Source organism: Ceratotherium simum, chromosome 39 (assembly GCF_057802395.1).
Source record: "Ceratotherium simum simum isolate JZ-2026a chromosome 39, ASM5780239v1, whole genome shotgun sequence".
NCBI lineage: Eukaryota > Metazoa > Chordata > Mammalia > Perissodactyla > Rhinocerotidae > Ceratotherium > Ceratotherium simum.
Genome location: NC_141938.1, coordinates 2,780,139 through 2,852,227, shown reverse-complemented (window position 1 = coordinate 2,852,227; position 72,089 = coordinate 2,780,139). Strand labels below are relative to the sequence as shown.

Genomic DNA, 72,089 nt, shown 5'->3' with positions numbered 1-72,089 from the left:
AGTGAAACTGTCACTATTTGCAGATGACATGATTTTATATACAGAAAACCCTAAAGAATCCACCAAAAAGCTTTTAGAAGTAATAAACAAATACCGTAAAGTTGCAGGATACAAAATCAACATACAGAAATCAGTTGCATTTCTATACACTAACAATGAAGTAGCAGAAAGACAAATTAAGAATACAATCCCATTTACAATTGCAACAAAAAGAATAAAATACCTAGGAATAAACTTAACCAAAGAGGTGAAAGATCTGTACACGGAAAACTACAAAATATTGCTGAAAGAAATTGAAGAAGACACAAAGAAATGGAAAGATATTCCGTACTCTTGGATTGGAAGAATCAACATAGTTAAGATGTCCATATTTCCTAAAGCAATCTATAGATTCAATGCAATCACTATCAAAGTTCCAACAACATTTTTCATAGAAATAGAACAAAGGATCCTAAAATTTATATGGAACAACAAAAGACCCCGTATAGCTAGAGGAATCCCGAGAAAAAAGAACAAAGCTGGAGGTATAACACTCCCTGATTTCAAAATATACTACAAAGCTATAGTAACCAAAACAGCATGGTACTGGCACAAAAACAGACACAGATCAGTGGAATAGAATCGAAAGCCCAGAAATAAACCCACACATCTATGGACAGCTAATCTTTGACAAAAGAGCCAAGAACATAAAATGGAGAAAGGAAAGTCTCTTCAACAAATGGTGTTGGGAAAACTGGACAGCCACATACAAAAAAATGAAAGTAGACCATTACTTTACACTATACGCAAAAATTAACTCAAAATGGATTAAAGACTTGAATGTAAGACCTGAGACTATTAAACTTCTAGAAGAAAACATAGGCAGTAAGCTCTTCGACATCGGTCTTAGCAACATATTTTCAAGCACCACGTCTGACGGGGCAAGAGAAACAATAGAAAAATAAACAAATGGGACTACATCAAACTAAAAAGCTTCTGCACAGCAAAGGAAACCATCAACAAAATGAAAAGACAACCTAACAATTGGGAGAAGATATTTGCAAACCATACATCTGATAAGGGGATAATCTCCAAAATATATAAAGAACTGATGCATCTCAACAACAAAAAAACTAACAACCCAATTAAAAAAATGGGCAAAAGACCTGAACAGACATTTCTCCAAAGAAGATATAGAGACAGCCAACAGGCACGTGAAAAGATGTTCAAAATCATTAACTATCAGGGAAATGCAAATCAAAACTACGAGACATCACCTCACGCCCGTCAGAATGGCTATAATTAACAAGACAGGAAACAACATGTGTTGGAGAGGTTGTGGAGAGAAGGGAACTCTCATACACTGCTGGTGGGACTGCAAACTGGTGCAGCCACTATGGAAAACAGTATGAAAATTCCTCAAAAAATCAAGGATAGAACTACCATATGATCCAGCTATTCCACTGCTGGGTATTTATCCAAAGAACTTGAAAACACCAATTTGTAAAGGTACATGCACCCCTGTGTTCATTGCAGCGTTATTCACAATAGCCAAGACTTGGAAGCAACCTAAGTGCCCACCAAGGGACAAATGGATAAGGAAGATGTGGTATATATACACAATGGAATACTACTCAGCCATAAGAAACGATGAAATCCAGCCATTTGTGACAACATGGATGGACATTGAGGGTATTATGCAAAGTGAAATAAGTCAGAGGGAGAAGGTCAAATACCATATGATCTCACTCGTTAAGTAGTAGATTATAACAAGAAACAAACACATAGAGACAGAGATTGGATTGGTGGTTACCAGAGGGGAAAGGGGGAAGGAGGAGGGCGAAAGGGATAATTAGGTACATGTGTGTGGTGATGGACTGTAATTAGTATTTGGGTGGTGAACATGAGATCATGATGTAGTCCATGCAGAAACAAGTATAATGATGTACACCTGAAATTTATACACTGTTATAAACCAATGTTACCGCAATAAACAAAAAATTAAAAAAAAAAACCAAATATACTTCAAAGAAAAATCTAAAAAACATAAAAAATAAAAGAGCCACCCTCTGACTCGGGAAAAATGACAACTAAAATATTGGATCCGTTTGTAGTTGATAATGATGCTATCAACTGGAGAGGGGAAGATGGCGTTTGGGAATGTGGGGAGGGATATGGAAATTTAGGGACTTATAGCCAGTCCTAGGAAGAGCTGGGGGGGGGGGGCCATGGTGGCCGATTTGAGACCTTGCTCACCAAACCTTTAGAAAACTCAGGAGCGAGGGCAGCCCGTGGCTTAGCGGTTTAGTGTGCACGCTGCTGCTGGCGGCCCGGGTTCGGATCCCCGGCGCGCACCGACGCACTGCTTCTCCGGCCTTATGGCTGGGTCCCACATACAGCAACTAGAAGGATGTGCAGCTATGACATACAACTATCTACTGGGGCTTCGGGGGAAAAAATAAATAAAATTGTATAAAAAAAAAAGAAAACTCAGGAGCAAAAGGAGTCCCCTCTGGGGAGAAAGGAGGGACTGGGGACCCCACAGACCACAGCTCCTCCCACACAGGAGCCCCGGAGACCGAGTCACGACTGTCCCTGATAACCCTCCCCGTGGTCACCGCACCATCTGGGGACACGCGGGGCTGCGGGCGCAGAGCTACCCAGAGAGGCTCCGGGGCCAAAGTCGCGGCGCGCAGTGACCACAGGACGCCCGGGGTCCCGGCTGCCGGCCCCGCCCCCACGCTGCGGCCGGAGGGGACTGAGGTCCCAGCGGCGCCCCCGCGGACTCGGGTCCGCAGACTCCAGAGGTGACCGCGGGGAGGTGGGGGTCCCCCCACGGCGGGTTCCGACCAGCGACTCCACCCCATCTCTGGACCTCCTGGACCAAACTCTCACCATTTCTAAGTTTCCTGGGTCCCCAGCGTCCTTCCTACGATTCGGCCCAGGTCACAGTACCACAGAGTCCGCGGCAGAGCAACGCGGGCCCTTTAAGAGCAGCGGCCCAATGAACGGAGGACTGTGGAGGGGACAGGAAGTCAGGGTGGGGGCGCAGCGTCGCTCCACCCACCTGCCCCGAATCCGATCCTGATTGGACAGTTCTAAGGGCCCCGCCCACTCGCTCCTGAGTGACAGCGAGTCGGAGATTCTGTGTCTGAGCTGCCGGGGAGCTGGACCTTGTTCTCTTTGGCGAGTTTTCCAACGAAGTGTGATGTTGCGAGTCCACTCGAGGAACTAGGACCCTTCTTTGCAAATACAGACTTAAAAGTCACCTCACTGTATGTAATAAGTAGTCTGGCTCCATTTTGATCTTTGTTGACAGTGTTGAGTCTTCCACCCAGCGCTTCCCCACCCCGACTCATATCATACTTTAAAAATACCTATGGCCTCCCAAGCTCTTCGCTCTGGTGGGAAGTTGGAACCCGCAGCCCTAGCTGGGCGCGAGGCCTCTTCTCAGTCTAACCACAAGATATGAGATGTGTTCATTCAATTCTCAGGTGTACGTTTACACCCTGCAGGGAAATTTATTTTAGATCCTTTTTTGAATCTATCCTGAGAGAACTTGGAAATGTAGAAGCCTGTAATATCCCTAAGGTAATTCAATTCCTATTTGGACTGATAGAACAAAAAACAAGAAAAGGTTATGTAAATGGGCAATGTACCTAGAAAGTATTCATATGCTTAAGAGAATGGATTGCAAAACTCATTTGCATTGCAAAACTCTTAACGAATTTATCCACTTGTTTGAACAGTTTAAGATACAATACGCATACTCTACAATGGACCCCTTTAATGTCTACAACTCACTGGTTTTCAGCATATTCACAGATAACGTGTAATTATCACCCTAGTCAATTTCAGAACATTTCCATCACCTAAAAGGAAACGCCTATCCCCTTAACCTACCACTGCCCTATCTTCCCACCTAGCTCCTCCAAGCGCCAGCCCTAGACAACCACTCATCTATTTTCTGTCTCTATAAATGTTTGTATTTGTTGGCTTTCATATGAATTGAATTATGTAATATGTGGTCTTTGTGTTTGACTTCATTCACTTGGTATAATTTTTTCTGGTAATTCCATGTTGTAGCATGTATCAATACTTCATTTGTTTTTTTTTAATTGATGTAAATGACATTTAAATTATATGTTTCAGGTGTACCATAGTAAGTCTAGTTAAAATCCATCACCACAAATAGTTACAAATTTTTTTTCTTGTGATGAGAACTTTTAAGCTTTACTCTCAGCAAATTTTAAATATACAATTCGGTAGCATTAACTCAGTCACCATGCTGTACATTACATCCCCATGACTTATTTATTTTATAACATGAGGTGTGTACCTTTTGACCATCTTCTATATTTATTCCATAAAAGTTACATCTTATCCACATTTAAGTGTATGGTTCAATAGTGTGAAGTACACTGACATTGTGAAACCAATCTCCAGAACTCTTCATAATGCAAAACTGCAACTCTATCCATACTAAACAACACCACCCAATTGCCCTTTCCTCCAAGCCTCTAACAACCACCGTTCTGCTGTCTCTATGAATTTGACTCCTCTAGGTAACTCATCTCAGTGGAATCATACAGTTTTTCTCCCTTTTTTGACTGGTTTGTTACACTTAGCATAATGTCCTCAAGGTTCACCCATGTTGTAGCATGTGTCAGAATTTCATTTCATTTTATTTTATTTTTTTATTTTTTATAATTTTTATTTATTTTTATTTCCCCCAAAGCCCCAGTAGATAGTTGTATGTCATAGTTGCACATCCTTCTAGTTGCTGTATGTGGGACGCGGCCTCAGCATGGCTGGAGAAGTGGTGCGTCGGTGCGCGCCCGGGATCCGAACCCGGGCCGCCAGCAGCAGAGCGCGCGCACTTAACCGCTAAGCCACGGGGCCGGCCCTCATTTCATTTTAAAGCTGAATATTCAGTTGTATGTGTGTACCACATTTTGTTGATCCATTCATCTATTTTTTTTTTTTTAAATTTTTTGTTTATTGCAGTAACATTGGTTTATAACATTGTAAAAATTTCAGGTGTACATCATTGTACTTCTATTTCTGCATAGATTACATCATGTTCACCACCAAAATACTAATTACAACCCATCACCACACACATGTACCCAATTATCCTTTTCACCCTCCTCCCTCCCCCCTTCCCCTCTGGTAACCACCAATCCAATCTCTGTCCCTATGTGTTTGTTTATTGTTGTTATTATCTACTACTTAATGAAGGAAATCATATGGTATTTGACCTTCTCCCTCTGACTTATTTCACTTTGCATCATGCCCTCAATGTCCATCCATGTTGTCACAAATGGCTGGATTTCATCGTTTCTTATGGCTGAGTAGTATTCCATTGTGTATATATACCACAGCTTTTTTATCCATTCGTCCCTTGATGGGCACTTAGGTTGCTTCCAAGTCTTGGCTATTGTGAATAAGGCTGCAATGAACACAGGGGTGCATGTACCTTTGCAAATTGGTGTTTTCAAGTTCTTTGGATAAATACCCAACAGTGGAATAGCTGGATCATATGGTAGTTCTATCCTTGATTTTTTGAGGAATCTCCATACTGTTTTCCATAGTGGCTGCACCAGTTTGCAGTCCCACCAGCAGTGTATGAGAGTTCCCTTCTCTCCACAACCTCTCCAACACATGTTGTTTCCTGTCTTGTTAATTATAGCCATTCTGACGGGCGTGAGGTGATATCTCATTGTAGTTTTGATTTGCATTTCCCTGATAGTGATTTTGAACATCTTTTCATGTGTCTGTTGGCCATCTGTATATCTTCTTTGGAGAAATGTCTGTTCAGGTCTTTTGCCCATTTTTTAATTGGGTTGGTAGTTTTTTTGTTGTTGAGATGCATCAGTTCTTTATATATTTTGGAGATTAAGCCCTTATCAGATGTATGGTTTGCAAATATCTTCTCCCAATTGTTAGGTTGTCTTTTCGTTTTGTTGATGGTTTCCTTTGCTGTGCAGAAGCTTTTTAGTTTGATGTAGTCCCATTTGTTTATTTTTTCTATTGTTTCTCTTGCCCGGTCAGATGTGGTGTTTGAAAAGATGTTGCTAAGACTGATGTCGAAGAGCGTACTGCCTATGTTTTCTTCTAGAACTTTCACAGTTTCAGGTCTTACATTCAAGTCTTGAATCCATTTGGAGTTAATTTTTGTGTATGGTGTAAGGTAAGAGTCTACTTTCATTTTTTTGCATATGGCTATCCAGTTTTCCCAACACCATTTGTTGAAGAGACTTTCTTTTCCCCATTGTATGTTCTTGGCTCCTTTGTCAAAGATTAGCTGTCCATAGATGTGTGGGTTTATTTCTGGGTTTTCGATTCTATTCCATTGATCTGTGTGTCTGTTTTTGTGCCAGTACCATGCTGTTTTGGTTACTATAGCTTTGTAGTATATTTTAAAATCAGGGAGTGTGATACCTCCAGCTTTGTTCTTTTTTCTCAGGATTCCTTTAGCTATTCGGGGTCTTTTGTTGTTCCATATAAATTTTAGGATTCTTTGTTCTATTTCTGTGAAAAATGTTGTTGGAACTTTGATAGGGATTGCATTGAATCTATAGATGGCTTTAGGAAGTATGGACATCTTAACTATGTTAATTCTTCCAATCCAAGAGCACGGAATATCTTTCCATTTCTTTGTGTCTTCTTCAATTTCTTTCAGAAATGTTTTATAGTTTTCGGTGTACAGATCTTTCACCTCTTTGGTTAAGTTTATTCCTAGGTATTTTATTCTCTTTGTTGCAATTGTAAATGGGATGGTATTCTTAATTTCTCTTTCTGCTACTTCGTTGTTAGTGTACAGAAATGCAACTGATTTTTGTATGTTGATTTTGTATCCTGCAACTTTACCATATTCGTTTATTACTTCTAAAAGTTTTCTGGTGGATTCTTTAGGGTTTTCTATATATAAAATCATGTCATCTGCAAATAGTGACAGTTTCACTTCTTCCTTTCCAATTTGGATCCCTTTTATTTCTTTCTCTTGCCTGATTGCTCTGGCTAGGACTTCCAATACTATGTTAAATAGGAGTGGTGACAGTGGGCATCCTTGTCTGGTTCCTGTTCTTAGAGGGATAGCTTTCAGTTTTTCACCATTGAGGATGATATTAGCTGTGGGTTTCTCATATATGGTCTTTATTATGTTGAGGTACTTTCCTTCTATACCCATTTTATTCAGAGTTTTTATCATAAATGGATGCTGGATCTTGTCAAATGCTTTCTCTGCATCTATTGAGATGATCATGTGATTTTTGTTCTTCATTTTATTAATGTGGTGTATTACGTTGATTGATTTGCGAATGTTAAACCATCCCTGCATACCTGGAATAAATCCCACTTGATCATGGTGTATAATCTTTTAACGTATTGTTGTATGCGATTTGCTAGTATTTTGTTGAGGATTTTCGCATCGATGTTCATCAGTGATATTGGCCTGTAATTTTCTTTTTTGTGTTGTCCTTGTCTGGTTTTGGTATCAGGGTAATGTCAGCTTCGTAGAATGAGTTAGGAGCTTCCCCCTCCTCAATTTTTTGGAAGAGTTTGAGAAGGATAGGTATTAAGACTTCTTTGAATGTTTGGTAGAATTCACCAGGGAAGCCGTCTGGTCCTGGACTTTTATTTTTGGGGAGGTTTTTGATTACTGTTTCGATCTCCTTACTGGTGATTGGTCTATTCAAATTCTCTACTTCTTCTTGATCCAGTTTTGGAAGGTTGTATGATTCTAAGAATTTATCCATTTCTTCCAGATTGTCGAATTGGTTGGCATATAGTTTTTCATAGTATTCTCTTATAATCTTTTGTATTTATGAGGTGTCTGTTGTAACCTCTCCTCTTTCATTTCTGATTTTACTTATTTGTGCCTTCTCTCTTTTGTTCTTGGTGAGTCTAGCTAAAGGTCTGTCAATTTTGTTGATCTTTTCAAAGAACCAGCTCTTGGTTTTATTAATTTTTTCTATTGTTTTTTTGGTCTCTATTTCATTTATTTCTGCTCTGATTTTTATTATTTCCCTTCTTCTACTGATTTTGGGCTTTGTTTGTTCTTCTTTTTCCAGTTCCTTTAGGTGCATTGTTAGATTGTTTATTTGAGATTTTTCTTGTTTGTTGAGATAGGCCTGTATTGCTATAAACTTCCCTCTTAGAACTGCTTTTGCTGTATCCCATAAATTCTGGCATGTCGTATTTTCATTTTCATTTGTCTCCAGGTATTTTTTGATTTCTTCTTTGATTTCTTCATTAACCCAGTCGTTGTTCAGTAGCATTTTGTTTAATCTCCATGTATTTGTGGCTTTTCTGATTTTCTTCCTATAGTTGATTTCTAGTTTCATACCTTTGTGGTCAGAAAAGATGCTTGGTATTATTTCAATCTTCTTAAATTTATGGAGACTTGTTTTGTGGCCTAATATGTGATCAATCCTGGAGAACGTTCCATGTGCATTTGAAAAGAACGTGTATTCTTCGGTTTTTGGATGGAATGCTCTGTATATATCTACTAGGTCCATCTGTTCTAGTGTGTCGTTTAAGGCCAATGTTTCCTTATTGATCTTCTGTTTGGATGATCTATCCGTTGGTGTAAGTGGAGTGTTAAAGTCCCCTACTATTATTGTGTTACTGTCTATTTCTGTTTTTATGTCTGTTAATAATTGCTTTATATATTTAGGTGCACCTACAGTGGTTGCGTAGATATTTACAAGTGTTATTTCCTCTTGTTGGATTGTTCCCTTGATCATTATGTAATGCCCTTCTTTGTCTCGTTTTACAGTTTTTGTTTTAAAGTCTATTTTGTCTGATATGAGTACTGCTACCCCAGCTTTCTTTTCATTGCCATTTGCGTGGAGTATCTTTTTCCATCCCTTCACTTTCAGTTTGTGAGTGTCTTTAGGTCTGAAGTGTGTCTCTTGTATGCAGCATATAGATGGGTCTTGTTTTTATCCAGTCAGCCACCCTATGCCTTTTAATTGGAGCATTTAGTCCATTGACGTTTAAAGTAGCTATTGATAAGTATGTACTTACTGCCATTTTTTAACTTTTTTTTTTTTCCTCAGTGTTGTAGTAGTCCTTCTCTGTTCCTTACTTCTTCTATACAGAATTGATGGTCACTTTAGTTTGACCTCTGTCTGAAAGCTGTACTCTTTAACTACCCTCCTCCCTCCTTTTATGTTTTTGATATCATATCCAACCTCTTTTTTGTGCATTTGTATCCATTACGTTCTAATCGTGGAAATAGATAATTTTTCCTATTTGTGGTCTTCTCTTTTCCCCTTAAATCAGTCCCTTTAACATTCCTTGTAACACTGGTTTCTTGGTGACAAACTCCTTTAATTTTTGCTTATCTGGGAAAATTTTGATCTCTCCTTCCATTTTGAACGATAACCTTGCTGGGTAGAGTATTCTTGGCTGTAAGTTTTTTCCTTTTACCACTTTAAATATATCATGCCATTCTCTTCTAGCCTGTAAGGTTTCTGCTGAGAAGTCAGCTGATAGCCTTATGGGGTTTCCTTTGTATGTAACTTGACATTCTCTTGCGGCTTTTAGGATTCTCTCTTTATCTTTAATTCTGGACATTTTGATTATGATGTGTCTTGGTGTGGGCCTCTTTGGGTTTATGTTGTTTGGGGCTCTCTGTGCCTCCTGTACCTGGATGTCTGTTTCCTTCCTTAGGTTAGGGAAGTTTTCATCTATTATTTCTTGAAATAGATTCTCTGCCCCCTTGTCTCGCTCTTCTCCTTCCGGGACACCTATAACACGGATGTTAGTGCGCTTGATGTTGTCCCAGAGGTCCCTTAGACTGTCCTCACTCTTTTTAATTCTTTTCTCTTTTACCTGTTCACCTTGGGTAATTTCTTCTAGTCTTTCTTCCAGCTCACAGATCCATTCTTCTGTATCCTCTACTCTGCTTTTGAGTCCCTCTAATGAGTTTTTCATTTCCAGTATTGTATTCTTCATTTCTGATTGGTTCTTTTTTATATCTTCCATTTCTTTGTTGACATTCTCACTGAGTCCATCTATTCTTCTCCCCAGATCAGTGAGCATCCTTAACACTCTTAGTTTGAACTCTCTGTCGGGTAGGTTGCTCATTTCTGTTTCACTAAGTTCCTTTTCTGGGGTTTTGTCCTGTTCCCTTACTTGGAATGTATTCTTTTGCCTCTTCATTTTGCCTCTTTCCCTGTGCTTGTGTCTACGTATTAGGTAGGTCAGCTACGTCTCCTGCTCTTGGATAGGTGACCTTATGTAAGTGATGGCTTAGGAGGCTTCCAGTGTGCTTCCCTCAGTTCTCAATGTTCCAGGGTGACCCCTATGTGGGCTACGTGTATCCTTCTGCTGTGGCCTGTTTGCTCTCCCTGTAGGCGCCCAGGGAGGCTGAGTTATGCTCCTGGCCAGCTGTTGTAATGCTCAGCTGCTTGTAGTTGTTGTGGGCCCTTCAGTCTCTTTATCAGCTGTGGGGAGCCCCAGCACAGTTGGCTGCAAGTTCTAATACCACATTTGTGTTGCAGTATTTCTTTTAAGTGAGTAGGCCCCCACCGTGGCAGGTTGTTAGGCTCAGGGCCTTACAATTGCTGTAAGCCTCTAGCCTATTAGGTCTCTTGTCAGCTCTCTGAGGATTGCAGCTGGGTGGGGCTGGCCTCAGGCACGGGAGCACCCAATTGTTTCAGGTTTTGGAAGGTGGAGCAAACCTCCTATGTGGGTCTTTGAGAAGGACAAGTCTTCTGTGGCTGAGAAGCCCTGCCGCCCACAGGTCCACACACACAGTCAACACAGTCCTGCCCCGTGTGAGCGCCCCGACCTCCCCAAGTGGACCCAGTCTCTCCACGGCGGGAGCCTCACACACTCTGCCACCGCCCCACACTCTCCACCCGCTCCTTGTGCACACCCTGCCCCGCTCAAGTCAGCTCAGTTGCCAGACTGCAGAGAATCCAGTCACCAATCTATGCAGGCCCACACGTTGCCTGAGGGCTTGTTGTTGGGTGGGGCTAGTCTCTAGGGTGGGCTGCCTGCCCTGGCTGAGCTGGATTAAATCGGTGCTCTAGCGGGTGGAGCAGACCCTGGGCTAGCAGGTCTCAGGGAGAACTCCAATGGCGTCTGTGTCAGCACGCTCACACCAGGCCACAACAATGGCCGCCGCCAATGTCCCAGTCCCTGGAGAGGTCTCACCCCTCACCGAGATGCACTCAGGGCCTATTAGGTGAGTCTCTTGTCACCAAAGCACTGTGCACCTTTCTTTCTGGTGATTTTAGGATGCTTTCTGGAACGGGTGAGTTTGTGCGCGGGCCCTTTAAGAGCCAGTTTTAGTTTCTTTGTGAACCTGGTTTTCTGGGGGTGCTACCCAATGCTTTAGTAGCAGGCAAAGTCAGATATTATGCTGCTGGTCTCAATTGTGCTGGGTCCACAAAATGCCCACAGCGGGGGCGCTCCCCGGCTCAGGGCCCCGCGCCTCCAGGGAGGCTGCGTACCTGTGAGCTGCTCCAGGCGGCCGTGAAGCTGGCGGCTTGTGAGGGCGGCGTTTTTCCTCTCCAGAAGGGAGTCTCTGCCTCTTCTACCCCAGTTAGGATTGTCCGTTGTTGCAGGAGTTCCTCTTATCCAGTTTTCAGTTCTGTCTCAGGGGTAATTTTTCCACGAGTAGTTGTAAATTGGCTGTGTCCACGGGAGGAGGTGAGTTCAGAGTCTGCCTACGCCGCCATCTTGACTCCGCCCTCCCATTCATCTATTGATGGACACTTTTTGCCTACTGTGAATAATGCTCCTGTGAACACAGGTGTACAAATCTCTGTCTGAGTCCATGTTTTGAATTTTTGGGGGGTATATACTCAGAAATGGAATTGCTGGATCATATGGTAACACTCTGTAATTTTTGAAAAACTGCCATAGTGTTTTCCACAATGGTGACATGATTTTACGTTCCCACCAGAAGAGCACAGGGGTTCCTATGGGTGTTTTCACTTTCTTAACGGGGTTCTTTGAAGCACAAAAGTGATTAATTTCAATGAAGTTCAAATTATCCCTTTTTTTTTTTTAACTGTTTTTGCTTTTGGTGTCATATCTAATAACTCTTTGCCAAATCCAAGGTCATATTTTCTGCCATGTTTTTTCTAAGAGTATTATTGTTTTACGTCAGGTTTAGGTCTTTGATCCTGTAGGATCCCAAAAAGGAAACCCCAAGTCCAGTCTCGGGAAGGCGCGGTCTTACATGATTGGCTAATTTAAAACATTTAAACAGTTACATTTTATGGCGTGAATTGCTATGGCGCGAAGCGATTATCAGGTTACACACACGCGTCCCCATCTGGACCCCCTCCACCCCGACCCTCCCAAACTTATCCCTCTGGAGCACTCTCTTGTTCTCAATTCTTCCCCAAACAGTTTAGGGTGGGTCTTTCATGAATAGAGTCAGTCAGGATTGATAAACGTTCCCCCCTATACCAGGAATCCTTAGGGCGTGGAGGTGCCTGTCTCTAAGGTAGTAACTTTTTAATTTTTAATACAATTTTTACTTCCTCCAATCCATTTTGGTAAATTATTGTGTGTGGTGTAATGTAAGGGTCCAATTTCATTCTTCTGCATGTTGCTGTCCAGTTGTCCCAGCACTGATTTTTGAAAAGAATATTCTTTCCTCATTCTTGGCACCTTTTTTGAAAATCAGTTGACCATAGATGGATGGGTTTATATCTGGAATTTCAATCAAATCCACTGATCTTTGTGTCTGTCCTTGTGTCATTACCACATTACCTGGATTACCATACTGAGTAGTCAGATTTGAAAGCAGGAAATGTTAATCTTACTACTTTGTTTTACTTTTGAAGATTGGTTTTTCTGGTTCTCTTGAAATCCCATATAATTTATGAAACAGCTTGTCAATATCTATTGTCAACTTAAAAAGCAAATTTGCCTGTTAGTTTATCTCAGAGTGAGTTTATTCAAGAATAGCCAAAAGAATTGCAGTTTGGGATGTGCACGCTACGGGAAACCATAGGCAAATCCAGCAAGGAAAAGGAGCTGCTTTTATAGAGAAAAAGGGGGAGTGGGGAGGGGCTGTTCTAAATGAAAATCCATTTGGGGAAATAACAGTTCAGGGTAGCAGAAGCACCTCGTTGGCTGAGCTGCAGCATTTCTCATTGGCTGGGCCAGTGTGGTGAGGAGAGAATTTTCCTTCAGTAGTAAAGTCCGTTTGGTTCCTGTGGGAGATGAAAGCCATCCTCTCTTTCTGTTCTGTGTAACTGAGGATGTGTGGTAGGGCGTGAGAGCTCCCCCTACAGGCCTTCCGGACTCCAATTTAGTTAAGGTTTCTTTTTTTAATATCCACAGTATAAAGAAGTCGGCTGAGATTCTAACAGGGATTTAGTTGAATATCTAGATCATTCTTGAAGTATTGCCATCTCAACGGTGTTAAACCTAAGGATCCATAAACATGGGCTATTTTCCCATTTATTTATTTATTTTTAGCTTTCGCTTTTTTTTTCTTGCTTCTATTGGTTAGGGATAAATAAAGAGCAAGAAAAAGGATGGCCTCACTCCAAGGGCTTGGCTCATCTTTACTAAAGATGTTCAATGTGCAAATATCCAAATCCCCTCCCAACCTCACCTGTTACTTTTAATTTCCAAAAATACAGATCAAATTTTTGACATAAAAAAAGTTTAATGGTTATTATTACCAGAAGTTAGTTTCAGAAAAAATGTAGCTAGAAGAGGATGTTTCTCCACATGCACTCAGAATGCTTGCAACTCTGTAACTGACATCCCTCTGCATGTATGTGCATTCCGTAATGACCATCCAATAGCAATGGTGCATAGTTTCTAATTTAAAGTATATGAAAGTATGTAATCATTTTTCTGTCACTATGTGATTATCATAAATATGCATTTTTTTGGTACAATTCCCTTTCTTTTCTTTCTTCATTTTACCTTTTGACCCCATTCACCCATTTCTGCCACCTCCACCCCCCACCTCTGGCAACCACCAGTCTGTTCTCTGTATCCATGAGCTTGGTATTTTGTTTGTTTGTTTAGATTCCACATATCAGAGAGATCATATAATATTTGTCTTTGACTGTCTGACATATTTCACTTAGCGTAATGCCATTGAGGTCCATCCACGTTGTCAGAAGTGGCAAGATTCAGTTCGGATCCCGGGCGTGCCCCGAGGCACCACTTCTCCGTCCAACGCGAGGCCGAGTCCCACGTACAGCAACTAGAAGGATGTGAACCTATGACATACAACTATCTACTGCGGCTTTGGGGGGAAAAAAAATGAATAAATAAAATCTTTAAAAAAAAAAAAAAAAAAGAAGTGGCAAGATTCACTCTTTTTTATGGCTAAATAATATTCCATTGTACACGTATGCCACAATTTCTTTATCCATTTATTTATTCATGGATACTTTTGTGTCTATATCTTGGCTATTGTAAATAATGGTGTAGTGAATGTGAGGGTGCATACATCTTTTTGAGTTAGCATTTTTGCTTTCTTTGGATACATACCCAGAAGTGGAATTGCTGAATCATATGGTGGGTCTATTTTAATTTTTTGATGAACCTCCATACTGTTTTCCACAGTGGCTGCACCAGTTTACATTCCCACCGACAGTGCGCAAGGGTTCCCTTTCCTCACATCCTCAGCAACACTTATTTCACACTTGTCTATCTTTATTAATTTTTTAATGATGTTTTGCAGTTTTCAGAGTATTTTCTACATCTTTTATTAAATTTATTCCTATTTTATTCTTCTGATGCTATTATAAATATATTTATTTTGTTAATTAAATTATCAAATTGACCATTGCAGTTATCAAATATAATTATTTTTATATACTCATCATACAAACTTGCTGTACTTGATTATCAGTTCTAATAGATTGTTTTATTGGACTCCTTAGAGTTTTCTATTTATAAGATAAGTCATATGCAAGAGAAGATAGTTTTACATCCTCCTACCCAGTCTGGATGCTTTTTATTTCCTTTTCTTGCAAAACTGTTCTGGCTGAAATCTCCAGTACATTGTCAAATAGAAGTGGCAAGAGCAGACACTCTTGTTTTTTTCCTCATTTTCATAAGAAAATATCCAGCCTTTCATCATTAAATATAATATTAGCTGTGGGTGTCCCATACTTGCTCATTATCAGGTTCAGGAAATTTCCTTCAAATCCTGGTTTGCTGAGTGTTTCTGTCATTGAAAGGATGTTGGATTCTGTCAAGTACTTCCTCTGAGTCTATTGAGATGATCAGGTCATATTTGCTCTTTACTCTATTAACATGATGTATCACATTAATGGATTTTGAGAGGTTAAGCCAACCCTGCATCCCTGGAATAAATCCCACCTAGTCATGGTGTACCATTCTTTCAAGTTGTTGCTGGACTAGGTACTAGTGTTAGTTGAGGAATTTTGGATCCATATTCACAAAGGAAATAGGTTTGCAGGTTTTTTAGTGATATTTTTGTCTGAGTTTGGTATCAGGATAACACTGGCTTCATGAATGAGTTTGAAGTGTTGTGTTGATTCTGTTTTGGGGGAGATGGTTGTGGAGAATCACTATCAAACCTTATTGGATGTTTTGGAGAATTCTGCTGTGAAACTCTCTGGGCCTGGGCTTTGCTTTATGGGTAGATTTTTGTTTACTAATTCAACCACTTCACTTCATATGATACTAATCAGATTTTCTGTTTCTTCTTGAGTCACGTTTGTAGTTTGCTTATTTCTAGGAATTTGTCCATTTCATCTAAGTTATCTAATTTGTTTACATGCAATTGTTCATTGAATTTCTTTATAATCCTTTTTATTTCTATAATCTTAGTAGTAATATACCCTCTCTCATTCAGATTTTAGAAATTTGACTTGGTTCTGTCTTTATTTAGTTCAATCTAGCTAAATTGTCTATTGGCTCTCTATTGTCAATCTTGTTGATCTTTTCATAAAACCCACATTTGGTTTCATTGATTTTCTTTCTGGGTTTTCAATTCTCTTTTTTCTTAATTTCTACTCGAATTTTATTTCCTTTTCTCCTCACTGTTGATTTGGTTTCTCATCCTTTTCAATGTGTTAGGTAAAAGGTTAAGTTATTTATTTTGTGTATGTGTGAGGAAGCTCAGCTGTGAGCTCTAACATCCATGCCAATCCTCCTCTTTTTGGTGAGGAAGACTGGCCCTGGGTTAACATTTGTGCCCATCTTCCTCCACTTTATGTGGGACACCGCCACAGCACAGCTTGACAAGCGGTGCGTCGGTGCGCACCCAGGATGCGAACCTCGGGCCGCTAGCAGCAGAGCGCAAGCACTTAACCACTACGCCATGAGGCCGGCGCCAAAAGGTTAAGTTATTGATTTGAGGTCTTTCTACTTTGTTAGTTTAGGTATTTGTGGGTATAATTTTTATCTATATAGTGTTTTCAATGTAGCCCATAAACTTTGGTATATTGGACCCTAGTTTTCATTCATTAAAAATCTTTTCTAATTTCCTTATTGATTCTTTTCACTCATTGGTTATTTAGGAATGTCTTGTTTAATTTCCTCATATTTCTGAGTTTGCCCAAATTTTCCCAAGATATTGATTTCTAATTTCATTCCATTGTGGTCAGAGATCCTACTTTGTATTTTAAATTTTAAATTTCCTAGCACTTTAAATTTATCAAGTATTTTTTATGGTGAGGATTTGATCTACCCTAGAGAATGGTCCATGTGTGGTTGAGAAGAATATGTATTCTGTTGTGTAAGGAGTTGCACACCAGATGCCACAAGCCTTGTTCGTATGGCCCAGTAATGATTCCACATTTGGAAAACAGCTATAATTGACATCCCAACTTCTTTAAGTTCGTGATATTCTAAACTCACTCTCCACAGTTTTGTAACAAACAAACGTGCAAATCAAAGAGGAAGGTGGTAAAAAATGCCCCTGTATCTCTCAGGTGTTTGATGATAGAACTTGTATCTGCAATTCCTCCTGGGATAAGGTGTTCCTTCTGCGTTACTATCTTTGTTGGGGGACAGATCATGAAGCACTCATTTGGCCTTTCCCACCAGAATATGCCTCACTAAAAGGGTCAGGAAAGCAACATATGTATCTTGCACGTTAATAAGTACATCTATTTTCGTTATATAACTTGGGCCTAATATGCTAATCTATTTTCATAGCTTTCTTAGCCATTTATAATGTACACTTTTTGTAAGATTTCTGCATGGCCTTTGAACATCTTTATTGGAACATTCATATTTTGTTTTTGATTACTTAGAGTTATTTAAACTGTTAATTTTATCTTTTTCTCTATATTATTATCTTTTTCTCTATATTATTATTGAAAACATTTTCCAGGTGGTGTTTCTATATCTTTTATTATTAGCAATGATATATTTAAATTTTTTAGTTTATCAAATCTATTTAACTTTTATTTACATTTTTTCTTGGGATGTCATGATGTCCACTGCCTAAGTATACAGAAATACTTTCTGATGTTTACTTTCAGTATTTTCATTTTATCTCTTTTAATGTTTAACTCTTTACTCCACAGAGAATTTATTTGGATGCAGTAGACAGGAGAATTATAGACTGCCACTATTCACCATCTATTTTGTTACTTCCGTCTGTCTGTTTATAGACCAGCAAGGGTTCATCTGACTAGTCCAGTTTCTCAACATTGACACTACTGACACTTTCAACAAGATAATACTCTTTGTCAGGGAGACTATTTTGTATGTCATAGGATCCCTAGATTTCTGATTTCTGTAGCAGTGCTCCCCACCTCCCACAGTCGTTTCAGCCAGAAATGCCTCCAGATGTTGCCAAATGTGCCCTGAGAGGCAAAATCACCCCTGTGACAGACAACTGGTCAGTTCTTATGGTGGCAACAGACCATCAATTTATCATTCCTCAAGGGAGCCCAGATGGCCTAGTGGCTAAAGTTCAGCATCCTCCACTTTGCTGCCCAGGTTCAGTTCCCAGGCGTGGAACCACACCACTCATGTCTGTCAGTAGCCATGCTCTGGTGGCAGCTCACAGAGAAGAACTAGAAGGACTTACAACTAGAATATATACAACTATGTACTGCAGCTTTGGGTAAGGAAAAAAAGAGAGGAAGATTGGCAACAGTTGTTAGCTCAGGGTGAATCTTTCCCAGCAAAAAAAATAAAATAAAATAAATTATCACTCCTCATTAATTTTTGTAATTGGTGCGTCTGGTGAAACTTCTTCTTCTTAATTTTCAATATGTCCCTGAATACCCTTTGAACTTATTTTCAGAGATCTACTTTAGAATTACTGTATTATGAGGCAGAAACAAAGGTCCTGATGCAAATTTGAGTGGAAATGTCTTTAAGGTTGTGGCTGTGTGTAGAAAGATCTGCATCTTTGACTCAGGAGTCTTCCATGCACCAAAGTTGATCATATTTCCATGGAGGTGATGCCTCTGTCACCGTATCAGGAAACACTCAGACTTGTCTGCACATAGATCTCACTCATGGTTTTAGCCCTAAATCTCCAAATTTCATGTATATTTTGCAGGACGTGATTTTAATTCAATAATACATGTTGTTATGTATAATGTGGGTATTTACACAATGTTCAGCAAATTGACTGCTTCATCAGTTGTAGTAATTTTCCAGTTATTTTATCCTTAGTTTGTCAAATAAACAATGCTCTCATCTCTAATAACAATATTTGCTTCTTCCACCTTATTCATCAGATTGATCACTGTGTTTTCTGACATGAAGTTGGAGATGAAAGCAATGATAAACACTTGGGGTGAGAAGAAACCTCTTTGACTGTTGTTTGGATTGGCTCCTCCTTTCAATGGGCTGCCTCTCACTCACCAGTTCCTCTTCATGCTCTGCTCCCAAACATCTTCTCTGAGTACTAGGCTGGCCTGGCAGTCACTGTGCCTGAGAGAGACCAGGGGATTTTAGCACCAAAAAGAGACTAAAAATACCGTGGTACTCTCTTAAGATTTTAACCAAGGGCAAGGGCAATTTATTGCATACTGGGGACTTTAATAAGGCTTGTGGGGAAGAACAAAGTTATTTGTGATTCACACAGAGGAATCAGTCCTAGTCAATGAACCATTGTCCTAATTTCATCATAAGAGGTGAAGCGTGCTCAGTGGCAAATCTTGCTTCAAGTTGGGCAGCCTGGTGATGAATGTGAGCACCCTCCTGACTGCCTGTGTAAGGTCAGACAAGTCACTTAGCTCCCCTAGGTCTCAGATTCCTCTCTTATCAAATAGGATCATACTAGTGCTTCCTTGTTAGAAGTCTGTGAAGATGAAAAGTCATGAGCCAATCCACCTGTGGTGCTGAGTGCAGTGCCTTACACTTAGTAAGCCTCCCTAAAGTGCCTTTATTGTTAGTGTCAGCATTCCTATTACTATTCTCACTGTCATTGTCATCATCATCTTTATAATGAACTAGAAAGCAGAACTTCTCTCAATGGAATCTACAAATTTTACTTTGCAGATGACCCAATGGTTCCTTGACAGGTAAGGTGGCCACTGGCCTGTAAGACTACTGAGAACTAGTGCTTTTAATAGAATCCTGTGATGCCTACTTTGATTTCTTCTGTGACTGCTGACTTTCCCAGGCAATTCATGTCTTCCCCATTAGATAGAACAATTTGGTTGATTCTCTCTCCCACTACTACCTCAAACACCATGTCAATATTTCACTCAGACCATGAAGAAAAAATATTTTATTCAAGTGCAAACATATATCTTGATGTTCTGCCATTTAAAGATTCTTCATGCTTCTCAGCACAAGAAAGTTCAATGGCTTTCTTATTTTTATTCAGGGCTAAGAGCAGCTTCTTCAACCTTGGGTAACTCATTCCATTAGGGACATATTTCAAGGTCATGGGAAAAATGTCTTTCTCCATGTGTACAAAGAATTCACTGAGCTCCTTAAATGGAGCATTTCTTTGGCTTAGAGGACCATCTTGTAGGATATTCTTGAGTTCTCTTGGGCTTGTGAAAGTGCAGGTGGATGTGCGAACACTCTAAGTATATTCTGGCCCTCATGTTTGCCATGATGGAGGTTAACAGGAACCACGAGCTCTTACCAAAGACAACCTTCAGATATCACGTCTACTGTGCCAACCTCAGTGATTAAAGGGCCTTTGAGAGCACCATGATGTTTCCTCAGGACAGAGCCAGACTGTTCCTCTTGCTACCTGTGAGAAGCAGACCATTTATGGCCATCAGTGCAGGAAGCACATCCCAATTTTTTGCACAGATGGGGTCACTACTGGAACTGTACAATTCCCACACATGCCAATGAAAGTAGGGTGTGGAAGGGCAGCGATGAAATATAGTTTCCTCAGCACCATGTTTCTGACAGTGCATCAGAGTGGAGCCAGACTTATCCATCTTCCCAGGTTAATGCACGTTCTTAGGATAGTGTGTCTTTTATTTGATGTGGAGGTGAGGAGCTAGAAGATAAAACATAAAACAGGCATTCCGGACTTAGGAACTTAGAGTGATTTCCAGGAAACCTGCTTCTAGACTACTATTTTCCAGATAGTTCTTAAAGGGAAGATGAAAAACATATAATGAAGTGGAAATATCTTCTCCATCTCTCAATGCTTGATGCTGAAAATCCACAGAACTTTTCTTCCTACATTGAATGGGTGACCGATCAATGATGCTACTGCTTAGCAGTGTTCCCCGTGTATGATGATCACTGGTTGCAAACTGGGCCTTGTTGTCCTGTTTTCATTGAGATCACTTATGGCTCTTTGGCCCTGCCCCTCAGTTTCCATCTGTCAGATGGCCTCCCGGGATGCTTCTGTCCCTGGGTATGGGGGATTCATTGCTGAAATTTGAGTGGATTTGGGTGAGGCTGTTTGCCTCAAGTGATATCAAAGGTGAGCATTTCCTCAGGGAATTGGGAGAGGAAATGGTCAGAAATGGTATCTGTGCATACTATATGGAGAGGATGCCTGTCATGGAGTGATTCCAACACTGTCAGAATGAACGTTACTCTCTAGTATCATAGACTCATCTATCACAATTTTTTAGATAAAACCCAGTGTTCTGTTTAATCCTTCTCATTATAGAATGATTAAATAGTGTAACCACAACTAAGGGGTGAGTCATGACCATGGAGAGTGATTTAACCACCAATGAGAAAGAGTGCATGCTTATATTTTCCATGGGATACAAATATTTTCATGTCAGAAACATTTTCTAAAGTTAGCCATTTTGAGTGCCCAGAAGTCACTTTTATTCTGAAATGATGGCTTGTTTTTGCTCCCAAGCTCTTATTGTGAATCTGACTGAAGTGTTGGAAGTATGCTCACCTAATGCATCCCTGGTGTTGTAATTGAACTCCATGGGTTCACCTCTTGGTGATTGTGGAGCTGAAAAGCACAACCAAGGAGAAGTAGGTGAAGAAAAGCTTATTACTTGCGCAAGCGATGGCGAACACCGGGGCTCTCCCCCAAAGCAGTGTCTCCCCAAACAAGTGTTCGGGTGTCCATTTATTGTTAGATCATAGTACAGTTCATGAATATTCAGTTGAGGAAAAGGCAAGAGATCAGGGTTTATTGCCTAAGAGTCATGTTCCTTTAAGCCTCATAGGTAGCTGTGCACATGGTACTACCTACATCTAGATGCATGATCTAGAAATGGCTGCTTGGTCCTTCCCAGAGGAGAATTTAAAATGTTATTGAGATCATAATGGGGACAGTTCACTTCAGTTCACTTATGAGCAGTTTGAGGCGGCTAGAACTGGCTTCAGCTAGCTTGCTTGTGGGAACCTTCTGTGGTTGGGCTCTTCCTGAAACTTTCCGTCTGCAAAACGCTCCAGAGATAATGTTAGTTTTTATCAGATCCTCGGTACCCCTTTCTTTGCCTAGTTCCCTGGTCACAGTATCTGTGCCTGTGTACCTATTTGGCAAAACTATGTCAGACTCCAGTTGTCAACAAAGATCAAAATGGAGAGATTAATTATTGCCTATGGTGAGGTGACTTCCAACTGTGTGTGTTTGTAAAGAAGGATCACTAGCTTTCAATGCAAGCGTCCCTGCAGAGGACGAGTTACGGCTGGCGTTCTGCTCCCACACCTAAACTGAGGGGGCTGTCACTCAGACACAAGGGGGCGAGTCTTGCAAACTGTCCAATCAGAGGCGGCGCCGGGGCAGGTGGGTGGGACGAAGCTCCCCACCCACCCCGGAAGTTGCTGCTCACTTCGGCCACGCTGGGGATCGCGTCTCCCCGCCGTTAAAGGCTCTACGTGGCTCTGCCGCCTATTCTGTCGGGTTGTGACCTGTACCGACCGCGGGAGTCATAGGAAGGACACCAGGGGTCCCAGGAAACGTAAAGATGGTGAGAGTTCGGCCTGGAGTCAGGATTTGGGGGAGGAGTGTCTGGCCCAACGCGGACTTCCCTTTTCGCTCCCGCGGTGCTCGCCTTGTCGCCTGCAGTTAACGGTCCCTGGTGGCTCTCTCGCAGCGTCTGTCACGCTGTGATCTGCACTGGCCGTGGGCGACATAGGAAGGACTCAGGGGGACCCGGGAGACTAGAAATGGTGAGTGTGCGGCCCCGGGTGAGGAGACGGGGAGGAGAGGTGGTCAGAACCGGCCGTGGCGGGACCGGCCTCCCCGCGGTCACCTCCGGAGTCTGCGGACCCGAGTCCGCGGGGGCGCCGCTCGGACCTCAGTCCCCTCCGGCCGCAGCGTGGGGGCGGGGCCGGCAGCCGGGACCCCGGGCGTCCTGTGGTCACTGCGCGCGGCGACTTCGGCCCCGGAGCCTCTCTGGGCAGCTCTGCGCCCGCAGCCCCGCGTGTCCCCAGATGCTGCGGTGACCACGGGGAGGGTCATCAGGGACAGTCGGGACTCGGTGTCCGGGGCTCCTGCGTGGCAGGAGCTGTGGTCTGTGGGGTCCCCGGTCCCTCCTTTCTCCTCAGAGGGGCATCCGTTTTCTTCTGAATTTTCCGTATATTTGGGGAGCAGGGTCTCAAATCCACGAACCCGTCTCGCCAGTGTAGGTCTTCCTAGGGCTGGTAACAAATGCCTGAATTTCCAGTCTTTCCCGTGCGTTCCTAAAGGCCAACTTCCTGCCTTCGATTCACAGCGTTATTATCAACTATTTGTCCTCATTGGTGGATTTGAAACAGATTCAATATTTTAATTATCATTTTCTCACAGTCAATGGATGGCTGTATTTAGAAGATTTATTTTGTGTGTGTGGATATTTTACATGAGTGAAAAGCTGCCTATAACCACCTGGAACTATGTTGTGTGAAATCCTTGTGCCCCTCCCCCCAGGATCTTTCTGGGCACAGACAGCTTATGGGAAATCCTTTGGTTGGATATTCCTCTTGAGAAACCCTTTGGATGATCTGTCCTGTCAGCACTGTCCCTACCTGAGTTAGTCACCTTTAGAAGATTTCTTCACTTTATTTTAGTCTGTTTTTCAATGACGACTTGAAACACAGTATAAAATATTTCCAAAGAGACAAGAAAGAGGTGAATTTCAGGGAAAACAAAATATTCCAGTTTTACATTGCATGTACTAATTCTTCTTTCCCTTTTGTCTTCCCATTGGGGTACTAATATTCTGATGTCTGTTCTTTTTTTTTTTATAATTTTATTTATTTTTCCCCCAAAGCCCCAGTAGATAGTTGTATGTCATAGTTGCACATCCTTCTAGTTGCTGTATATGGGACGCGGCCTCAGCATGGCCAGAGAAGCGGTGCGTCGGTGTGCGCCCGGGATCCGAACCTGGGCTGCCAGCAGCGGAGCGCGCGCACTTAACCACTAAGCCATGGGGCTGGCCCTGATGTCTGTTCTTTTATCTTGGGTGAGTTCAAATGGATTTCCAGGGCTTAGACTTGCAGACCTAAAGTATTCAAGTATGATTAATAGTTTATAAAAAAATTTGTCATGGAAATAATACTATGTTAACATCTTTTTTTCCCCCAGAATGCAATACATTCTTGTGGGGTTTCTTGTTGAGCCGGCAAAGTGCCATAAAATTTTCTTCCCTCATTTCCACATAAAGTCTGGTTTGAGTGTTGTAACTGGACTTTTCAAAACTGGGTTCGTGTATTTAAAATATCAGTAGTGGTCCAAAAAACTCCAGTGGGGGCAGATGCCTGAGGACAAAGGACAATGAATCTAAGCTAAGGCCCCCTTGGGCCTGCAAAGGGAAGGACTTGAAGGCCAAGTTGTTCTTCCTGGGGAGGCCCCCCCTGCAGGTTTCCTACTGCTCACACCCCCCATGGAAGGAGCCTCTATACTGAGAGAAGCTGCAGAGCCCTGGAAAGCTGGGGGTGCACGTGCACATGGGGGTGGGGGTGATGCCCTTTCTGAGGTTGTAACTGTGGTTTCCTTGGACCTACTTCTAGACTTGGAGTTTTGCATCCACAAGGTAGATGCACTCAGAGTGTAATTTGTTTACTTTGAGAAAGTCTGTGAAAGTCAGGAGTTCTGTGTCCTGAATTAGGGTCCATTAATTTGGGAGTTCATTTGGGTCAGAACCTTAAACTGAGTCCAGCTGAGTTTTCCTCATTGTGAGAAGGGAAGCCTGAGAGAGGGAGCATTTGCATTATTCCCTGGGGAGAGGAGGGGGTGTGGAGCTCCCAGAGTTCACTCCTGTGGCTGCTCAGGTGCCCCACCCTCCTCCACCAAGGACTGACCCACTCCAGGGGTTCTGTCTCAACCAGGAGGGTCAGGAATATGGAAGCTTCTGAGTGTGGCTTTCCTTCTGTCCCGTGGGAAGCAGGCTGCTTATCTGCTGATTCCAATATTTGTGTTTCTTTCCTTTGGATTCCTTTATCGATTGAATAGTGCAGCCCTTTGGCTCTAGTTTCTCTTAGCATTTGGGAGCTGAAACTGTAAGTTGGTTGAGAGATAAGATGTGAGGAAAGCAAGAAAATTGTTTCGTTTCTTGATCAGTTTCCATATGTGCATGCCTCTAGAGAACAGCGAAATTTAAAAGGCTAGAATAATTGAAATTCTATTTTAATGGATGTGAGGAAATCTTCTGAAAGCTTATGTAATTCTTTGAAAACCCCACTTATTCCTGAAAATACCTTCAGTGCGAGATATAGGGGATGGACCAACTAGGATGCTGCATGTCGTTTTAGTTACAAAGAGAGTTGAAAATTTTATTTTGTATGGTTTACAGTTTTGTAACTGTTAGTGTTCAAAACTGTGTATTTGGGGGTACTGGAGGGGACCAGGATATGTTGGCAGTGAGTCTTTTTAAATTAGACTTTGATGTCTCACGAATTTATTTCAAGTAAACAGAAATTTATATTCTTTAATTTTAACTCTTATACATAGGAAATCATCCTAAGATTGAACTTTTTTAATCATTTTTGAGACGCATGTTAGTGTTTCTTTACGTAAATAATTTGAGAATGCATATTTTTCTTATCTACTTTGTCCTTGTAATGAGCAGTCAGACTCCACATTTTGGATGACTGCTCACAGCTTCAGCCCCACCCCACCCTCTTCCCCTTGTGTCCCCACCTGGACAAGCTGATGAGAAAGCCTGGGTGTTCTCTCCTCTGGAGCAGGCAGGAGATTCCACCACACAAGCCCCTGCCTGTGTGCAGAACTCTTGCCCCGGCCCCACCCCCAAGCCCAGTGCACACCCAGGCCAGGCTCCATTCCTTGCTTTCTGAGCCCTTCCAGAGCTGCTTGAGAGGCAGGCCCTGCCCTCCCCCTCAGACCACTATCATATGAGCCCTAAGCCTTTTCCTACTCTGTGTGTGTGTGTGTGTGCGCGCCACACTGGCATCAGTCTCAACAAGGGACCCACCCCTCTGCAGTGACCATAACAGTTGTGCCCTGACCAGCATGTCCAGACATGACCCCCCACCCCCCCCGTGGGTCTGTCTTCTCCTGCTCTGACTTGCTCACCTGCTCTGCTGCCTGGTGGCGGCCTGCACTGTGGGCTGCTGCTTGCTGGCGAGCCTGTGCTGTGAGCTGTGCTGCCCCGTGTTGCAGCGTCAGTGCTAGGTTCAGCTGACCAGAGTTGGCAGTTTGAAGAATTTATGGGCATTTGGCAGCAGGGCTGTGGGATTGGGGCCTCTTTAAAGTGGTCCTGTTTCAGTGTCTTTGCTGGGGTTTATCTGTGTGTTAGAGTGAAGCTGTGACAGAGGCTGTGTTGACCTCACATTTCCCAGGGATGGGGGTGTAGACAGGGGCTGTACCCTGTGCAAGAAGAGGGCTCATCGGTGGTCACTCCTGAAAGAGCAGTCATTTATTTATTTATTTTTTATGAAGAAGATCAGCCCTGAGCTAACATCCATGCCAATCCTCCTCTTTTTTTTTTTTTGCTGAGGAAGACTGGCCCTTGGCTAACATCTGTGCCCATCTTCCTCCACTTTATATGGGACACTGCCACAGTGTGGCCTGACAACTGGTGCGTCGGTGCGTGCCTGGGATCAGAACCTGGGGCCGCCAGCAGTGGAGCGCACGCACTTAACCGCTAAGCAACGGGGCCGGCCCAAGGTGTAGTCCTTTAAAAGAAGAGAAGAGAGGGAGAAAGGCAGTCAGTGGGTGGCAGGCTGAGTCCACATTCCTAACACCAGAGGGCTCACCAGGACCCTTAAATACCTCTGCTGCTGCTGCCCCTGCCTCTACTGTGACAAAGATCCTGACCTTGGGGCTATAGGGGACAACACTCACGGCACCCCTGTGGCACAAGGTATTAGTTCAAACCTGACTTAAGCCCAGGGTTTAAACCTTATAAAGTAACCAGTTGTCATGAGGGAGGCTCCTAACCCTGATGGCACTATTTTGAGGCTCTTGGGTGGAAAAAAATTTATAAATACCGGGGTGGAGAGGCACGCTCTCTTCTGAAGTGTATCCCATGAGGAAGCAAACAAAACAGGAGAGATCAAAAGGAAGAAAACAATAGATAAAACAGTGAATCAAAGGGCCACAATTTGACCCAATTGGACATCCAGAATATACTAAAATAATTTACATAACAAAACCGATAAAGGTACACTGCTTGGCTTTGGGCCTCCACAACACAGGTTCTGAGTTAATTTTGCTGTCTGCTGTGATGCACTAATTCAGAAACCTTCAAGCAGTTAATCAACACTAGGGGTCAAATTACAGTTATGCCTGGGATCCCACTAAATTTAAGCAAGTTCCCTCTGATGATCTTAAGGGTGTAAATGAATACAATATAGAGGACAAATAGGACAAGTGTTTCATCTTTGCCATCAGAACTATGGTCTTGCCTAAACTCTCCATGGTCATAACACCCATTGTCCTAAAATGTCTCATGGTGAGCTGGGAAGCTCTGATCCAATGATCAAGAATTAAAATTAACCGAAATCTTTACCACTTAAAAATTGTTTTGACAAATTGGGACCCAAGTGACTTACCCCTCAAATAGTGTAGATAATATGGCCCAATGTAAAATACACAGGGCCTTGAAGGATTGAAAACTGTACAGAAAACCTAGTTAACAAGTGATTGATTATTCCCAGTGCTTGTTTTCACAGCCCAATTTGTCCTGTTAGACCTGGAAAGGATGAATGACACCTCAGAGTGGTTTACCTCAACCTTGCAGCTGTGTTTGCGCCACACAGACCTCTCTACCCAGTCCCCAACAGTGTGGAAATTACTGACTACAACCAATCAGCAAGTGATAAACATCCTGTTCTCACAGATTTGGCTGTCTGTTCTGTCAGTGCCTATGTCAACAGCCTCTCAGCTGCACTTGGCCTTCCCCTCTGAAGGGACATGATGCACCTTTACTGGGTTCTCCTCATGGATCTCCAACAGCTGTGCCCTCCCACGCAGTCACTGCAGCAGGATCTGAACTGCATCCTGGTCTCTCCAAGAACACAGGTATGAGGTTACATTAATGACCTCTCCTCTGAGGACATTCAGGACATACACATATTGATAAAGGAGCTCACAAAAAGTGGATGGGACATTGCCACTCATGATGTGAGGCCCTGACAACTTTGTTAAATTTCTGGAAATTATTTGATAATCTGAGACCCGCTCCTTCTCTGACACCATGAAGAGATAGCTATCGTTCCCCTCAGTACCCACAACATCTACTAAGCTCTTTTGTTGTTCCAGAGGTAACATATTTCTTGTATACAAATTCTACTTGAGCCCATTTGTGCTTTTACTTGCAAATTTGCCACCTTAAGTGGGCACCCCTACCACAAATGTCTGGAGACTGTCTTCAAATTGTCATACAACCAACACTCCTGTTAGTGCCCTCAGAGACTCCTTCACTATAGAGGCCTCAGTGACCTTCCATCATCCTCCTGGTGTACTCATGATGGCTGTAAGTTGTCCATAGGCTTCTGATGCAGGAACCTGCCCTAGGCCCCACAGTATATGCCATTAGAGCTACAATGACCTCTACTTGTAAGGCGATCCAGCAAGTACATGGCCCTGAGCATGGGACCATCAGTCCATTTTGACTTGGGACCTAGAAGGAGCACTCTAAGAGCCCAATATGGGTACTAAGACCCCCTGGAGACATGATGGCACCAAGCCTGAGCCCTTTGGGATATCCTATCTGCAGGAGGGGGTGGTCTTCTCTGTCCTCAAGTCCCTTGCCAGGTGCCATGGTGTTGAAGGAGGTCACCTTTTCCAGAACCCCAGGCTCCTGGGGGATGTCTTGAGGACTCCCTGAGTGAAAAGCAATGGGAGTTCATGGACTTAAGGATGATATCACCGCATTTGTACACATGGAGCTCAGGCAGAGTTGCTGCTTTTCATGTCTTAATTGGGACATCTCTGATGAAGGACTGGACACAAGGGCTGGTCATCACACTGACCATACATCCAGCAGTCATCTTAGCACCGACCAACAATTGGCTCCAGCTGCAGACATTACCGACTGTGAGTGATTCCCTGAGAGTTGCCCCTTTGTGGAAAAGAACTCCAGGAATCTCATGTCTCACAGTTGCCTACAATAGAAATCAAAGTAACACGTCTCTACACATACGAAGGCCACACACCATTCCTCAGCAGGGCATTCTTTATCCTCGTGGCAGTTCCGGACACTACTGATAGTAACAAAGGGACTCATTTCACTTTTCAGAATATACAATGCTGGGCTCTTCACAAGGCATTCAGTGGAAGGTTCTCCTCTCTTCCGAGTCTCAGGGTGCAGGCGTTACAGAGCACCATAATGGCTTATTGAAATAACTTCAAATTAGTGGAATGAAAGAAGGTCTGTTTATGTCATCAGTCAGTCATCAAGGGTGATTATTAATGCATCTGTCCTTATCTTTTCTTCCTAGTAGACTTTACTTTTTTTTTTAAGAGCACTTTTATGTTCCCAGAAAACTTGATCAGAAAGTACAGAGGTTTCCCACATAACCCCTCTGTCTCCACACAGTTGGCCTTATATTTTATATCTTGTATTACTTGTTGTACATTTGTTGCATTTGATGAGCCAATTTGACGCATGAAAGTTCACAGTTTACATTAGTGTTGACTTGGTGTTATACAATCTTTGGGCTTTGGCTAATGGAAAATGACATGTCTCCATCATTTCTGGATCATATGGAATACTTGCTCTGTCCTAAAAATCTCCTGTGCTTCACCTAGTCGTTCAGCCCTCCCTCCCACCCCCAAATCCCTGGCAACCAATGAGCTTAGAGTGCCTTATACCCTTATCTTTTCCAGAAAGTCACATGGTTGGAATCATACAGTGTGTAGCCTTGTCATATTGGCTTCTTTCATTAGCAATGATTTTAAAATTTCTCCATGTCTTTGTGGCTTGATAACCTCATTTCTCTTCATCACTGAGGAATGTTTTATCCTAGGGATGTACCAGTGATTGTTTATCCATTCGCCTATTGAAATTATCTTGGTTACATCTAGGTCACGATAATTATGCATAAAGCTCCTATAAACGTGCATGTGCGGGGTTTTTGTGAACATCAGTTTTCAACTCATTTGGGTAAATTTGAAGAACATGATTGCTACATCTTTTGTAAGTGTAGGCTTACTTTTAAGAAACTGCTATTCTTCCAAAGCAGGCATATCAGTTTCCATTCCCACCAGCACTGAATGAGGGGTCCTGTGCTCCATGTTCACCATCGTTCGGTGTTCTCAGTGTTTTTCATTTCAGCCATTGTAACAAGTGTCTGGTGATACCTCATTCTTCTTTTATTTGCAATTTCCTCGTGACATATGATTTTGGGCATCTTTTCCTGTGCTTATTTGCCATCTGTATATCATTGTTGAAGTGTGTGTTCAAATCTTTTGCCCATTTTTAACTTGGTTGTTTGTCTTCCTTTTGTTGAGTTTTAAGAGTTCTTGGGATGTTTTGGGTTCCAGTCCTTTACCAGATAAGTGATTTTCAAAGATTTTTTGCCAGTGTGTGGCTTGTGTTTTCATTCTCTAAACATCGTATTTCACTATGGAAGTGGAAGCTTTTAATTTTAATGAAGTCAAATTTCTTTCTTTCCATCTTGGATCTTGCTTTTGGTATTGTATCTAAAAATTAATCACTAAACCCAAAGTCACCTAGATTTTCTCCTCTTTCATCTTTTAGGAGTGTTGTAGATTTACATTTTATACTCAGATCTGTGATTCATTTTTAATTAATTTTTGTGAAAAATGCAAAGTCTGTGTCTAGATTCTTTTTTTTTTTGCCTGTGGATGGCCAGTTTTTCTCGTTTTATTTGTTGAAAAGACTATGTTTTCCCATGGAATTGCCTTTGGTCGTTTGTCAAAGATGAGTTCACTATATTTGTGTGGATGTGTAGGAAAAAATCTACTTTGATGTATTAACATTTTATCATTCAGCCTCCCACTACACTCTTCTTAGTTTAAGGGGTTTCTTGGTTATTGGGGATTCTTTGAGATTTTCTCCATAGACAAAATTGTGCCACAAGGACAGTTGTATTTCCTGCTTCCCAATCTATGTACCTTTTATTTCCTTTTTCTATCTAATTGAATTAACTAAGAATTCCACTACAAAGTTGTCTAGAAGTGGTGGGACAGGACATCCTTGCCTTCTTCCTAATGTTACTGGAAAGCATCTAGTTCTTTCAGTGTAGTCCACTAATGTTAAACAAGAGCCCAGTTGATATCCTTGTAGGTTTGGGCAGAGGGGAAGCATTCTCTAGTCCAGCGATTGGGTCTCAATCTTTAAGTGAGCCTGTGTCCCTGGACTTGACTTCCTGTGATGTAATAAGGAAGATATTTGGTCTTTGACCTCAGTTCCTAGGAAAAACCTATTGAAGCCCTTGGGATTACTTGGCTGATAAGAGTGATCAAACGTCTTTTGTTTTAATGTGGCAACTCTTGGCCAGCTCCTAGATGGCTTCAGCATGGGGGTTGGACACCAGAAACACCAAGCCTTGATTAGAGACTTGGAGCTTACAGCCCCAGTGTATAGGGCTCCCAGCATCTGTCTGAGTTGATACCAACTTTCTCGGGTCACATCCTGGGAATGCAGTGGTTTGAAACATAAAGGTGCATCTAACACATCTCCACAGTGGGATCTGCCTGGGTGCATCCTCATCTAACCCTTGGGCATCAACATCATGTCTTCCCAGAGCGGGTCTTGAGGCCATTTCCAGCTCTTAAGTTTCCCATTTCAAGCCTACTCTGTGCCTGCTTGCTGGGAAACTTATTTAAATGCAACTCCTGCCCCACTCTGGAAATTTACTTTGTGTTGATGTTAAAATCAAAAGAACCAGTTATTTTACCAGTAAAATGAGTTTATTCAGGAATAGCAGGGGAAGTACAATTCAGGACATGCAAACTATGGTAAACCATCAGCAGGTAGGGAGAACAGAACAGAACAGATGGCCTTGCTTTTATAGAGGAAAGGAGGAAGCTGGGAGGGGCTGTTTGGAACAGAAGTCCATTGAAGGAGAAGGAGAGTTCAGGGTGGTGACAGTGGCTGAGTGTGGTGTTTTCTAATTGGCTGAGTATGGTGGTTTCTCATTGGCTGGGCTGTTGCTGGGTAAGGAGAAATCCTTCCTCCTGCTGTGTCTGTAGAGTAAGCTTCCTCCTGTTGGGGAATGGGAGGTACACTTCTTTCTGTTTGGGGTCTGCAAGGTATGGCAAGTAGTAGTGCCTGAGAGCTCCCCCTTCAGGGCTTCCTGACTCCATTTTAAATGAGATTTCCTGTATTTGTCTTCACATTTGCAACCCCAGGTGACTGTGAGGTGAGGCAGTGGCAGAACCCAGATCCTATGTCATGAGGCACAGGCCCCTGGAACACAATACTCCCCACTGTCACATAAACATCACAACAAATACAGTTTCACAGTAGTCTCAATACTACCACCAAGAATGTCAAAAAGAGATGCCCTGCCTTGTCCCAGCTCTGGGAGTCCCTTAGGCACCTGGTGGTACCTAAATCACTCTGAGATCTCTGGTACATTCCACTCTGTGGTTTCAGTGGCTCATGTGCTGACCACACCCAGCTCCCTCACTTCAGAACCTGCCTCCAGAGTGAGTTTGGAGCCTGCCCACCAACGCCAGTGCTTACTTTTTCTGGAAAAGGACTCACCCTACAGAGTTCCAGCCCTGAGACCTGTAGGAAATGGTAATCTCAGCCAGACCCTCCAGAGTTGCAGGGGCCCCCTCCCTTAACATGGCTTCCAGAATGCAACCGACACCACGCCAAAGGAAGTGGTGGGAAATTGCAGGACTTCTGCCTTTCCTGAAGTGCGCAGGCACAAGAGGTGGTGTCCCCACCTTGTTGGAGGCCACACCCACTGTTTCTTGAAGGGAAGAGGCAGAAATGAGCCAAGCCACATCCCAACTTGCTCCTTCAACAAATTCCATTGGTTTCCTGGGTCCCCAAGGTGATGTCTCTGTGGCTGGGAGACCTGGGGTCTGAGGTCCCAAGGCCTCCACCCCCCATCAGTGAACTTTCCAGGGCGGGGCAGTGATCAAGGCCTCGGTGAGGAGAGCCCACAGGGCTGTCTCCCCGACGTCTACTCGCAGGTGAGACCTCAGGGGTGATGGGTCACAGACCACGGAGCCTGCAGTAGAGGACACGGCGGCTGGGTGAGGACGCACAGACCTTTGTTGTCCTCGCTGAGCTTCCACTGGGAAGGCAAAGTGAGGAAGGGGCATGTGGTGAGGGGCGCATTTCTGGAAGTGATCACAGCAGCGTGAGGGGCTGGAACACGATGATCACTGCAGCCATCGTGAGTCCTGACTCTCCCCTCTTCAGGGCCTGGGCTGTGTGTCTCTGGGCCATTGTCTCTGAGGGTTTGTGACTTTGGGTGTCTGTGTGTGGGTGTGTGCACATATATGTCCAGTGAGTAAGCCTGTGAGATTTTGTATGTCTGTCTGGGGAGCTATGTGTGTGTGTCCTTAAAATCTGGAATGCTTTTATTTCACTTGGTGCCTAATTGCCCTGGTAGCACCTCCCTCACCATGTTGAATTAGAACTGACATGAGCAGACAAATCCCTGTCTTCTTTCTGATTGTATTAATCATGTGTTTTATTTTGTCTTTTAAGATCTGTTCACATCGTCAGGGGCCTCTCAGACATGGGGAGACACTGCCCCTCCCAGGGGGACCTAACTCCACGTTGGCAGTGGACAGCCTGTCTGGAGCAGGCCTTTCATGTGCACACCACCCGGTCCAGTGCCCTGTCGCTACAGACCTCCTTATCCACCTGTCACACACCAAGATGATATTTCCCCTGCCCTAAACCAACCCAGAGCCAGGTACCCCATGACTAAGCACCGTCCCTACACTCCACAGTGTGTTGGAGTTGTTCAAAGTAGCCAGTCCAAAGGTGCTTATACTCTGCCCTGACTTACATTTCCTATGGAACCCCAAATAAAGTCTGTGGCCTAGGTTTTTGTCCCACTCCTGATTCTGGCTCCTGGGCAAACCTGATCATCCCCTGTGACCCTGCCTGGCATGGCATGCCCCCTTATCTTGGGAAATGTAAGTAGCAAAAGTCTTTCAATGTCATTGGCCTGTTTGTGTTGTCACATAGTCATCTCCATAAATTACAATCTCAAGGGTACAAATTGGACACTGACCCTAAGGAAAAAGTGTTCAGTTAAGATGGTGGAGCCACCATGGAGGACTGAGTGAGGTCTGTGGGAATATGAGTCCACAGCAGAGGTGATGTTTACCAAGGAGCCTGCAGCAGAGGACATGGGTGCTGAGTGAGGAGATTGTCACCTTTGTCCCCTCACTGAGCTCACAGAAGAAAAGCAAAGTGACAAAGGGACAATTCATGATGAGTGAGTTTCTAGATGCATTTGTAGCAGTGAGAGGGGCTGGAACATCATGATTCCATCCTTTTTGGGCCCTGACTCTGCCATCCAGTCTCCCATTTTGTGTTTTTTGTAGAGGTGTGCTTTTTGTCCTGTGTGGTGTCAGGAAGGGTGAAATCCCCTCCCCATCTGGAGGAGCTGAGACACCCTCTTTGGGGGTTGGCTTGGGAGCCGGGAGACACCCCTCTGCCAGGTGGGATGGGAGTGAGAACAATGCACTGTGTGAAGGTCTGGGCCTGTGATGAGGTCTGTGTGAAGCTTCCATGTGAGTGTGTGTGTGTCTCTGTGAGCCCTGATGTGCAAGAAGGATTGATGTGACAGGCCTTCTGGTAGGTGGTTTGGTGAACAAAGCAGAGCAAACATCCCTGTTTGGTTTAAAGCTAACATTTTACGAGAGAAGAAAGAAAATATATAAGTAAAATTAGACCATGTGTCTGGTGGTGATTGGCCCTAAAGAGTAAAGAAAAGTGGGGAGGAGTGCAGAGGGCCTGGGTTGTGTGTGTCTATGGGTATGTCTATGTGTCTCTGAGCCGTGAACTCTGAGGGTTTGTGAGTTTGTGTGTCTGTGTATGTCCTCTTATATGTGCCATGACAAGGTCTGCTTGATTTTGTTTCTGTCTGTGGGACTCTGTGTGTATGTCTTTTGAAATCTGGAATGGTTGTTTTTTTCCATGTTCGTGCCTAATAGTCCTGGTAGCACCTTTCCTACCACGTTGGGTAGAACTGGTGAGAGCTGACATTTCTGTCTTCTCTCTGATCTTAGAGAGAAAGCCTTCAGTCTTTCACCATCAAGAATGATGTCAGCTGTGGGTGTTTCACTGATGCTTTATTTCAGGTTGAGGTAGTTTACTGAGGGAGTTTATCATAGTTTATTGAGTGTTTTCCTTGTGAAGGGGTGTTAAACTTGGTCTAATGCTTGTTTGTATCTATTGAGATGATCCTGTAGTTTTTGATGTTGATTCTATTAATGGTTTGTTATGTTAATCCATTTTCAGATGGAAAACCAACATTTCTTTTCCTGGGTTAAATCCCACGTGGTTATGGTGTTTAGGTCATTTTATATATTGCTGGATTCACTGTACAGTATTTTGTGTAGCCTTTTTTCATCTATATTATAAAGGAGTATTTGTATACTATATTATAATGTAGTATATAGTATAAAATTATCTAATGCTGCATATAGTGTGTATCTGTGTGTGTATATATGGAGAGAATGTAGGATACAGTATATATGTATTTATATATATGGTATATATAGTATATTACATGTATATATAATAGGTAGCATATTGTATAGTATTAAATATAATTAGTATATATTATATATAAGTAAAATATATTATGTATAATTAACATGTATAATTAGTTTTGTAGTGTATAGTATAGTGTTACACTTTTACAGAATTGTATTACAGTCTTATCAATCTGTAGCTTACTGGGTATCATTACCATGTCTGTCCAGAGAATTATTCAAATAAGCCATTCACATCCTCCCATGGGAACATAGGGGCCCCTCACTGTCTTCATATTGAGAAGCCTGCATCCCCCCATTTGTTTTCCCTGTTTCTGAGTGCAACTGAGGTGTCAGTAGGTGTTTCAGAAATTATAACTTATTTATCAGCCTGAGGGTTGAAGTGAGGCTCTGCAGTTTGATGTGCAGAGACATGTGTGACCTTCTTTTGTATCTGAGTTATTATGAGCAAGGTTATCCCAGAGTGTTGTCTCCCAAAATGGTGACCTTGGATAAGGAGCTGACGTTGTTCTTGTTGCCAGGCAGCTAGACCACTGGCAATGAGCTAAGAGTCTGTGAAATTGTGAAGATGGGTGGACTGTGGGCCAGGGCACCCTCTAGCCTGATGGCCTGGAGGTTGACATCCTGCTGACCCTTGGGTCCTGTCTCTCATCAGGGACGGCCTGGGGAGGGACAGCAGCAGCAGCTCCCCAGTGTTCCCCGTCACACGTGCTGGTGGCACACCACCGTTGATGTGAAAGTAGGTGCAGGATTTATTTTACATGAACAAGAAAGCAAAGCACATTTCACAGTGTAAACCATGTGACCTTTGCATGTCAAAGGGAAGAAAGAAAAATATTTACTATAATTTGTTCTTTTTACGTAAATGCTGAAAAGACTTACATGAAATGAATTGCATTGTTATCTGTATGAGCATGGGGAATCTAGAAGCCAATGCTAGAACTCATGCTAGGAGCAGCCTTCGGGCACACTTTTAAATTTCAGGTTGATTTTTTGAAACTTAATATTCACAATAAACAATTCATGATAAACAAAAAAAGTATATGAACCATAGTTTATTTTTAATAGTGTTGAATAACAAAAGTTCAGCGGAGTAAGTTTTAAAGATCTAATCGGCCTTATTGAGCAATTCCTCAATTGGGCAGCATCCCATCTAGTAAGTAGAGAGGAGCTCCAAGGAGCTACAGAAAGGAAAATGTTTTAAAAGCAGGACAAGGAAGTCATAAACAGAAAAACGGAATACTTTAGGCAAGCTTACCTCCCTTTGGGGACAGAAAGGTCATATTAGGTGGATTACCTCATCTTCCTTTTGGGGATGGAGAGGGCCCATGTGGCAGATTACCTCACTGGTGCTGACCAGAAAATCCTAGACTGACCAGTTAAAACTACATCCCTGGGGAGGGTTGAAGCTGCAGTTAGGTTGGATGTTAAGCCTTGGTTTGGTGACATGGGTCTAGAAAAATGACTCCAATTGGGGTCTGTTTTTATCTTTTTTACAATTTCTCCCTTTTAGATCAGACTCAGGTTAACTGAGATGTGACCAACATCCAAGGCATTAGTGCCACTCTCAGCTACTGCTGTGAAATTCTGTTTTTGTTGTTCCTTCAGGTGGTATCCAGAGGTCATGATGCTTTTGCTTAACCCCTGTGACATTCACAGGTCAAGGCTTCAGGTTTACAGTCTTTAATCAGTCATCTCTTCATTCCTTTTCTGATGTTCCAGTCTTAGGGAGACCATTTGCTTGGTGGTTAGTGGCTGCAAACGTGCATTTAAAGCTTTTGAGAGAATACAGTGAACCGGGGAGGTTATTATGATTATAGTAAGCAGGATAGTTCTCAATATCTGGAGTGCACTTTAGAGCCATGGTCTCCAAGACCCAAACCAATCAAAAATCAAATGAGTCAAAGAAAGACCTTATTAAGGAGTCACCTTTTTTAAAAAGCCGAGTGGGTTGCTCAGTGATCTTATGTAATTGAGTTTTAGCTTCCCCAGAAGTGTTAATTCAGGTGCAGCAAGTGGTGTTGGCCACAGCACAGACACCTCCTTGCTCAGCTAAAAGATAATCAAGAGCTATCCTGTTACCAAGAACCAACTTTGGCCAGAGAGTCTAAGGATCTTTTTTGGGCAGCTGTTGTCTTAGCAATGGATTTTGTGATATCTTCAAGAGCTAAGGAGAGGTTTTCTGATTATATTCTCATTTACATTTGCTCCTAACCAGGGAAGTATGGCGCTGTCACAGGAAGTGAATCCCGAGTCCTGAATGCCTCCTGCTAGGTCCTTTCTGACTCAATGTAAATACAGGGTAGTCAACCAGTGAGATGTCTTAGTTCACTTGTGAAAAGTTAGGGGTCGGTTAGATACCTAAGAGGCATTGCCCAGTTAGGTGCCAGCCATCCAGGCATTCATAGGCCTGAGGAGAATGATAACCACTACAGGCAAAGATAAATTCTGTAGGGGCACAAACGACTCTCACTAAGGTGGCATTGTTAATGGATTCATTCACAGGGAGTGTTGCATTTGCCTGTTCCAGCCAGGGGTCAGTTAGATTTTCTCCTAGTTTGATATAAAAAGTTGGTCTAAATTCCAGAGGTTACCCTCCGTAACAATGGCCTGGGGGATTCAGATGTTGGCATTATCTTTCCAGGCCAATGCCAGACTAAGAGAAAGAAAGGAAAGAAGTAAGAGTTTGTGTTTAGCTGAAGTAGGAAGTCTTGATCAGGCATCTTAGGAGGAAGCAGTCTACATCCATGTCAGCTACTTCTCTTCCTTGTCGATTTGATTTGGAGGTCTCCAGCATCTGTCAGGACCAGATGTCAGGTGGAGCCTTCTTCAGCTGTGAGGGGTCTATCCAAGTTTCAAATCCCTGCAGTTTGGCTGTTATCTGGGTAGTGAGGAGGACCTGGTATAGTTTCTTCCAAGAAGACTGAAGAGCAGTCTTTATTCTTACGAGTTCATTTTTATGATCTTAAAGTTAACAGAAAGTTGTAGTTGTCAAAAAGTCCTTTCCTTGAATCTCCTTGAAGATGAGGCACTTTTCCAGGAGCACTTTTGTAAAAGCATCAGAGTAAAATAATAACTCTCTGTAAATGACAAAAGACTTAAAAATGCCCCTGGTTAAAGATCTAATGAGAGCTCATTATAATGGAATTGATAAGGAAAATTGGTTATTTTTGTAACATACAACATTTTAAGATAATAACTGGAATTTTGACTGAAGACATTATACCAGGACATATCAGATTTCCTGGAATTTCACACAATTTCTGTAACACTTAGAACACATACCTATGTAGACACAACATAAAGAAAACTTAGTATTCTTGTTTGACAATGCTTCCCATGTAATTTAACATATCAAATACACCTAACTAGTTTCGCATCTCCCTTTTTTATAAAGAGAGAGAACAAATCCTTTGAGATGTTCTAGGGGCTCTCTGGAAAAACCCAAAGTTAGTTCAAAGTCAAAAACACTTCGTTTAGAAGGATTTTTGAGAAGTTTGTCAAAAATATCAAAAGGATTTAGATACTTGCCAAATAGGATCATGGATCATTATGAAACAATACTTAATTATCTGTTTGACCAAAATAACAATAAAAGATTTTAAAGGCAAATACAAAAGTTTACATAGTCTTGAGTAAAATTTAGCTCTTTTAATATTGAGAGCATTGGGTTTAAGTAATCAAAGACCTGATTAAGACAACATGAAACATAGGTGATTATTTTGAGAAGATACAAGAAGACACAAGATCTTTGGGTTTTTTTCCTCTAGGCAAATTACTTAAAAAGATAAAGAAGCAAACCTTTTATAATCTCTGATTATCAAGAGCAGACCAATGGTTCTGGAAAACTTTGTCATTTAAACAGAGAGAAAACCAAATACTAATTTTGCAACAGCTTCCTTTTGCTATTAAAACTCATTTACTTGGGCCAGCCCTGTGGCTTAGCGGTTGAGTGCGCATGCTCCGCTACTGGCGGCCCGGGTTGGATCCTGGGTGCACACCGATGCACCGCTTCTCCGGCCATGCTGAGGCTGCGTCCCACATGCAGCAACTGGAAGGATGTGCAACTATAACATACAACTATCTATTCGGGCTTTGGGGAAGAAAAAAAAAAGGAGGAGGATTGGCAATAGATGTTAGCTCAGAGCCAGTTTTCCTCAGCAAAAAGAGGAGGATTAGCATGGATGTTAGCTCGGGGCTGATCTTCCTCACAAAAAAAGAAAAAAAAAAAACTCATTTACTTAATTAAATTTATTCCAATCTGAGCCAGCCCTGACCACACAATAAAATTCCTTTTCCTTATTATTGTTAGTAGTTTTAATTACATATATTAGAATTTTTAACCCTTAGAAATTTTTAATTTATAGTGAAAACTTAGAAGCAAATAATTATGAACTTTTACATTAGCATTCAGTGGATTGGCAGACATATTATAAATACTTTTTATGATTTCTAGAAACGTGCTTCCTTGTAGTAAATTTTTCAGCGTGGCATAAGACTTGTTTACTAATAGAGTGAAATATCTTTAATTCCTCTGTAGAAGGAAGCAAAAAGTGGATACACGTATGTTCACTACTTCACATTTCAGTATTTCATCTTATTTGGAAATGATCTGGATATTCAATCAATTTAACCTAATTCATCATTTAACTTAACTCAGCAAAACTTTAAGGTTACAGATTACCAGAAAGACTTGGGGAGGCTATATAAAAAGTTTACCTTTGAAATTTTTATCTTACTTTCATCTATTTAATTTGCTTGTTCTTAACGACTAAGTTTACATTACCCATAAAAACGTCAGGCCTCTCTGAGGATCATTGGACACCTCCCCTTAACATTCCCTGGTGGCTCTGCAACAGCCTTTGTCATGCCAAGATCTGCACTGGTCGTGGGAGCCATAGGAAGGACTCAGGGGGATGCAGGAGACCTAGAAATGGTGAGTGGGCGGCCCCGGGTGAGGAGGGGCTGGTGAGAACCGGCTGTGGCAGGACCTGGCCTCCCCGCAGTCACCTCTGGAGTCTATGGACCTGAGTCAGCCCGTGGCACCGCTTGGACTTCAGTCCCCTCTGGCCCACAGTGTTGGGGCTGGGCTGGCAGCCAGGACCCTGGGCATCCTGTCCATCACTACACACTGTGACTTTGGCCCCAGAGCCTCTCTGGGCAGCTCTGCACCCACAGCCCAGTGTCTCCCCAGATGGTGGAGTGACCATGGGGAGGGTCATCAGGGACAATTGTGACTTAGTCTCTGGAGTTCATGTGTGAAAGGAACTGTGGTCTGTGGGGTCCTCAGTGCCTCCTTTCTCACCAGGGGGCTCCCCAGGGGGCACTTATTTTTTCCAGAGTTTTCCAAATGTTTGGGGAGCAGGCACTCAAATCCAAAACCCTGTCCCCCCAGCCTAGCTCTTCCTAGGGCTGCCAGTAAGTCTCTAAATTTCCAGATCCCTCCCCACATTCCCAAACCCAGCTTCCCCTTTCCAGTTCACAGAATCATTATCAACTCTTCATCCTCTGTGGTGCATTTCAAGTAGACCTAATATTTTAACTGTTTACCCATGGATGACTCTTTTATAAAGATTATATTGGTCTGTGGATATTTTACATGAGAGGAAAGCAGAGAATAACCACCTGGAACTATGTTGCAGGAAATCCTTGTGCCCCTCCCTCCAGGATCTTTCTGGGCACAGACAGCCTATGGGAAGTCCTTTTTTTTTTTTGTGAGGAAGATCGGCCCTGAGCTAACATCCATGCCAATCCTCCTCTTTTTGCTGAGGAAGACTGGCCCTGGGCTAAATCTGTGCCCATCTTCCTCCACTTTATGTGGGACGCTGCCACAGCATGGCTTGACAAGCAGTGCATCGGTGCACGCCCGGGATCCGAACCTGGGCTGCCAGCAGCAGAGTGCGCACACTTAACCGCTAAGCCACAGGGCCGGCCCCTGGGAAGTCCTTTGGGTGGAGGTTCCTCTTGAGAAACTTTCCCGGGTGATCTGTCCTGTCAGCACTGCCCCTCCCTAGGTGCGTGATGTAGAAAAGATTTATTCACTTATTTAAGCCTCCATTTTTCAATAAGTATAAATATATTTAATCAATAGAGCTTGGAAGACTGTATGAAATAATTACAAACGGGCAACAAAGAGGGAACTTCAGAAAAAATAAAATATTCCTGTGTTACATTCCATTTGTTAAGAATACTTGTTTCACTCTTTCTTCCCCTAGTGTGTGTAGTAAGTTTCTGTGGTCTGGTCTTTACTTTGGATGTTTTCAAATGAAATTCCAGGGCTTAGACATGCAAACCGCAAGTGTTCAAGTGTGATTTGTTGCCATGGAAATAATAATTAACTTATAATTTTCTTCTGAAATGAATAGATATTTGGGGTTTTCTAGTTGAACTAGTAAAAGTGCATTATAGTTTTCTTCCCTATTTTCCATGGAAAGGCTGGGTTTAAGTGATTTTGCTGGATTATTCAACACTGGGTTTGCGTCATTTAAAATAACGGTGAGGTTCCAAAGCGTCTCCAGTGGGGGCAGAGGACTGAGGGCAGTGAATCTAAGCTAAGGCCCCCTTGGGCCTGCAAAAGGAAGGACTTGAAGGCCCACTTGTTCTTCCTGGGGATCCTCCCCTTGCAGATGTCCTGCCTACTCACACCGCTCATGGAAGGAGCCTCTATACTGAGAGGAGCTGCAGAGCCCTGGAAAGCTGGGGGTGCACATGCACATGGGGGTCAGGGAGTGATGCCCTTTCTGAGGTTGTGGTCCTGGTTCCTTAGGCCTGGACATTTTAAATGTTATGTTTGAGTTTTCCATCTACACTGTAGGTGCACTGAGAGCGTGAACTGTGGACATTGAGAAGTCTGTGAAGATCAGGTGTTCTGTCCTGTAGACAGAGGGTTTATGAATTTGGGGGTTCATTTGGGTCAGAACCTTAACCTGAATCAGGCTGAGCGTGTCCTCACTGTGAGAATGGAAGCCTGGGGGAGTCAGTGCTTCCATGCTCACAGGAGAGGGGAGGGTGTGTGGAGCTCCCAGAGTTCACTCCTGTGGCTGCTCAGGTGCCCCACCCTCCTTCACCAGGCACACAGCACTCTAGGGGTTACATCTCAACTGGGAGTGCTTAGACCCTATATTTGGGAATATGATCAACTTTCTGAGTATGGGTTTTCCTTCTGAACTGTAGGCAAACAGGCTGCTTCTATGAGCTGATTGGAATATTCGTGTTTCTGTCCTTGAATTCCTTTATCAGGTGAAGATGGCAGCCCTTTGATTCTAGTTTCCATTAGTACTTGGGGTTTTAAAATGTAAGATGCAGACATATCATGTAAGGGAAGAAAATTGTGCAGCCAAATAGAATTTTTGTTCCATTTAGGCAAGAGAACCTCAAGATGTGAGATGGGTGTATTTAAGTTCTCAGGTGCCTTTTCCATTTTTAGGTCAGTTTTTGTGTGTCCATGTCCTTAGAGAACCTTGACATTTAAAAGGCTATACTATTCTTGAGGCAAATGAATTTCCTATTTTAATGGATGTGAGGAAGAAGCACTTGAATTTCTATTTGCATTGATATGAGGAAATAGGTCAAACCTTATGCAAAACTTTGGAATTCCTGGTTTATTGTAGTGCTTAATTGCAAACCTCTATTGTATTATAATATGCTACTTCTTCCTGAAAATATCCCCAGTGTGAGATATAGTGGAGGGACAAACCATAATGTCCCTTGTCCTTTTAGTGAGAAAGGGGTTTGTAATTTTTTTATGTTTTACAATTTTGTATCCATTAGTGTTTAAAGGATTAAGTCTTGGAGTGGTTTCCTTTGTAGAAACATTAAAATTAAATTAATTTTTAAAAGCAAAAGTTAATTAAAAATAATGATCAAGCATAGGAAAATATGGTGTTGGTACTGCACAAAGGCCATGATCTGCTCGCAAGACAAAAGCCAATTGTCAAGAGGCAAGATGGTGGAAAAGAAAGGGCAGTTTGTTACAGCTTGCTAGCAAGGGGGAAGATGGCGGACTAATGTCTGAAAGAACCATCTTAAGGAGCACAAAGTCTTACAGCAGTTATATAGGCCGGTGGGTTATAGGGGAGGGGGTTAGGAATGTTGACCCTCTGGTGTTACAGACTGGGAGTTGCCACACGAGATCTTTCAGTTTTCATTGATGATGGCTATCAGCATAGACTCTCTGTTTGGGGGTCATCACATTCCTAAGGAACTCGAAAGAACAAAGTTATCATCTTATCGCAGCTGGGAGGTACATGCACAAGCAGGGGTCGTAAAATCCACAGAGCAGTTAGATCTCCTGGAGGGTGCAGATCCAGCTGGGTTAGTTAGTCAGAGGTCATTCAGAGTTACAATAGGGCTTCTTTTCTACAACATGGCTTCCCTCAGGTCAACCTTGTCTTGAGCCGGTATCAGTGTATATAAATCTCTCTCCTTATTTTAAATAAATAATGCATGGAAAGATCAAAACAGTTCCTAAGAGAGGAAACTAACTTAAGAAGACTCCCTGCTTCCATGTCCTGCCCCACTCCTCTGCTCTCACTCCAGCCCCCCTCAAATGACCAGTTTTGATCACTGCTTCATCATCCTGTTAGTGTTTCTTTATGTAAAAACAAGCCAGTGTGAATGCCTATTTTTCTTACCTCTGTTTGTTCTTATAATGAGTGTCCGGGGTCAACATGTTTGATGTTTGACTTTTGAAAACTAAGCCTCACCCCTCCGTTTTCCCCTAGGCCTTCTTATCTGGACAGACTGATAAGAAAGCCTGGAATCTTCTGCACTGTGAGCTGCTGCTTGCTGGGCAGCTCCTCCTGTGAGCTGTGCTGCCCTGTGTGCATTGTTGACCCACCACGCCTGGTTCTGTATATAGGGAACTCTGAGTTGGCAGTTTTAGTTCTCTTAGGAGCAGGAGTCTGGGAATGAGGCCCTCCTTAATGTGGTCCCGAGTTATGTCTTGGGTGGAAACTATCTGTGTGTTTAGAGTGAAGGTGAAACTGAGGCTGGGGTCGCCTCCACATTAGGGGGAGTCTGGGGATTTGAGGATGATTAAACCTTGTGAATGAGCTGAGCCCATCAGATGGTCACTGGTTAAAGAGCAATTATTTCAGAGGGAAAGAAGAGATAGAAAAATGCAGCCAGTAGGTAGCAGCATTGCAGAGGGCTCACCAGGACCCCTAAGTAACTCTGCTGCTGCCACATCTGTGTCTGTTGCAAGAAAGATCCTGACCCTCAGGGTTATAGTGGACAACACCATTGGTCTAAGTTTGGCACAACAAAGGAATTAGTTCAAATCCAATTTAAGCCTGGGGTCCTTAAACTCCATAAAACAACCAGTTGTCATGCAGGAGGCCTCTAACCCTGATGGCAGTGGTTTGAGGCTCTCTGGAAGAGGGCCTTTAGTTGTCCATAGGCTTCTGATGAGAGAAACTGCCCTAGTCCCCCCACTATATGCCATTAGAGCTGCTATTGTCACCAGGTACTGAGATCTCTTGAAAATAGAGGCTCTCACAAGCACTGAGCATGTTACCATCTCTCAAGGTGCCTATTATGCCTTTGGCCCTGGAAACAGCCTCCCACCAGCTCAGCCCAGCTACTGACACCTAGTTGTGATATGATGCAGCCTAAACTTGGTCCCACAGCTTATGCCACCTGCAGCACCTACATGGCCTTTCTTCAGTTGATTGAAATATACTATGGTGGTGGAGGAGGTCACCCCCTCCCAGACTCCTTGGTTCCCTGGGTAGTCCCTTGGGATTAACTGAATGCACAGCACTGGAAAGTACAAAGAATTTAAGGACAACAATACACATTCATACATGACGGAGCTCAGTGGAGAGTTGCTGCTCTTCATCCCTTAATTGGGACATCCCTGATGAAGAACCAAACCAAGTGTCGCCAGAGCCAACTAAATATCAGGCAGTCATCTTACTACTTGCCAAAATTTGGCCTCATTTGCATATGTTCACAAACTCTTGGATGATTGTTTGAGTTCCCCCTTTGTGGTAAAAGAACTTTGGGAATCTCCTGACTCAGAGATACCCAAAATAGAAATCAGGTTAACACTGGTCTGCGCATTACTAGGTCTACAATACAAGGCTTCACCAGGACACTCGTTATCCACCTTGGAGTTCTGACACCACTGATAGTAACCATGGCACCTCTCAGAGTATACAGTGCCCTGCTCTCCAACAAGGCATTCGGTGGAAGTTTCACCTCCCGTATGGGTCTCAGGCTCATAGAGCACCATACTGGCTTATTGAAATCAGCTGGATGAGAGATGTCCTATTTCAGTCATCACGGGTGAATTGTAATGAGTCTGTCTTCATCTTTTTTTTTGAAAGACTTCAGTATTTTTTAGAGAAGTTTTAGGTTTACAGAAAAATTGATCAGAAATGACAGAGAGTTCCCACATAACCCTTCTCTCTGCATCCACACAGTTTGCACTCTTTTTCACATTTTGTACTACTGTGGTACATTTGTTATAGTTTCCAAACATATGTGGATGCATTACAGTGCTCAGTGTACATTGGCATTGACTCTGTGTTGTACAATGTGTGGATTTTGGCAAATGTGTAATGACATGGATCCATCATTTCTGTATCACACAGTGTAGTTTCTCTTCCCTAAAAACCCTCTGTGTTCCCCCTATTGATTCATCCCTCCCTCCATCCCCCAAATTCTTCACAACCAAAGATGTTTCTACTGGCTCATGCTCTTGTCTTTTCCGGAATGTCATATACTTGGAATCATACACTACATAGCCTTGTCACATTGGATTCTTTACTTAGGAATATATTTTAAGTTTCCTCCATGTGTTTTCATGGCTTGATACCTCATTTCTTTTTATCACTGAACAGTGTTTCATTGTATGGATGCACCACTGATTGTTTTTGTCTATTTGACTCTTGAAGGACATCTTGTTTAAAACTCTAAGTCTTGCCAATTATGAATAAAGTGCCTATAATCATTCATGTGTGGGTTTTGTGTGAAATAAGGTTTCAACTCATTTGGAAAAATACCAAGGAGACTTACTGCTGGATCTTACTCTCTGTAGCAACAGTGTATTTTGTTTTCAACGAAAGTTCCTGTCTTCTACTGTAGGGGTACCAAATTCCATTCCCACCAGCAATGAATGAGGATTATGTGCAGTTTTGCATTTTCACCAATATTTGGTGTTCTGAGTGTTTTCCGTTTTACCTATTTAATAAGTGTTTAATCATACCTCGTTGTTTTATTTGCAATTTCCCAGTGAATTTGATGTGAAGCATGTTTTCATATTGCTTATTTCCCATCGATATATCTTCTTCAGTGAGCTGTCTGTTCAGATCTTTTTGTCAATTTTTTAACTGGGTTGTTTGTCTTCCGACTATTGAGTTTTAAGAGTTCTTTGGAAATTTCAGATTCCAGTCATTTATCCATTAAGTGTTTTACAAAGATTTTCTCTTACTCTGTCAATTCTGTTTTTATTCTCTTTACACTCTCTTTCTCAGAGCAAGAGTTTCTCATTTCAATGAAGTAAAACTTTTGTTTTTTTGTGGACCTTGCTTTTTGGTTTTTTATTATACAAATTCATCTCCAAACCCAAGGTCATCTAGATTTTCTCCTATGTTATCTTCTAAGAGTTTATTCCTTTGGCATTTTATGTTTAGATCTGTGATGTGTTTTGACTTAATTTTTGTGAAAGGTGTAAGGCCTGTGTCTACCTTCGTTTTGTGTGTGTGTGTTTGCATGTGGATATCCATTATTTCCATCAATATTCATTTAAAAGACCTTCTTTTTCATTTGAATTGCCTTTCCTTCTTTGTCAAAGATCAGTTGACTATGTTTGTGTGGGTCTATATGGAAAGGAATTGACCCACGTCTCCTTCAACCTTGCTATACTCTCTTATTAATTCCAGGAGTTATTTCTATTGTGAATTCTTTCAGAGGTTTCACAGAGACAATCATGCTGTATGGAACAAATGTTATAAATTTCACTACAGGATTGATAAATATGTTCCATCTCAAGAAGTGAAAGTTCCCCTCTATTACTAGTTTATTATCATAAATGGGTGTTGGATTTTATTAAATCCTTTTTTATTTTCATTTCCCTCTCCTTTCCTTTCTGATGTTAGTAATTTCTGTCTTCTGTCTTTGTTATCTTCACTAGATGTTTATAAATTAGTCTTGTCAAAGAACCAGGTTTTTTCATTTTAATTTTCCCCATTGATTTCCCACAGTCACATTGATTTCTTTTCAATTGTTATTATTTCTTTTATTGTGCTTACTTTGGGTTTAATTTGCTCTTCTTTTTATTGTTTCCTAAGGTAGATGCTTACATTATTGATTAGAGATCTTTGGTTTTTCCAGTGTAATTGTTCCATGGCATAAATTTCCCTCTAGGCACTGCTTTTGCTGCATCCATGAACCTTTGGTATGTTGTATTTTCATTTTATTTAGTTCAAAATGTTTTTTCGTTTCTCTTGAGACTTCTTTGATCCTATGTATTATTTAGAAGTGTGTTGTTGAATCTCCACATATTTGGGGGTTTTCCAACTATCTTGTTGTTACTGACTTCTAGATGAATGCCTAGGTGATGTGAGAGCATATTTTGTATGCTTTCTGTTCTTTCAAATTTGTTAAGATGTGCTTTATTTCCCACAATGTACTTTGTCTTGGTGAATGTTCCACATGAAATTGAGAATAATATATATTCTGCTGTTGTATGAAGTGTTCCTTAGATTACAGTGAAATCCAGTTGTTTGACAGTCCTATTCAGTTCCTCTGTCCTTCCTCATTTCGTGCCTACTGGAGTTTATAATTTGTGATAAAGGGTTGTTGAATTCTAAGCTATAATACTGGATTCATTTATTTCTCCTTGCCTTCTATCAGTTTGTGCCTTATGTATTTTGCACCTCTGTTGTTACACACATAAACATGAAGGGTGGCTGTGCCTTCATGGAGAATAGACACCTTTAGCAGTATGTAATGCCCCTCTTTATCTCTGAATTTTCCTTGGTTTGGAATCTGCATTGTCTATAATTCATACACCTATGGCAGCTCTCTTTGGATTAGTGTTGGCATGAAATATTTTTCTCCATCCTTTTACCCTTCATCTATCTGTGTTTTCACACTGAAAGTGGGATTCTTGTAGACAGAAGATAACTCAATTTGTTTTTTATAAATTTGATATTGCTATATCTTTCAAATATATTGAGACCATTTTTTATTTAAGTGGTTATTGACACAGCTGGATTAATATTTACCACCTCTTTTACTGTTTTTTATGTCTTCGTCTTGTTGATTGATTTTTTGTCTTCCAACTTTTTTCTACCTTCTCTGTTGAAATTGAGCATTTTATCTGATTCCTTTTTTCTCCTTTCCTAGCATAGCAATTACACATTTTTTAAAAAAGTCTTAGTGGTTGCCCTTGAGTTTTCAGTACACATTTACACATAACCCAACTTTTCTGCCAAATAACACTATACCACCTCACTGTGTGCAAATATTTCATAACACACTATTCCCAATTTCTGCTCACTGTGCCTTGTCACATTGCTGTCATTTATTTGACTTGTCCATAATCTTTTCATTACCAAATAACATTGTTGCTATTATTATTTTAAACAAAGTGTCATCTGTTATATTAATTGTAAAAATATAAAAGATATTTTACCTTCATTTTTTTCCTGTTCTAATCCTATACCTTTATCATTTACATTCTTTCTGATCAATTTTTGAACATTTCATTCAAAGTTAAGTGTATCATGACAAATTTCCTCAATTTTTGTCTCAGAGAGGCCTTCTTCTTTATTTTTGAAAGATAATTTTGCTTAACGTATAATTCTCGAAGAGTGGTATTTTATTTTCAACACTTTGAATATTTCACTCTACTCTGTTCTTGCTTGCATGGTTTTTGAAAACAAGTCTAATTTAATTCTAATCTTTAGTTTTTTATACCTAAGGTGTGTTACTTCTTTGTCATTTCTCAATATATTCTCTATCTTTGATTTTTCTGTAGTTTGAATATGATATCCTTGGGTGTGCACTTTTGTAGTTTATCATGTTTAGTGTTCTCTGAGCTTCCTGGATGTACAGTTTGCCAGGTATCATTAATTTTAGGATATATTGGTGATTACTACTTCACTTGTTTCTTCTGTTTCTTTCTGTCTTTCTTTTTCTTCAGGTATTCCTATTATATGTATTTTAAACCTTCTGTTAAAGAGGGTTGTCCTAGGCTTCATGGATGTTGTGTTCTGTCTTTTTTGTTCTTTTTGTCTGCTAATGATAATATTTGTTTCATTGTATAGCATTTCTGTCATTTCCCAACATGCTCTAGACCTTGCAATTACAGAGAAATATGATGTGAAGCAATCACAGTAAAAATGTGTAAATAATTTCTTTGTGATCATGATGTTCTTAAATTGATGAGGAAGTGTGTACAGAAAAACAGTGAGTTTTTGATGATGACATCATAGAGTAAATGGTTGGAGATGACAGAATCATATGTAACCTTCCTACAAATGGAGTATGGATGTCCAGTGCCGTCAGTCTTATGCATCCTACTCTATGCATATTTGTGATGTTTTAGGACTCAGTGGCCATTGAGGATGTGGCTGTGAACTTCACCCCAGAGGAGTGGGCTTTACTGGATCCTTCACAGAAGAAACTCTACAGAGATGTGATGTGGGAAACCTTCACGAACCTGGCCTCAATAGGTAAGAATGAGGACATTCCTTCACTTCATCAATTAGAGAACAAGTGTTTCTTGCCCATCAACATGGTTCCAAGATTTAGAATGTGGAAAGGAGAAATGTTAGTAAATAAACTAGAAATGGTCATAGCTCATCATGGTCATAGAATCTAAAATTTTTTCTCTAATTTCTAATACTTTGGAATCAACTTTCTCAGTCTACATTTCAGGAAAAACATGGGAAGATCATGACATTGAAGATCAGTGCAAAAACCAGGGGAGAAAACTAAGGTGAGTCACACTCCCAGTTTAAAGCAGTGTCTCATGTGAGAATCCTCGTCTGTTATGAAATTTTAAAAAGAAACAAACAAAACAAATAACCCTTGATTCAAATTCAGCTATTCTTAGAAAGTTTTTACCAAATATACTTTCTGAAATGTGATGTAGAGGTTCAGCTTTTGCAAAAGAGTTCACTTGGAAACAGTATTAATAAACCCTATATAGGAATGTCACTGTTTGGATAATAGCAGGGGTGAATCCTCTTGCAGAGCATTCAGTATGTTAAATTTCACAGAATTCTGACAAAGCAGGAAACCTAAACTTTTCCTGTAAAACATAATATATATAACAAATATAAAATTAGTAATAAAGAAATCATTAATAATGTGCTTCTCATTTTTTACAGAAGTCATATGGTAGTGAGACTCTGTGAAAGTGAAGAGGGTGGTCAATGTGGAGAAGACTTCAGCCTTATTCCAAATCTCAATCTGAACATGAAAACTACAGGAGCTAAACCATGTGAATGCAGTGCATGTGGAAAAGTCTTCATGCATCATTCATCTCTTAATAGGCATGTTAGATGTCACACTGAACAGAAAGCATATGATGATCAAAAATATGGAGAAAAGCCATATATATGTAGGGAAAGTGGGAAAGCTTTCACTTTTTCCAGTTTTCTTCCAATGCATGAAATAACTCATACTGGAGAGAAACCTTATGAATGTAAAAAATGCACTAAAGCATTTACTTTTTCCAGTTCTCTTCGAATACATGAAAGAATTCATACTGGAGAGAAACCCTATGAATGTAAGGAATGTGGGAAAACATTCATTTCTTCCAGTGCATTTCGAGTACATGAAAGGAGTCACACTGGAGAGAAACCTTATGAATGTAAAAATTGTAGTAAGGCATTCAGTCATTCCAGTACTCTTCGAATACATGAAAGACGTCACACTTTAGAGAAACCCTATGAATGTAAGGAATGTGGAAAAGCCTTTATTGCTCTCACAAACCTTCGAGTACACATGATCACTCACACTGGAGATGGACCTTATAAATGTAAGGAATGTGAGAAAGTATTCATTTATCCCAGTTCATTTCGAATACATGAAAGGAGTCACACTGGAGAGAAACCCTATGAATGTAAAGAATGTGGGAAAGCCTTCAGTTTGTATGCTAACTTAAAAAAACATAAAAGAACTCACACAGAAGGAACACCTTATGTATGTAAGGAATGTGGTAAGGCTTTTATTTCTCTTCAATTTTTCCAAATACATGAAAGAAATCACACTAGACAGAAATTCTATGAATGTAAAAAATGCAATAAAGCATTTACTTGTTCCAGTTCTCTTCAAATACATGAAAGAACTCATACTGGAGAGAAACCCTATGAATGTAAGGAATGTGGGAAAGCCTTTATAGTTCCCTCAAGCCTTCGATCACACATGATCTTTCACACTGGAGATGGACCTTATAAATGTAAGGAATGTGAGAAAGCATTCATTTCTCCCAGTTCACTTCAAAGACATGAAAGGATTCACACTGGAGAGAAACCCTATAAATGTAAAGAATGCAGTAAAGTATTCAGTTATACCAGTTCTCTTCGGAAACATGAAAGAACTCATACTGGAGAGAAACCCTATGAATGTAAAAAATGCAGTAAAGCATTCACTACTTCCAGTTGTCTTCGAAGACATGAAAGAACTCATACTGGAGACAAACCCTATGAGTGTAAGGAATGTGGGAAAGCCTTTATAGATTTCTCAAGCCTTCGATCACATATGATGTTTCACACTGGAGATAGACCTTATAAATGTAAGGAATGTGAGAAAGCATTCGTTTATCCCAGATTTCTTCGAAGACATGAAAGAAGTCACACTGGGGAGAAACCCTATGAATGTAAAGTATGTGGGAAAGCCTTCAGTTCTCATCAAAATTTCAAAATACATAAAAAACATCATACTGGAGAGACACCATATGAATGTAAAAAAATATAGTAAAGCATTTAGTTTTCCCAGTTCTGTTTGAAGACATGAAAGAACTCATATTGGAGAGAAACCCCATGAATGAAAGGAAAGTGGGAAAGCCTTTGTTTCTCATGCAAACTTTCAAGGATATGTGAGACTGCACACTAGAGGAAACAGCATATAAATGTAACGAATGTGGGGAAGTCTTTTGTCATCTGAGTTCTTTCTGAAGGCATGAAATTAGTCACTTGCTAAAAACCTCTTGAAAGTAAACAGTGTGGGGAAAAACTTCAATTGGCCTACATCTTTCTATGTGAAACTCTCACCAAGAAGAAATATAAATGTAAGTAATATGAGAAAGTTTGACAGAAATTAACTTGTCTATAATGTTCCAGAAAATTTTCAACATGAAAGATTTGTGTAAGAGTTGTAAATATATTGTGTTTACCAACCCTGTTTCTTAAATTGCAACATTGGATTGTGGATTTCTGTTACTTTCAGAACTGAATATTGAGGTGAGATAATTCTGCATGTCATCCTTCATCAATTGTACAGAAGCTTTCTAGGTAGTACTTTTTGCTTAAATTGGTTAAAAATAATTTCTCTTGAATTTTTAATAATGTTTTAATTGTTCTGTGTTAAGGGGCAATGGAAAATGACAGTGTGTATTTGTTGGGATTTCCTTACTGTCCTTGTGTTGCAGATCCTGGGTATGCCTAATCCACTGTGTATACTGTACCTCTCTTAGAGAAAGCTCCTTTTGGGGGCAGTGGGTATAGGAGCTGTTTTTATTTTCCATACTATTAAACAGTTGGAATAAGTTTTTATGTATGGCACGTTTATCAAACAGTATACTTTCCTGTGAATTATTATTTTCATATTTGGGCCTTTGCTCTTTGTTCTTCCTTCTGACTGGTATTTGGTGAATAGACTTTGAATTAAGTAGAGGCTTGTGATAGGGCAGCAAAATCTAGAGCTGGAACCATCACCCTGTATTGTGTTATGTCAATGGGGGTAATAATAAGAACTAGATCTTTATAAGAATCCACCTCCTTTATGTCCCATGTTGGAATTCACCAATAGCCTCACTCGCATGAGATTTGGAAGGCAGAAGCAAACAAGTCATTAGGCAGATTTTGGAGCCACCATAGAGGGAGAGAGACAGTTACATAGGAGCTTCAAGGAAACCATCTTCCAGCCCATTTTCTGGATTCTTTGCCCTTCTAGTCAAGAGTATCTTGAAAACTACCAACAACTGTTTGATTTCCATTTTCTTAGAGGTGAATTTTCCACAGATGTTTTCACAAGTTTCACATCAAAGATCCACTAGCGTTTAGATTTTTCTGTAAGGCCTCTTGTGTCCACCAGGAAACTAATTCAGACTTTTGTGGTTGGGAGTATTCTCCGATTCCCCTCTTCTCTAGATGACAGCTGTATAAGGTCTAATGTGTATAGGACAGACCTTATGCTGTTAATAGTGCTAATGAGTGTATTTTCTTGATTCACCATGACATCTACATGGGGCATAAAAAGGAGGACATAGGACTTTGTTTCTCTGCTGTGTTGTGCGGTGGCTGCCTTGACCCAGGTCTTCCACATGAGAACATTCACTTTTCTCATGTCAGGAAGACTGTGTGTCTTTCCTGTTACTTGTAGCTGAATATATTCCCTCAATATATTTTCAATAATGTTCGGTTGTATGTCATTAAAACTATGTGCATTTCCTTGTGAAATGAACACTTCTGTACTTGTTTGTTTGTTTGTTTATTTATTTATTTATTTATTGTGAGGAAGATCAGTCCTGTGCTAACATCTGCCAATCCTCCTCTTTTTTTTTGCTGAGGAAGACTGGCCCTGGGCTAACATCCGTGCCCATCTTCCTCCACTTTATATGGGACGCCGCCACAGCACGGCTTTCCAAGTGGTGCATCAGTGTGTGCCTGGGATCCGTACTGGCGAACCCCGGGCTGCCACAACGGAGTGTGTGCACTTAACCTCTTGCACTACCTGGCCGGCCCCTGTAGTTGTTTAAATGATATATTTTATCAACTGTTTTCTAAGCCATTGTATGTTAATAACTATTATTGTGGTTTTCATTTCCTGAGAGAAATATATTAAAGTCCATATTTATTATGGATTTTCAGATATACATTGCTATTTTCTTCAATTGATCATTATACATTATGAGTCAATTTAGTCATGTGCATTCAACTTAGTTATTTTTTCCTCAGGCTAACTTTATTTTTTATTCTTTTATACTTAGAAATTTTGTCATGAAAGTAATTTCTCCTTCATTCTTCACCCAAAACATAAAAATCATGGTTTTTTCAGTGCCCACTTGCCAGTGACCTGCAGGATTGCACCTCTAGTCAAAGAGAGGGGTGTAATGAATTCCAGTAAGAATGACCACAGACCATAAGGGACTGTGAGGTGTAACAGTGACAGGGTGCTCAGGAGGACTTCTTATAGGATTTTGGCAGGTGTTAGATGACTTGTTTGCTATTCAAGGAAGCAGGTCATTTTCTGTGTCGAAAAGTGTGAGGACATAAACTTAATCCTGTCTTTGGTAAACATTTTATCTTTGGGAAACATAATCATTGTTTTCTAGAAGGCAAAAACAATGTAGTGGAGCTAAAGTTAATTTGTAAGAAGTTCCAGTTAGTCTTTTTAGTAAGAAGAAAGAAATATTACTCATTTTTATGATTTGGAATTTTATCTTTTACCATTTTTACTAGTATGGTTACAAAATACCCTTAGTTTTGTCTTGGTAACTGTGTCCCTTTGATGAGGGAGGTGTGTGAGATTTTTCTCTTCAGGATGAGACCTGGCCTTGCAGTGACTGCAGGCAGCTCCTAGTCCTCTGGGACAGCTTTTGTCTTTCCTGCTTATTATCAAGACACTGATGTATTTCCTGTGGTGTATTAGACACTGTTGACCATGAAGTACCTCAGTTAAAATACATAAATTCACTTCTTAGTGTACTGTATTTTTAATATCTCCTTTATGACTCACCTGAGGCCTTTGAGTTTAGGTAAATTTTGAGACAATACAAACCTAGCAAGGGAGTGAGATGGGACCACTATGCCAATCAAGCCTTTCTTTCTCAGAGACTGTGCTCTTGATGCTAATGTTTCAGCATCCCTCACTTGCCATGCACTTTAGAGGCAGTGTACCTAATTTAGAAGAAATAAAGCACTGTATCATTTGGATATAGTGGCATGAAACAAACAAGTTCTTGCAGTCCTGGCGCTTATATGTTTGTGGGAACTTAGAGATGATTTACAAATGGTAACCTGTAGTCTTATAAGATGGAAAAAAAGCTTTGAATAAAAGTAAAAAAAAAAAAACATTGAGCTATAGGGAGGCTGAGGTGTGTATATATCTTTTCTGTGAGGGGAGGAGCCTCAATAAGTGAGGATGTCATTATTGTTATCTCAGACTTGAGACTTCCTGTTGATTTAAGCCACAGATATTTGTGGTGTCTTTTTATGTTTAATGTCATTTGAGAGGATTTTTATTTACCTTTAAATATTTAAACTATTACAGTCTTTGGCATTTTCATTTTACTGCTGTACAGACTGAGTATGCACCATATAACCCATTAAACCATGGAGTTCCTCCCGTTTAGAGAAACAGTTACACTCATCTGCACTGTTCCAGCTCATCCTGAGTGTGTTCTATGAGTAGAGTGATATCTATGTGAGTCCACTGTGACCTCCCAGTGGAAACCCCAAAAAGAGCTATGGGTGTTTAGTAACAGTCATCTAAGGAATAATTGAGATGAGCTGCACAGAGAGGGTGTCATTTTGAGTAATATCCTAATTGAATATAAGAGGAGAAATGGGAAATTTTTAACATCTTTTTATCACAGGAGTGGCTGGAAGCCTTTAGTTTCAATGATCCACAAAGCCCCATCGCCCATTTTACTGCTCACTGGTGTCACTTCCATATGCTTAGACATCCACCTATGTTCTGGAAAAGTCAGAAACAACAGTAACAGCTACAAGATTTAATAAAGAGCAAAATAAATTATTACTCTTTTCTATTTTTTTTAGTGTTAACTTACGTATGGGAAGGGTGTCCTTCAAATGGGCAACACAGGAGTGTTCTTGGTGATGGCATGTTTTCCATCTTTTGATGGCAGTATTAGTATACATTTGTGAAAATTCACAACTATACCTAAAGTATTAAATATTTATATATTTAATAGAACATGAGTAAGAGAATCTACTCTCATGTTAGGAGAATGTTAAACTCTCCTGGTCCTTGATTTTTATGTTTCCAACACTTCTGTCTGGCACTGTGGGGTCCTTGTTAGGAAGGACTGAGAAGAAGGACTCAGTCCTCAACAGGCCTTTCTTGCAACCCTGTCTTCATTGAGAAAACACCCCCTAGGGTTGCCCCTGCCCTCGTCTCATACTCATAGCTAGGAGTGAAGTGAGAGGGCTTCCAGAATCTTTTGAGTTTAAATCAGGTTCTGTGGACAGATCTGTAGAAATACTGTGGTTCTGAAACAAAAAGGTGTCTCCTAAGTGGGGTCTGTCTGGGGACAGCCTCATCCATGTGCAGCAGCATCACTTCTTTCCATTGTTACCCACAGACCATTTCCAGCTCTTTGTTTCCTAACTCAAGCCTACTTATGCCTGCTTACTTGGAAACATCATTAGAAATCCAAGCAGATCGAACTTCGGAAAATTTCCCTGAGACAATGGCAGGGGCCAGTGACCTGAGGGTGACAGAAGCAGTGGTAGAACCCATGTCATGGGAACATTCTATGAGCCACAGCTGTCCCAGGTGTCAAAGATTTATCAGATCAGCTTGCTTATTTATTCAACAATACTTATAAGTGACTGACTTTGAACAGGGAAGCAAATGGCTCTAGAATTTGTCAAAATAAGTCACTCTTTAGTCTCTTTCTCCACACTTTCCTTTCCCATAAAGGCTTTAGCAGCCTCCTATTATGCATCTAAGAGTCTCTAAACCTCTCACAGTAGACATAAATTGCCCAGGGCATTCTTGTACCAAAACTATTGTCCTCCTCCAGTGCTGCACACAATCAGAGAAGGCACTGCTGGCAACTGACAGAGTCTTTTTGTAAATGGGGGCCCTCCCAGGGCCTGAGTTGATCCTCCACAGCCTGCTTCCTATTTGTCCTGGGTCATGAATGCAGGGCCCCTCAGGCTTGCTAACCAGAGGCCTCCTCATTGAAGAGATGGGTACTTAGAGAATGGAGCCAAGAATAGCATTTTTGCCATATCACATCTAGGGGAGGAAGTGTGTTCCCCTCTGCTCTCATTGATGTAATACATTCTGGAGGAGGTCACCTTCTTTTTAGGCACTTTGGCTAATTCCAGAGTGACTTGGGAGCACGTGAATGACCAGGGAGTTCATAGACTTTAAGAACAGTGTGTACCACCACACCTGATGGGGTCCACTGCAGAGTATCTGTGTTCTTTCCCTGGATCAAACAGGCCATCCCTGATCACAGATTGGATCAGATTGATCAGTCAAACTCCAGGTAATCGTGCTAGCAATAGAGAATTCCCTGGCCAAGGATCAAACTCATCTGCACACTTTTACAGATCCTTTGCCCATTGCCAATGATCTAGCTGTCTCATCCACCAATAGCAACAACTCCTTATCCAATGTCATCCCCTTTGGCATAAAGAACTCTGGGATATCCTGCCTCACGCTACCCAAGTACCAGTCAAAGTCACTCCTTACTCTGCGCATATTAAACCTCAGTGTGCAGAGGCTCATTTCCTTGCTCACGGCGATAAATTCACTCAAATTTCTGAGACACTTGCACCTCAGACCAGATGGCATGAATCTTGGCCCATGGGCCCCTGTGATATGAAACCATTAAGAGGCCTCCAACCTAAAGGACTAGGCAAAATTCAAGGGACTTCCCTCCTCTACCATGGATAACTCAGTGACTAACCAATGCACCTGATGTGAAAAAAAAAGTGTCACAGGTAATATAATCCATGCATATTAAGTCCAGGTGGAGGAAGGGGTCCCTACAGCTGATGGCAGATAGACTTTGTAGGTCTCCTCACCCCTCTGCTGGGCTACTTGCTGTGCTCAGACCATGGTAGAACCTTATATAGACAAATTACTCACCCTATCGTACATGATCCTCCTGAAGCCAGAATCAAGGACTCACCAAGAAAATCTAGAAATTATTGATATTATCCACTAATGTCTCAAAATATAAAACATTGGGCTCTTGGAAAAGGTATTCAGTGGATCTTGTACCTCTCTTATGACCCAGGCTGCAACCTTCTTAGGATGGCCTAATGGCTTACTTAGACGAAACTTGCATTCTCCTAAAGAGATGATCCTGCTATTTGAGTCATTAGTTAGATTCAGTCCCCAGTATTTGAGGTTTATTACTTTGTCCTGATCATCAGGTTTACTGGCACCTTATAAGTAGAGCCTTTCTATACTAGATTTTTCTGTCAGAATGGGCACTCCTAGGGGCCGTCCTGGTGGCACAGCAGTTAAGTGTGTGCTCTGCTTTGGCGGCCAGTGGTTCACAGGTTTGGATCCCTGGCGTGCACCAGTGCAACGCTTGTCAAGCCATGCTGTGGCGGCATCCCATATAAAGTAGAGGAAGACGGGCATGGATGTTAGCCCAGGGCCAATCTTCCTCAGCAAAAAGGAAGAGGATTGGCATCGGATGTTAGTTCAGGGCTGATCTTCCTCACAAAAAAAAAAAAAAAAGAATGGGCACTCCTACAGGTCTTTGGTTTACTGTAATAATGCATCCTGGCCACCTCTCTTATATCCCATTCCTGGATCTTCCTCCTAACATCAGCTGTAGTCTGTGTGTCCTGTGTGTCAATATTTCATTCCAGGCACATTCCTTGAAATCCCTTCAGTCCATCCAACACAAACATGCTGTTCTCCTACCATTTGCACTCACATGCTCATTGTCCTGAGAGTCACTGGTCCTGACCTGGGCACACATGATGTCATTCAACAAACACATCCTTTCTGCCAATCAAGAAATGTCCAAAACACTCAAAATACCTGTAGCAGCAGACAGCTAACGTTTGAGATGTTTTCCATGAAGGAAAACTCCCTGGCAGCCATGGTAGCTGATGACCACTTGGGTTTGGACTATTTGTTAACCAGCCAGGGAGAATTGTGTTCCCATAAAATGGCTGCTGCTGCATGTGGGCAGGCTACACTGACAAGGTGCCACCAATAACACAAGAAATGAGACAACAAATTAAACAATAGCATTACTAAAATATTTAAACGGAGTTCTGGAACCACACTGACACACTTTCCTGGATCTCTCCTACACCCTGGATGACTGGATTTAAAGATTTTTTGAGGCTTTGTGATTCTAATTATAATTTGTTGTGCTTTTCACATGGCTTTTCAATTAACATTCAAATTAAAATTCATATAATGAGATGTGTCATCATTCAGTTAATAAGCCTCAGGAGTGAAATTTAATAAAGACACTGGTCTCTTTTTTTTTTTTTTTTGTGAAGAAGATCAGCCCTGAACTAACATCCATGCCAATCCTCCTCTTTTTGCTGAGGAAGACTGGCCCTGGGCTAACATCTGTGCCCATCTTCCTCCACTTTATATGGGACGCCGCCACAGCATGGCCTGACAAGCGGTGCGTCAGTGCGCGCCCAGGATCTGAACCCGGCTCACCAGCAGCAGAGCGCACGCACTTAACCGCTAAGCCACGGGGCCGGCCCCCCAACCTCATTTTTAATATTTGAGTCTCCGTCAGCTTTAGATACCTGCTCACCCTGTCTAGCCCACAATGGGTAAATGAGTCAGGAAGGTTAACACATGCTCCCTTTCTTTTTGTGTCAACACGTAGAAGGGTCAAATCTTGAAAACCTGCAGCCTCTACTCCTATACATCTTAAAAGTTCAAGCCATTCTCCCTGCACAAGCCACCCCAACCCACTTATTCTTGCCCTACTCTCCTTAGAAAGTACCTGTGAGTAATAAACATTTCTATTCACTTGATGCATAAGGCCACATAGTCTTGGCATCCAATGCCATTTTAGGTAGGGTGTTAATCCTGCCCCCAAAAGGGCAATGATAGAAGATAACCAATGGAAAATGTCTTTGAGTGACTAATAGGTGTTCAGTTTAGGGAATTTTTATAAGATGAGGAAAAGAAATACAAATAACAAAAACTCCAGGATGATAATGTTTTTAGATGTATTAGTCATAAAAGAAAAACTTTGAAACCACCCACATGGCTCCAGCAGTAGAATTAACAAGTGAAAATGGAATAGTCTCACAAGGGAAAATACAACAAGAGAAGTGAATGGATGGTTTCTGTTCCGATATGTAAAGAGCTCTGAGTGATCATCTCATCTTCACAACAAGAAAAAAACAACCACCTGAAAAGCAACACTTCTTAGATCCAAGAGAGATTTGAGATTACTTGGCAAACCAATGCCCTCAAATGAGAGACTGGCAAATACAGAGAATTACTGCTCACCTGGAGGAGAAATAACGGGACCCAGCAACCTCTAGGAACACATAAACTGTCAACGATGAATTTGCTGGAGTTACAGATTGGACTAGCTTGAGAGTTAAAAGCTTTAGGGAGTCCAGTCTTAGTGAACCCCCAAAGTTTATGTATTTTTCCATCAGAAGCCCAAGGAGCTTCTCATTGTGAAGACTGGAAAAATTGCCTCATGCTTCATGTATGAAATAGGTGGAAACATTTTGATACACACACAAAGCATTCCGTGCTCTGTAACTTAGGCCATCACTCAAAGAAACCTAATTTGTCAAAACCTTATCTGATTGGGGAAAGAGCAGTCAGACAACTCCCAGACCCTTGAGGATATCTCTCTGACAAAAGAGGAGGAATAAATGCTAAGATGGTGTTCTCAAGTTCACAGTCCAGGGATTCTGTCCCATCATAACTTTACAGGTTTAATCATAACATAAGAGAACATTTTCCCACCCAAATAACATCCCACATATCAACAAGGCTCCAGTATAAAAATGGTGGATTAAAATAGAGAATTGCAAGACCCAGATTCTACATACGATTGAGTTTCTAGGGATGCCCAAACACACCAGGGGAGAAAAATACAAGGACACTAGAGGATATTGAAGCTCCTGACACCTACAGCTGAAGCAAACATTAATAGTCTAAGGTGTATTCAAGAAATCATACAGCCACACACTAAAGGACTATTTACCTCTAATTTTATTGTGAAAATTCACAAATACATGGAGATTAAATAAAACACTCTTAGACAACCTCTGGGTCAAAGAGGAAATCAAAAGGGAATTTAAAGATATCTTGTGACAAAAATGAAAACAGCTTATGAAAACTTGTGTGATGCAGCATAAGGAGTAGTAAAAGGGAAGTTTATAGCAATAAACACCTGTATTAAGAAAGAAAGCAAAATAACAACCTAAAATTACACCTCAAGGAACTAGATAAAGAACAACAAACTAAACCTTAAGTTAGCAAAGTTAGGAAATAATAAAGATTAGAGCCAAAATAAATAGAATATAGGAAAACAGAAAAATTTCAAAACTATCAGTTTTTTGAAATAGTAAACACAATTGATAAACCCTTAACTATGAAGAGAGAAGAAGCAAGTATGTAAAATCAGAAGTGAAAGAGGACATCTTTCTTTTTTTTTTTTATAATTTTTATTTATTTTTTCCCCCAAAGCCCCAGTAGATAGTTGTATGTCATAGCTGCACTTCCTTCTAGTTGCTGTATGTGGGACGCAGCCTCAGCATGGCCGGAGAAGCGGTGTGTTGGTGCACGCCCAGGATCCGAACCCAGGCAGCCAGCAGCGGAGCGCAGGCACTTAACCGCTAAGCCACGGGGACGCCCCAAGAGGACATCTTAATATGGATGCCTCAAAACTAAAAGGCATCAAAGAGACTAGAATGTACTTTTATATGTGAATAAATTGGATAACCTAGAAGAAATAGATAAACTCCTAGAAATATACAACCTACCAAGGAAGACTTAAAAAGTAGAAAGCCTTGGGCCGGCCCTGTGGCTTGGTGGTTAAGTGCGCGCGCTGCGATGCTGGTGGCCCGGGTTCGGATCCCGGGTGCGCATCGAGGCACCACTTCTCCGTTCATCCTGAGGCCGAGTCCCACATACAGCAACTAGAAGGATGTGCAGCTACGACATACAACTATCCACTGGGGCTTTGGGGGGAAAAATAAAAAAAAAAAAAAAAAAAAAAAAAGTAGAAAGCCTGAACAGACCAATAACAAATCACAATAACAAATTCAAAGAATTAATCCCAATCCTTCTTAAACTCCTCCAAAAACTAGGAGTGCTTCCAAACTCTTTTTTTTTTTTTTTTGGTGAGGGAGATGAGCCCTGAGCTAACATCCATGCCAATCCTCCTCTTTTTGCTGAGGAAGACCTGCTCTGAGCTAACATCTATTGCCAATCCTCCTCCCTTTTTTCCCCAAAGCCCCAGTAGATAGCTGCATGTCATAGTTGCACATCCTTCTAGTTGCTGTATGTGGGATGCAGCCTCAGCATGGCCAGAGAAGCAGTGCGTCCATGCCCGCCTGGGGTCCGAACCCGGGCCACCAGTAGCGGGGCATGTGCATTTAACCGCTAAGCCATGGGGCCAGCCCCCCAAACTCATTTTTTGAGGCCAGTATCTCCCTGATACCCAAGTCAGAGAGTGATACCCCAAAAAAGAAAACTACAAGACAGTATCTCTGTTTCAACTTGACTTAGCCATAGTGCCCAAATATTTAGTCAAACATTCTACTGGATATTTCTGTGCAGGGTTTTTCTCATGCGATTACTATTTCAATGGCTGGAGTTTAAGTAAATGAGATTACCCTCCATAATGTGGATGCCCCTCATCCAATCAATTGTAGTTCTTAATAGAACAAAAACTGACCTTCCCTGAACAACAAGGATTCTGCCACTAGTCTGTCTTTTGATTTGGACTACAATTCTTTCCTAGAGTTTCCAACCTGCCCATCTAGATTGCAGATTTTTAACTTACCCAATCTCCATAACCACATGAGCAACATACTTAAAGAAAAAAAGAAGAGTGATTTCAGCATTATGGCAGTGTGAGATGCTTCCTTTGTCTCTCCTTTCAATCTATAACTAGTAAGACATTCATAACTCAACAAAGCTTCCTCTGCTTAACACACCAGGACACCAGAGAGATCCAATTATCTGTACATTGAAGGTGGGCTGATTGGAACATATGGAGGAGGCAGAACAGAGAGAACAGGGAGGCAGTGCCCACAACCCCAGCCCCCTGCTCATGGCAGCTGAGCCCATAGCCCCAGCAAACCTGGTAGTAGTGGCAGAGGCAGGGGCCATGATCCCAGTCCCCCCAGGCTGTGGTGGTATCCACACCCCCAGAGAATCTGGTAGCAGCAGTGGAGGTGGCACATGCAACTTCAGCCCCCCAGCTGCTGCAGCACCCATGGCCACAGAGATTTGTGCAATAGTGGTGTTGGCCCGTGACCCCCCCCCCCCACCCGTGGCTGTGGCGCCTGCAAACCTGACAGCGATAGATATGGTAGAGGTGCCCACAACCCCAGCTCCCATCCCACACTCCCTCTCCCCCTGGCAGCAGTAGTCCCCATGACCCAGGTATCCCTGGACACAGTGAAGGTGCCCATCATCCCGGTGACTGCAGTGTGTGCCACCTGTGACCACAGTGACACCGGCAGCAGCAAGGCATCAGCAACCTTGGAGGCACAAACAACAAAAATGAGGGCACTGGCAACACGCCTGTCAGAGCAATGGAAGGTTGCAAGTGCTGGCTTTCAAATATAGGCAGAGGCAGCTCAGGTAAAAGGAACCAAAAACTGGTGCTATAGCGCCACCTACCGGAAAAGAAAAGAAAGCCCTCTAAATACCAATCAGCTGAACTGATAGAGTCAAAATAAACAGCTTTATCTAAATAAAAAAGGTGTTCTCTACTTCAAATGTGCCAGCAGAGGAACAACTCATCAAGCACCATGAAACATCAGGGTAACACGATATCACAAAAAGGAAATGACAATTCTCCAGAAACCAAACTTAAATTCTCAGAAGATTGTGATCTGATAGAAAATTCAAAATAGGTGTAATGAAGAAACTCAATAAGCTACAAAAAAAAAAAAAAAAAAAACTCAGAAAGACAGTTCAATGAGCTCAGGAATATAATTAATGAACAGAAGGAGTACTTTACCAAAGAGATTAAAACTCTTAGAAAAGAATCAAATAGAAATTCTGGAGCTGAAGAACTCAATAAATGAGATGAAGAATGCATTAGAAAGTATTGGAAATATAGCAGACCATATGGAAGAGAGAATTCCAAAGCTCAAAGATAGAAATCTAGAAATGATTCATCTGGAAGAAGAGAGAGAACTAAGATTTTTTAAAAATGAAGAAACTCTGTGAGAACTATCTGACTCCATTAGAAAAAGCAACATAAGTATAATGGGTATCCCAGAAAGACAAGAGAGGGGAAGGAAGCGGAGAGCTTATTTAAAGAAATAATAGCTGAGAACTTCTCAAACCTGGGGAAGGAAGTGGATATACAAATCCACAAAGCTAAGAGAACACCTAGTTATCTCAATGCAAAAGACCTTCTCTGAGACACATTCTATTAAAGCTGTCAAAAGCCAATGATAAAGAATTTAAAATTAAGCTAAGGGAAAAAGACAGCAAACTACAAAGGTACCCCCATTAGGCTATCAGACGATTTCTCAGCAGAAACTCTATAGGCCAGGAGAGAGTGGAATGACATATTCAAAATATTGAAAGATAAGAACTGCCAACCAAGAATACTCTATCCAGCAAAGTTATACTTCATATATGAAGGAGAAATAAAGGCTCTCCCAGACAAAAAAAAGCTAAGGGAGTTCACCACCACTAGACTTGCCTTGCAAGAAATGTTGAAGGGAGCTCTTCTAACTGAAATGAAAAAGCAAAAGTACACAAAACTTTGAGTACTGTGATAAATAGAACAAGAAAATTGCACATCTATTTCAGAATAGGGTGTTAAACACTTAATTATAACATAAAGGTTAAAGGATAAAAAAGAATTAAAAACAACTATAGCTACATCCATTTGGTAATGAACTCACAACATAAACGGGATAATTTGTGACAACAAAGACATAAAAGCAGATGAGGAAAAGGATGGAACCTGTGTAGGCAAGTGAAGATAAGCTATCAGCAGAAAAAGGACTATTTAATCTGTGAGATGTTTTATACAAATCTCATGGTAACCACAAAAGAAAAATCAGGAGCAGAGACATGAAAATTGAAAACGAGGAAAGAACATCATAAAAAACCACCAAACTAAAATGGCAGACAAAAACACAAGGGAAAAGAAACAATGGAGATATAGAGTAATTGGAAAACAAAGGATAAAATGGCACTGGTAAGTCCTCATAGATCAATAATCACCCTAAAATAAATGGATTGAAATCACCAATCAAAAGGCACAGAATGGATAGATGGATTAAAAAACAAGACCCAACTATATGCTGCCTCCAGGACATTCATCTCAGCTCTAAAGACAAACATAGGCTCCAAGTGAAAGGGTGGAAGATGATAAGTCCAGGCAGATGGCAGCCAAAAGAAAGGGGGTGTAGCCATAATTATGTCAACATAATAGACTTCAAGCCAAAAAATGTAACAACAAAGATGGACATTATATAATGATAAAGGGGACCATCCATCAAGAAGACATAACATTTATTAATATATATGCACCCAACATAGGAACACCAAAATATATAAGGCAACATTGATAGACCTAAAGGGAGAAACTGACAGCAACACAATAATAGTAGGAGACTTTAACACCCAACTTACATCAATGGATAGATCATCCAGGCAGAAATGTTAACAAGTTAACATTAGCCTTAAATGTCACATTAAACCAGACAGACTTAATAGATGTATACAGAACATTCCATCCAAAAGCAGCAGAATATCATTCTTCTCAAGTGTACATGAAACATTCTTGAGGATATGGTGTACCTGTTTTATGTTGGGACACAAAACAAATCTCAATATATTTAAGAATATTGAAATCATATCAAGCATCTGTTCTGACCACAATGGTATTAAATTAGAAATCAACTACAGGAAGAAACCTGGAAAAATTACAAAACAACATGCTGCTGAACAACTATTGAGTCAATGTTTTCACAGAAATAGAACAAAAAATCCTAAAATTTGTATGGAACCACAAAAGCCCCAGAATAGCCAAAGCAATCCTGAGAAAAAAGAACAAAGCTGAGGTATCACACTCCCTGATTTCAAACTATACTACAAAACTGTAGTAACCAAAACAGCATGGTATTGGCACAAAAACAGACACTCAGATCAATGGAACAGTATTGAAAGCCCAGAAATAAACCCACACAGCATATATGGAAACTAATTTATGACAAAGGAGCCAAGAACATACAGTGGAGAAAGGAAAGTCTCTTCAATTAATGGTGTGGGGAAAACTAGACAGCCACACATAAAAGTTTAATAGCTAGACCACTATCTTGCACCATACACAAAAATTAACTTAAAATGGAATAAAGATTTGAACATAAGACCTGAAACCATAAAATACATAGAAGAAAACATAGACAGTCAGCTCCTAAACGTTGGTCTTAGTGGTGATTTTGTGGATTTTGACTCCAATGGCAGGGAAACAAAAGCAAAAATAAACAAATGGGACTACAGCAAACTAAAAAGCTTCTGCACAGCAAAGGAAACCATCAACAAAAGGAAAAGCAACCTGCCAAATAAGAAAAGATATTTGCAAATTATACATCCAGGAAGGGGTTAATATCCAAAATATATAAAGAACATATACTATTCAAAAACAAACAACCTGATTACAACATGGGCAGAGGATCTGAACAGACATTTTTCCAGTGAAGACGTACAGATGGCCAACAGGCACAGGAAAAGACGTTCAACACCACTAATCATAGGAAATGCAAATCCAAACCACAATGAGATATCACCTCACACCTGTTAGAATAGCTATTATCAAAAAGACAAGAAAAAGAAGTGTTGCAGAAGATGCAGAGAAAAAGCAACTCTTGTATCCCATTGATGAGTATGTAAATTGGTGCAGCCACTATGGAAAACAGTATGGTGATTCCTCAAAAAATTAAAATAGAACCACCATATGCATCATCATATGATCTAGCTATTTATCTGAAAAATACAAAAACACTAATTCAAAAAGATATCTGCACCCCTGTGTTCATTGCAGTATTATTTACAATAGCCAAGATACAGAAACAAGCTAAGTGTCCATCCACAGATGAATAGATAAAGAAGATGTGGTATACATATACAATGGAATACTACTCAGCCATAAAAAAGATGAAATCTTGCCATTTGTGACAACATGGATGGACCTTGAGAGTATTATAAGTGAAATAAGTCAGAGGGAGAAAGAAAAATACCATATGATTTCACTCGTGTGTGGAATATAAAACAAAAACAAAACCTCATAGATGCAGACAACAGGATGGCTGTTATCAGAGGGAAGGGGGATCGGGGAGGGTGAAATGGGTAAAGGGGTCAACTGTATGGTGATGGATAGAAACTAGGCTTTTGGTGATGAACATGCTGTGGCATATACAGGTGTTGAGTTATCATGTGGTACACTTGAAACTTATATAATGTTATGAACCAATTTTACCTCATTTAGAATCACCTATAAAAAAGAAAAATTAATACATATGTTTAAACACACGAGCTTACATACACACATCATGTTGGTTCTGTCTCCCTGGAGAACCTTAACTAAGATCATATTTTATTTTTAAACTTTTATAAATCAAATGAGTGATTGAGTTTAAAGAGAAGCCATTTCTGTGTGTGTAATCTCCCAAACGGTAATTTTTAAGTAGTGTTCAATAGTTCTTTGGAAATCATTAAAAATAAATTTTCTCAATTTTGTTCACATATAAAATGACAAGTGATATTAGAGCTTCTACTTTCATCCTCTTTCAAACTGGTGAGTGTTTCCTGGAACGGGCTTCATCCTAAATGTAGGTGGGTGTCCTAACAGTGTGTGGAGCTCTGCAGACCCACATCCCAGTAAAACTTAGGGAAAGTTATTATAATAACAAACTTTTAAATTCACTGAAAGTGTTTCTAAAGGCAAACAGGAAATGCAGATCTATTTAAGAAAATCTATGAATATTTGTAAGAAATATGAGAGTCTGTGTTATTGGAACTAAAAGCACTGCCTCCCTAGCTCCTCCCAGCTCACATTGGTGGAGACCCCACTCCAGACTCCTGCAGTCTAGAACACATGGCCCCCTGTCACCCCAGCTCCCGCTCAGAGGGCTTTCTTCCTGGAAGAACAAGATTTCAGATTTTCAAACCCTGCCCCCAGCTGCCTGTTGCTGAGGGTTAACAAGTGCTGGATGAGTTTGCTTGAAAAGTTGGGACACCATTGTTCCAGTCCCTCCACACGGAACTGAGGCGATATCTTTGGAGTGGTGTGCTGACAGTACTGGTGCACCAGTCAGCTTGTTCCAGTTCATGAGGTGCCAGGAGACACAATGAAGAGGACCTCTGACTGCTGTCTCTCCCCTCCCCTGAGCACTCAACTCCTGAAATGGGATTGTCACTCAGAAAGAGGCTTCCCATTGTCCTCCAAATAACTCCAGGGTCCTGGCACAGAGATTTTTCCTGACTGTGGGGGTGAGGCAAGCCATAAAGCACATAGCTCTTATTACCTTTCCAGAGAATTAACTTGGCCGGCAAAAGATCATGGAAAGTTCAGGTCAAAGGACACCCTCTCAAGAAAATGGAGAATGATGTGAAAGGCAATTAGGAGTAGATGTGTGTATTTCATAAAGATACAGCTTAGGCTGTAGGCTGACTAGTTTTCTGGAAAGAACCAGGGAATTAGACTGCTGGGAGGAGGCTTCCAAGGGTCAGAACAAATATAAAACAGTGACTTCAGAGAGTATTTCTACAAATGAGCTGGAATGTTATTGAATTAATTGGTAGAGAAAATTATGACCCCCCCCCAGGAAATTAGTGAAAACAATAGAGCAATCAGCCAGCAATTAACAGAATTTAACCACTGAGTGTGGGCCATGGAGAGGAAGAGAGCCCTAGCCATACCACTGTCCCCCCAGGACAGCAGTGGGCTCACTCAAAGCTGTACCCACCTGAGGAGCCAGATAAGAGGCTTCACTCTCTATGGTGAGGTGATGAGAAAAACAACTTTTTGAAAAACAACTTTTGTTTTTCTGAGTTGCTGCCTAGGCATGTTACAGTGTGATACCCCTGCTCACAGCCAGAGTCTGGACATTTAGAGAAGGACCTGAGCTTAGGATTCCCACCATAATTTCCCACTTTACTTTTCCCAGGACACCTTTTAAAATAAGCTCTTAGAGTTAAGCCCATGAAAAGTTAGTGACCTCTGCCCCAACCACCTTGTAAGTAACAGGCGCTGGCTCCCCTGCTCTCTAGCTCCTGCTGGCTCCTGACCTGGGACAGAGGACTGCCCTTCCCCCTGGCTTACTGCACCCCACCTGTTTCTGGGATCTATCAGTAATAAATCTTGTGAGTCTACTTGCTTCGTGTGGGTGCACTGAAACTGCACCTTCAGTCAAAAGACCTGTGGTTTTCACTTCCCCAAGTGGGAGCTCAGATGCTGAGGGAGCTCCCTATCGGCCCCGTGTGGGTGGCTTGTACCTCCCAGTCAGCAGGTCATAATCTGCCTACACTGAATTTAATGCACCAGCTCTGGCTTCTCAACACAACATATTATACACTGCACCCCGTTCAAGTGTGCAATTCAATTGTTCGGTATATTTGCAGATATGTGCAATCATCTCCACAATTTTTGAACATTTTCATCACCTCAAAAGAAACCCATCTACACTTTAGCTATCACTCCCAATATTCCCATCTTCCTCCTGCAATCCCCGGCCTTAGGAACCTCTAATCTACTTTCTGTCTCTACAGAGCTCCCTATTCAGTGTCTCAAATGAATGGAATTACATAATATATGATCTTTGTGATGACTTCATTCACTCAGCATAAGTTTTTTGAGGGACAACCATGTTGTAGCCTGTATCAATGCTTCATTTGTTTTTATGGCCAAACAATATTCCATTGTATGGATGAAACACATTGTATTTACATATTCATCCGTTCATGGACATTTGGTTTATTTGCAGCTTTTGGCTACTATGAATAACATTGCTATAAAATTCAGGTGCAAATTTTTGTTTGAACATATGTTTTCATTATTCTTGGGCATGTACCTAGCAGAGGAGTTGATGGGTCATATGGTAATTCTAGGTTTAATTACTGAAAAACTGCCAGACTCTTTTCCAAAGTGGCTGCACCATTTTATATTTGCACCACCAGCGTAAGAGGTTCAAATTTCTCCATATATCCTTGAAAAATTTGTTATCTCACTTTCTGATTCCAGCCATACTAGTGGAGTGGTAGTTCATTGAAGTTTTCAGGTGCGTTTTCTTTCTTTTTTTTTTTTGTGAGGAAGATCAGCCCTGAGCTAACATCCATGCTAATCCTCCTCTTTTTTTGCTGAGGAAGATCGGCTCTGAGCTAACATCTATTGCCAATCCTCCTCCTTCCCCCCCCCCGCCAAAGCCCCAGTGGATAGTTGTATGTCATAGCTGCACATCCTTCTAGTTGCTGTATGTGGGACGCGGCCTCAGCATGGCCAGAGAAGCGGTGCGTCAGTGCGTGCCCGGGATCCGAACCCAGGCCGCCAGTAGCAGAGCGCGCGCACTTAACCGCTAAGCCACAGGGCCAGCCCCATTTTTAGCACTTTTTAAAAAAATCAGTTGACCATAGATGTGTCAGTTTATTTCTCCAATCCCAATCTATTCCACAGCTCTGTATGACTATCCTTGTGTCAGTACCACTATCTTGATGACCATTACTTAGTACAAAGTTTTGAAACCAGGGAATCTTAGTCCAGCCAATTTGTTTTATTTTTCAAGTTTGGTTTGGCTATTCTGACTCCTTGCAATTCTACATAAATTTATAAACCAACTTGACAATTTACATAAAAAATCAGCTGGGATTATGATAAGTATTGTGTTGACTCCAGATCATTTTGGGGAGCAGTGCTATTTCAACAAAGTTAAGTCTTCTGATCCAGGAAATTGGGATGCTTTCCAACATATTGATGTCTTTATTAATTTCTGTCAGTGATGATTGTAGTTTTCACAGTATTTGTTTTGTACTTTTTTTGTTAAATTTATTCCTAATTATCTTATTCCTTTTGATCCTATTGTAAATGCATTTGTTTTAATTTCATTATCACATTGTTCATTGCAAGTGTACAGAAATACAATTGTTTTTTATATTTTGAAATTGAATCCTACAACTTTGCAGAACTCAATCAGAAGTTCTCTTAGTATTTTTTTGTGTGTGTATGTGAACTGATTAGAGTTTCCTATAAGCAAGTATGGGGATGGAAATATTTAACTTCTTCCCTTACAGGTTCTTTGGCTAGTCTAATAATTAAATTGATGTAAGACAGATTAACAGGAAAAAAACAAATTTAATTTCCTACTTACGGAGACTCATTAAAAAAAATGAGACTCAAGTGACCAGAGCAGGGAGATTTTATATGTTTTAGACAAGAAACAATATATTTGGGAAGAATTGACAAGGCAGAAGGGTTTGGGCTAGAGTAGTAAATGGAGAAGAAATAACAAGGTTTGTTTATACAGCCTTCTCAATCCTAAACTCCCTGTCTCTGATG

At 41.3% G+C, this 72,089-nt stretch overlaps 1 protein-coding gene across 1 annotated transcript; it reads left to right on the top strand.

The window, feature by feature from the left end:
• The first annotated feature begins 22,295 nt into the window (after positions 1-22,295).
• On the top strand, positions 22,296-54,086 carry LOC101400848 (uncharacterized). Its single transcript, XM_087425393.1, has 5 exons — positions 22,296-22,491; positions 27,436-27,784; positions 49,992-50,118; positions 50,312-50,384; positions 50,779-54,086. Exons 2-5 carry the CDS (start codon positions 27,677-27,679, stop codon positions 52,367-52,369), a joined length of 1,899 nt encoding a protein of 632 aa, XP_087281519.1. The 5' UTR covers positions 22,296-22,491; positions 27,436-27,676; the 3' UTR covers positions 52,370-54,086.
• The last annotated feature ends 18,003 nt before the right edge of the window (positions 54,087-72,089 follow it).

What these genes read in the sequence shown, in the direction of transcription:
- LOC101400848 (XM_087425393.1), top strand. Translation starts at nt 27,677, where the DNA reads ATGATGCACCTTTACTGGGTTCTCCTCATGGATCTCCAACAGCTGTGC. An exon ending in TGGTCTCTCCAAGAACACAG is followed by an intron (nt 27,785 to 49,991) that starts GTATGAGGTTAC and finishes GTGATGTTTTAG; the next exon opens with GACTCAGTGGCCATTGAGGA. An exon ending in AACCAGGGGAGAAAACTAAG is followed by an intron (nt 50,385 to 50,778) that starts GTGAGTCACACT and finishes CATTTTTTACAG; the next exon opens with AAGTCATATGGTAGTGAGAC.